At 39.4% G+C, this 57,036-nt stretch overlaps 1 protein-coding gene and 3 long non-coding RNA genes across 4 annotated transcripts; 2 read left to right on the top strand and 2 right to left on the bottom strand.

Annotated features, from left to right (window-relative positions):
• Positions 1 to 799: 799 nt before the first annotated feature.
• Positions 800 to 51,218, bottom strand: LOC136243652 (uncharacterized). Its single transcript, XM_066035193.1, has 9 exons — positions 50,620 to 51,218; positions 50,276 to 50,572; positions 22,718 to 23,119; positions 3,118 to 3,357; positions 2,645 to 3,043; positions 2,302 to 2,547; positions 1,862 to 2,251; positions 1,408 to 1,770; positions 800 to 1,356 (listed from the first exon to the last, which is right to left on the bottom strand). The coding sequence occupies exons 1-9, from the start codon at positions 50,954 to 50,956 to the stop codon at positions 941 to 943; spliced, it is 3,090 nt and encodes a 1,029-aa protein (XP_065891265.1). The 5' UTR covers positions 50,957 to 51,218; the 3' UTR covers positions 800 to 940.
• Positions 44,678 to 45,664, top strand: LOC136243655 (uncharacterized). Its single transcript, XR_010694944.1, has 5 exons — positions 44,678 to 44,982; positions 45,028 to 45,139; positions 45,188 to 45,288; positions 45,338 to 45,577; positions 45,633 to 45,664. It is a non-coding gene; the product is annotated as an uncharacterized lncRNA (long non-coding RNA).
• Positions 45,666 to 46,192, top strand: LOC136243656 (uncharacterized). Its single transcript, XR_010694945.1, has 2 exons — positions 45,666 to 45,748; positions 45,805 to 46,192. It is a non-coding gene; the product is annotated as an uncharacterized lncRNA (long non-coding RNA).
• Positions 46,561 to 49,128, bottom strand: LOC136243657 (uncharacterized). The gene is made up of 2 exons (XR_010694946.1): positions 47,143 to 49,128; positions 46,561 to 47,085 (listed from the first exon to the last, which is right to left on the bottom strand). It is a non-coding gene; the product is annotated as an uncharacterized lncRNA (long non-coding RNA).
• Positions 51,219 to 57,036: the final 5,818 nt, after the last annotated feature.

Raw genomic sequence — 57,036 nt, 5'->3', positions numbered from 1 at the left:
CAAGTTAAAGGAAGGAAAGTTTCGCACATCTGAACTGGTTGCACAAGTGGGGCAAATAAATGGTCCATTATCAACATCAAGTATTCTATCTTCAGCAGTAGTGATTCCGACACAATGGCCATGATACCACTGGCAGCAGTTCTCACTGTGGCCATCACACTTAATCATAAACCCATCAGTACCAAAAGGCTGCCCACAAGAGCACCACACACGGTCAGGGTCATCATCGTCAACATCGACATCATTATTAGACAGATCAACTGGTTGTTTTCGACGGCTCTTCTTACGCCGTCCGGGCATTCCAATAAGTGCACATCAAAGGATCAGAACTCAAGAAGCAGAGCGAGAGAATAACACGGTAACAAATGGTAAACTCAACCTACTTAGCGCCGTGCCCAGAGCCAGGAAGCGAATACCAGGACCGAAGATCACTCGAAGAATCAAGAGGAGTTTCTTGGAGCTATGAACACGATCAAACACGCTTATATCTTCTAGTGTAGCAACTCAGTATGCAATGCATACAATTTTGGTATGAAATGCACTCAGGCTTTTTAACAGTGCGGTTAGTAGAAAATTCTGTCGAATAAAAAAATTTAAAAATTCCGTAACAACTTGTTGTAAGCGTTTTGGGTTGATCTGATAGTTTGTTTGGGCTTAGTTTTACCTCACCAATACTGCCTCCTCCTCCTCGTCAGGAAAAATTGAGGCTGGTTTATGGGTGATTTTATTTCGTGGGCCATGCACGCCTACTGCTTTGTGGTCCCTACTATACAGTTACTATCGTACTGTATAATGAGGCTAAGGACGACACTATTTAAAACAATGACCTTAACTAGATAACAGTACAAATATAATGAACACAAATGAATTGATAAGACTAATTAGTTTGGTTAAATGTTTGAAGACTGAATAATGTATCATATAGCATGGGTTGCATGAATTATTCATCAGTATTAGTCTTTGTAAGATCATGGCTGGGTTGGGCATGTTCATCATTGCTTACTGGAACAGTATCAATTTGTGGACTCTTAGTAATCGCATCAGTGCCATGACTATCAACATTACCTTGACTATCTGGTTGCCAGTCCTCTACAGTTGTAGCAGTTACAATAGAAACCACTGATTTCCTTGCTTGTAATGGTAGATTTACAATTTGTGCCTTATAGCATTTAGTGCATTTCTTAAAGTGGTGCCAGTAGATGGATATTGCAACTACAATAATGAAAACAATTGCAACAAAAGCAATCACCACTCCAGCAAAAATACCAGTAATGTTAACACCACCACTGTTATTAACATTGTTTACAATGATTGCCTTTGTGGATGACATCACAGGCAACAGAGTGGTAGAGGTTCCTAACAATCACATGATGATTACCCACAGTATACTATACAATACTGACACACCTTCAGTATAGGTAGTGATGACTGTATGAACCATATTGGTTGTAGTTATTGAACTGCTGCTAGTGGTTAATGTACGAGGCCTACCAGTGGGCAGTATTGCATTACATAAAGTGGTCCTTGCTAAACTAGTAGCAGTGTTGGTATGAGTAACAATGGTTGTGGTAGATAAAAATGCTGTAGTAGTGGTGGTGGTGGTGGTGCTGATTTGAGCTGTTGTGGCAGATGAAAATGTGGTAGCTATGCCGACAACAAGTGTTGTAGATAAAACATCTCTTTGATTACTGGTAGTGGTAGTAGTGACTGCTTGAACTGTAGGTATAGTCACTTGTACGCTGACAAATATTGATACTGGAGGAATAGTTGCTGTAAGAAAAAGATCAGAATAAAGCAATTCACCAAGAGCCATTACCAACTGTGCATGATTATGAACACAATACACACTTAAAAAGCTCACTTTGTAAATAGTGAAAATGAAATGCTTTTGTACTATTCCTCTTAGCTCTATTGTGAGCCTCAGCAGTAATAAATGTGTGGATAACAGTGAAGTTGAAGTCAGCATCTAAAATGATTATTATGGCTATGTCACTGAGATGATCATCACTCATATTAGTATGTATGGTAAATGCTGTAGCAAACTGAGTAATGCAGTGGTTGCCTGGAGGGCAGTTCAAATTCATGGTAGTACCATTTGTGAAGTCAATTGTCCAAAATGTATTGTCAATTATCTCTTTGTGGTTCAGTCCATCATCATTGCCAAATAGTATACTGCAATTTAATGTGAAATTATTGCCTTGCTCAGTGTAGTTCACATAAGTTGGATATTTTACTAGATACAATGCTCTCCCTACATGGTGATGCATAATAGTGTGCTTTTAGGAATAGATTTTCTCTTACCTATTACAGACACATTGAATGTATCTGATGCTATGTCTGGGTTGTCAACTGTAAAACATTGATACTGTCCCACAAGTGCCAGTGTCATACTGGTAATATGTAATGACCTTGAAGTAATCGTAGTAGAATCATATCCAGGAGTGCTATCATAAATTCTTTTATCATTTCGCTTCCAATAAGCTATAGCGTGTCCATCATTTCTACAGTCAATGCTAAGTGGTAATCCATATAGTGCTGTTAAGGTGGCTATACAAAAAGGTCATTATGCAAACATTTTCTGTGTATGTGTACACAGATTGAACTAAACACTTATTAACTTTACACATTTTATCAACATGCTTACTTAAAGAATAATAAAAGGTAAAAACCTTTATCTCAGTATTGCCTGTTCCCAGCTGATTTTGTGTGACAAATGTATGTGATATATCAAAATCAAAGTTTGCATCACTTATGTTGATCATTGCTGTATCATCAAGACGGTTATTACTCATATCAATGATAATACTCAGGAAGTCATTGACAAATAAGCACTGTGTGCCTGGAGGATGACAGATCAGTTCTTGTGGCTCACTGTTTGGAAGTAATAATCTCCAGAATGTCTCAATGACATCCTCTTTTAGGTTTAGTTCACCAATTTCCTCATATCGAATTCTGCTATCTAATGTCAATCCACTGCCTGGCACGAAAGTAAAGTTGTTCCTGATGCTAGCTTGGCAGTCAACTGTCATATGCACTGCCCTTCCTATATGTTCAGAGTATATTTAACAATACCACTTAACTGCAGTTTACTGTAAGCTAGCAGTACAATACACTTACCTATTACATAGACATTAATAGTGTCTAAGGGTTCTGAGTTTGCTGTATAGCACTGATATCGTCCTTCCAGTTGCAGTGACATTGACTGCACATGCAATATTCTTGAGGTTATTGTACTGGGATCAATTCCCACAGTGTCAGCTGTGATATTATTGCTATCTTGTGTCCAACGGTCAACACCCTGTGAACTATTTTGACACTCAATGTTAAAACTCTGTCCATATGGAATAATTCTTTCCCCTAAAATACATGGTTGGTAAGTCACACACATACACACGCACACACACATATATATCATTAAGTACAGTAGTACTTGATAAGTAGGGATTGGTAAGAAATCATATGACTTCGTAAATTTCTGTACTTTAAAAACAACCTTGCAATACATTTTTCCAGAAAAAACCACCTGGAATACATTAGTACAGCTGTAATGATGCTGTATTTTGGTTAAACAGAGTGAAAATTCGACTGTTCTGATGTACAGTAAATTTTAAAAATTTTGAAATTCACCTGCATTTTATTTGCCAGCCTGCCTGCCTGCCGAAAAGACCCGGCAGCGCTAGGTGTTCAGTTCCAGAAATTTCAGACAGCCAAGGTAGTGACGACAGATTCACAATCTGTTGTTTCAATTACGTTTTGTCCAATGCACCATGTTGTTTGCGTCGCTCAGTTCGCGTTCACTATCCTTCTTCTTGAAAGATAATTGATAGTTGCGGTGTGCATTACTGCCTTAACACATGATTATTGCACGTGATTTTAATAAATGCCCTCGTAAGACAACTATTATAATGGGTGTAGTAGTCAAGGAGTCGCTATCTCTAGTTGCTTTATGGTCTTATACCAGTTTAGTTTTTGGCAGGGTAATCATGCCTTTGAATGGAACTAAGGTAAAAACTACGACCAAAAGCACTATGCGGAAAACAAAGAGAAGATAGCTGAGAAAAGAGAAGGAAAAACAAGGCACTGTGGTTTTACTGATTAAAAAGTACAGATTGATATACTCTAATAGAAGAGACAGGCAGTAAAATACTCTAATAGAACAGTCATCAAACATATCACTAATTTCTGTCTTGAAATGCTCTCTGATGAAAAATGTGGCTATTAGAAATTTGTCCCAGATGGGGGCAATCCAGACTCCTAAAAAGTATGCATGCTTAGTTTTTGCATACAGCTTTAGTAGTAACCCTATTTAGTAGTAACCTGACTCTAGCCATTACTTTGCCTGACCAGCCCTGCAAAATACCAAGAAGAGTTAGGAGGCCATGAACTCTATTCTAGTGCTAAATTCAGTGAAAGGATGTAATTGTGTGCAATATAGCTAGCTCTAGCTAGCGAGACATAAAAAGTTAACAAACTAGTTAATATAAAAATTAAAAATTTTAAAAGAAAGTAGGGATTAATACAATACACATGCTATAAAAAGTAAGGAACACAAATGAAATGAGAATGATGCATGCAACAAAAAGTAAGGAAACAAGTCAAACAAAATTAGATGACTATTTGCTAAAATGAGACACATTTTAATTCCTACTTTTGGCTAATTTGATATAAGCGTGTGTAATAATAGCTCTAATCAATAGCAACCCAAAGAATTCGAATACACGTGTACAACTCAATTAAGTGATAGCTTAAGGGGGCATCAAATGGATATAAAAGCGATTGTCATAATCATTACATACCTCCCCCCTTGCTCTAAAGTAAGTTACAAAAATCATTATAAATTACGAAGTGTGTGCATTAGGTCAAAGTTTAGGTCAATACCCATAGTAATCAACTGGGCGAATGGTACGGCCGCTTCTTGTAGTTGGAAGAGATGAAGAATCATGCAATTCACCTGTCGAGTCTACGCTCTCATCCAAATTGCTATGGAAAAGTGGGGGGCTCCACTGAGGTGAAATGTTGGTCTCCTTATCCTCTTCCAACTTTTCCAGTGATGTATGTAGCTTGTTTGATGTGAGGAGATTGTGTGAGTGTAGGTATACATTCAGTTTTGTGATCACTCACTATGGACGGGAGGTGCTCCCTGCTCAGCGGGTTGGAGCACCCCCGTTGGCGTTTCCCTGACTCCAACAATCCCTGGCTAAGTGGCCTCTCCGTCCACACTTAAAGCACTCAGCTTGAGATAGGCCAGATCTACAATTTCTGGCCAAGTGACCAGGCTTTCCACAGCAGAAACATTGACGTACAGAAGGGTTGCGCTGCTGGGTAGTGAGTGATGCTAATTGTTGGGACATCACTTGCAAGGTCTCTTCCACTTTCGTAATTTGGTTGTCCTCTGTTCTCTGTACTTGGTTCACTGGTTGTGATACCTCTGCCCTCTCATAAATCAAGCAAAGTTCTCTTGCCTTGGCCATTGTTTCCAGAAAGTTTACCTTGGGCTGTAGCTTGAGTTGAAGGGATATCTTTTCAGGAAGCGAGTTCATGAAATAAAATCGGAGTTCTGAGTCTCTAACTGCAGCAGGTAGTCCGGAGTCAAACAGCTTCTCTATATCGTGGGCTAATTCATCAACACTTTCATTCTCTCTTAGTCGTCTTCTCGCCAATTGCTCACGTGATACCATCCTATCTTCTTCTGTATCTGGGTACAAATGTGCTAGGAGCGCTTCCTTTAAATGTTGGTAAGTGTCTATCTGGTCGTCTCCCAAGGAATCATAAATGGCCCAGGCTCGGCCCTTTAGAAACGTGGGCAGACGGAGCAATTTCTTGTTGTCATTCCATCCGTTGGCCGCCACACAGACTTCGTAGCGCTTGAACCAGGACTTTGCATCTTCGTCATGAAGTGGTTCTGGCAAAGCGAGACCAACACCAGTCGCCATCCTATCCCGGGTTTCGGCACCAATGTAATAATAGCTCTAATCAATAGCAACCCAAAGAATTCGAATACACGTGTACGACTCAATTAAGTGATAATTTAAGGGGGCATCAAATGGATATAAAAGTGATTGTCATAATCATTACACGTGTCTACCATGCCAAACTATGGCAAATTAAGTGTAAGTTGTTTCTTTGTGTGCATATGGGTTGTTAGTATGCTGTGTAGTGCAGGTTAATTCAAACACATAGTATATAATATGAACCATGGCTATGAGGTGTATTGCACTTATATACACCCTGACTGCGAAGTGGTAAACTCCAAGGGAAATTATATATTACATTATTGAAAAGCTAAAAAAAATTAAAAGAAAGTAGGGATTGATACAATACACATGCTGTAAAAAGTAAGGAAACAAGCTTACCACTGAAATGAGAATGATCTATGCAACAAAAAGTAAGGAAACAAGTCAAAAAAGATTAGATGATTACTTGCTAAAAGGAGACGCATTTTAATGCCTACTTAAAAGATAGTAGGCCTGCACCTATTATGCCGGCATAATCTTGAGAATAATAGGTCACCAATTTTGTGAGAATAATTCCGGAATAATAGGATGGTTACAGGCATAATTTTAGAATTATCGGACGTCCACGGGAATAATCGGTGGAATTAGGGGGCGTGTCTCTTCTTGATTACCTAGAATAAAGAGTTAAAATACTACAAATGATATAAACTAATAAAGCTGACAAGAGTGCTGGCTGAAAGGAGCTGAAAAGCTTCTAAAAGATCGATATACTCTAATAGAACGCTCAAATACTCTAATAGAGCAGTCAGATCGTTTCATGTTAACAATCTGCAGCCAGCATACTGCATGATTATCTGCAATTCTGAAACTTGTACATCTTATACCAGTATATCTTCTTCAAGTCTTTAAGCATTATTATCTACCTAACTTAGTAGCTATGCAGTAGCTACAGCATATTATTATAATACACTAATAATTAAATACACTCGAATTATTACTGTAGATAGCTATTCTAAGTCTGCTGTAACTATTATAGATAGAAAAATAATGTGTAAGGTGGAATGCTTCATATATGGCTAATACTAATTCGGACAAAACTACTTATAACAGCACCTTGAAAGTAAGCGCCGACTAGCCGCAGATATAATTATACTGAATGAGAATAATTATGGAATAATAGGCTGGATACAAGAATAACAAAAAGAATAATAGGAGAATTTTTTGGGAAATTCTGGAAAGAATAATAGGTAAATTTTTTATCATAATAGGCTCAGGCCTAAAAGATAGTCTTCCTCTTGCAAAAGTAGTGACATTCGATTATGGGACTTAGTAATCTCTGTATATCCCCAGGAATTTTTTTTTGTTAATATTAACAAACACTACTTGCTGCCACCCATCATCAAAAGTCTTGAGGTATGTCTATAAAATGAACCCAGTGGTTGAAATCTTACTTGCTGAGGTGATTTATCACCCAGCTGGGCAAGGGCTATTGATTGTCCAGTGTGGCAAGGGCTATAAGCCTAACCTGGCTTGGTGATCAATCATACTGGTGTCTGCCATGGGCTATTAGCCTGCTAATAGGTATGACACACATTTTATTTTCACACAAAAAGTTTTCGTGATAAAAATGTTTCCTGCAAAAATATTTTTGTATGATTTACATGAATGACTGCTCTATTAGAGTAGTTTGATCTTGTGTAAAAAATTTCGTGCAAGAAATTTTCGTACAAATTTTGCATACAAAAATTGTTTTACAACGGAAAAAAAGGAAATTACGGTAGTACCACAAACCACAGGTGAGTGTATATATATTCAAGTATAAGGAAAAATTAAAATTTTAAATTCGATTGGGGATCATAGAAAAAAAAGTAGGGAAACAAGGGAGGTCACCTACATGCACATATACTAGTGGACACTTAAGCTATTTTGTTGTATGTATGTCAATGTCGTGTACATGCAAATTTGTTTGCCAAAGTTCTCCAATGTTTGTATATTAATCCCTAATTCATGCAGTCATGGTAGGTAGACTGAATTAGGGATTAAATGTCCACTAGTACAGGGCTCCTGCTAATTTTTTTGAGTGTACTGTCGAACTGCCAGTACAATACAGATTTTGTCCTGTCAAACTTTAAAATGTCCTGGTACCAGTTTTGAGTTTATCAATACTCAAAATGTAGTATAACAATGTCATAACATAATGTGCACACTGTTTCTAGTCAAGTGCAGCAGGAAACCAGTGCTTTAAGCTATTAAAATGAAGTTTCAAGCATCCCACAAGTCAAAGGTAACACTGGTAACAAGGTTTTAAATACATTTTGCACTTTCATAGGTGACAAGTACAAATAGGGCTGGTGTTCAAACCTCAAAGATAGCTGGAGGTAAAGCTTGTGGCCACAAATCATAACAAACAAGTTAATTAAATATTACTGCCTTTGTAAGGCTGCTCTCCAGCAGTTGTGTAGCATTCTGAGTTATCCAGCCACAATGTCCAGACAACAATAAAATTAACCTGCAATTAAATATGCAATATTGACCCGGAAATTGGCAGATTGTCAAACGTTATTTCGAGCCCTGCTAGTATATCTACAGTGTTCGGCAAGTTACTTTGTAAAAGTAACTAGTTACATATTACATATTACTTGCAATAAAACTATTTAGTTACAGTTACATATTACCCATAAAATAAAGTAACTGTAATAATATTACATATTATATTACTTTGTGTCCACAGCCTTAAGCTGTCAAGTGTGAAACTACCACCTTATCACGTGACACGATTGCGTTGTTGGACAATGTGCAAATCTTGGTTATAAGTAAGAAGCTAGTGAATAAGCTTCATTCAGTAGGCCTCGTTACTTCGTTGTGATTAGGCGTTACTCAGAGGATTACTAACGAGAAAAGTAACTTCGTTACTTTTAGTAATAATATTACATCATATTAGACTCGTTACAGTAATTATATTACTTAGGTAACGCGTTACGTTTGTAAGTAAAGTATCTTGCATTATATTACCAGTTTTCATAGCGTATTTCGTTATATTACTTTGTTACCACAAAAGTAATAATATTACGTAACGCGTTACTCCCAACACTGTATATCTACAGGTGTAGGCAACCTCCCTTGCTTCCCTACTTTTTTCTATGGTCCCTAATCAAACTTAAAATTCTTAATTTTCCTTATGCTTGTTTGTTTACTTTTTTGTAACATTATTATGACTGGTGAACCTGCACACCCCATACCGCATCATAAGAAAGGATGGTGCCAGAGGTAACATTTTTTGACAAAACGTGTGCCCCAAATATCAATTACTAGCTAACTTGAAAGTGAAGTGGCTATTATGCTTCGCTTTCAGCTATGTTCAGCCCTTTACACAATGCTACAAACAAAGAACAGGCAGGAGAAGCGCCTCTGCAATCAATCTAGTCACCACAAAAAATACGAATGATTCGTTCACCCTAACTATCAATTACTGTTTCAAAAATGAAAGTGGCTAATAAGCCTTGCTTTCAGCTATGTTCAGCCTGTTTCACAGTGCTACAAACTAAGAACAGTAGAAGCGCCTCTGCAATCAATCCAGTCACCATGGAAAATATGGATGATTCAAATTCCCGTAGGGAAGCCATCACATTACTGCAAATTGACACCTTTTTTGGCTGTCAGTAAAAAGAAATGTGATACAAAGGAGAAAAGAAGGTAAGTCCATGATGCGTGCATTGTATGTACTGCGGTATGCCAAAAGGCACATCTCAGGATGAAGCGACGTCAAACAGTGAAAACATCTAACCTGTAGCCTTAGCCGTTATCTAGTTACGCTTGTCTGATGGCATCAGGCAGGCAGTTAGTCAGTCAGTAGAAAATTCCATTAAATAAAAACAAAATTAAATTTTGTAGCAATCCATTGGAAGCATTTAGGGTCGAACTGTCTGAAGGTACTTTTGGGTTTGGTTATACCTAACCAATACTACCAAGGCTCTAGGATGGTATTGTGAAGCTGGTTTTTGGGTGATATTTTTGGCCAGAAAAACCCAAACCTCTAATATACAGTAATATCATACTGTATGAGATATCATATATACCTGTGGGCATTCAAATGTGCCACTCAGGCTTAACTCACACAATGCCCGGCAATATCATGGGAACACAGTTTGCTCATGGCTTTGATGCCCAACCAGTTCAAAGATACGGTACGCTTTGACTCATTATATTGAGCGACACAGAGAATTTAATTACGGGTTTGAGTATACAAGTTAGGTAAAGCTCAGTGTAGTTGCTAAGTTTTTACTAGTTGACAGTTACTAAGCAATGAATAAATTGCTTGGACAATGCGTGAATGCATATTTCTACCTACCGCGTGTCAGTCATTGAGCAGACCACAGAACAACACAAAGAGGACAACTAGGTGAGTAACTTATAGTCCTAACTGCTTAACTTAATACATTAACTTACTGTCCCAATCAATAGCAAAGTTAGTAGGCTTATAAAATGTTAACACTAAAAAACTTGATCCCACAATTGCAATTTTCTGGCGCTGTGTGACGTATGAACATTCTAACAGCTTATTAAGCCCACGCTATTAAAACCACTATCGATCATCAGATACTGATGTATAAAAGGAACAGGGTGAATGCTCTGTAGTTCTTTCACCTATCCAGTGAGTGTGCCTAGAGTCAGGGGCAGCGAAGGGGGGAATGGGGAGGGGCGCAGCCCCTGTAAAAAAATATATGGGAGGCCCAGCCCCTAAAATTATCTGTAGCTGTGATGGAGAGCTTAGCTCAATAACATCAATAATTTGAGGTACTCTAATAAAGCAGTCAAGATCAAGATAGTCTAATAGAGCAGTCACAATATTCTTAGAGAAGCAGTGTAGCAAGCTATGTATGTAGTTATAACTAAGGAGATATAGTCTAGTTGATGGAGGGAAATTATTGCCAGCAGGTAGTGCTTTTTTTTGGGGGGGGGGGGGGGTCTTCAACCTACAACTAGGCACTGCCTCTGCCTAGAGTGATACATATATATATAATATATGTAACACTTTCACACCTCAGATCAAATGAGCCGTACGGGCTACATATGAAATGTAGACCGGGCTACAACTGGGCAGTGATTATATAGACGTTGACACTGAAATCGATTGTGGGAATCGATTAATACTTACGTGATTAGGATATACAACTTGGATTTCACTATGAAAATCACTCAGGCGGAGAGTGTTTCGTTATCCTCGCCATTCTACAAGTTGAAAAACGTTGTGCTAAGGTGAGTACTAGCACTATAGCTTATTCACTGATCGTTTCCACATGTTTTCAAATACGGACACGCCCCCATTACAAAGCTACTACTCTGCACGGAGTAACTACTCTACAAGCCTAGACCTGTGTAGTTTTTCCATAAATGATTCAATAGCACTGATTAAAACATTAAACTCGTGTAACGGAAATTCTCCGTGATATCTCTAGGATATGTCCGTTTATCATAACCAAATGTAACCAGAACGTACTAGCTGCTGACTCATAATCGAAAATTTTAGGTATGCATATATAATGCATCTAGCGGCTGCACTTGTATTGGCTTGAGTGATTGATCACCCTGTACAGGCTATCAGCCTAATAAGTGTTACATATTAGCTGTAACCCTGGCATATTCGGGCTTTGCCTGATATGTATGCCCTCTGCCCTCGGGCCTTTGGCCCTCGGGCAGTTGAGCATACATACCAGGCAAAGCCCTCATGCCCATGTTACAACTATTACATATATATACCACAATTACATCAGGTTTTGCTGATATATGCACCCTTAGCCAGCCTTTGTGCTTCAGGTGTGTATATCAGCAAAACCCCTCGCAGCCATGGTATAACTATTACATTTGCCACTTTGACACCTCAGATCAAAGGAAACCACAGGGATATACTTCACATATTGCCATATTGCCCTGTGGTTAGGGCAATATCATGATATAGCCCTGACCACAATGCCTTTGATGCTGAGGCAATTACAAAGCATTAGTTCCCTATGATTCAGCTGCTTAAAGTTTTGCATTGTGAGTTTAGCATATAGGCTCAGCTGGCCAAGCATTCTCTTCAAGCAAAATAATTGAATGAGTCATTATCATATAGTTCAGCTACTAAATAGTTGTTAGCACAGTGTTAAGGATGGTTTTCTATACAGCACATTTCAACCATGTGATAAGATAACTTAGACATCAGTAACCTATACACTTCAGCACTTATGTTAGCACCTTAGACTATTTTAGACATCCTTAACTGGGCTACTAGGCTAGAAATGGTACCACTAAAACCAGCAATACCCACAATCATTTCTTTTTTGTGAATACCACAACCCAAAATTTAAACCAGCAGTCAATATCTAGACAAGTATAAGGAAAAATTTGGAATTTTAAATTAGATTAGGGACATAATGCTGCAATAAAAAGTACTGAAACAAGCTGGATCGGAGTAGTACGTAACGTCCAAATACTGTAAGACAATAAGTAGTGAATATCCCGACTGTGCTACACTCAATGCACAGTAGGGATATTCACTTCTTATTGCTTTACAATATTTGGACATTACATACTACTCCGATCCAGCTTGTTTCAGTACTTTTTATTGCAGCATTATACACTGTCCCTAATCTAATTTAAAATTCCAAATTTTTTCTTATACTTGTTTATGAAGCTTTTTTGCAAGCTCATGACCACTAAATATCTACTGAGTTACTCACAGCACTATTATACTAGGTTATGACTCATACAATAACAACTGATCAGTGGGCGTGGCTCTACATAAGCCTGCAGACAATAATGGACATGGATTTGTGCATACCTACAGACTGATGAATGGGCGTATGTCTACAGACAGTAATTTACGTAAGTGGGAGTGGATTCGTGTATACCTACACACTGATGAATGGACGTGGCTACCATATGTCTACAGACTGTAATTTACATAAGTGGGCGTGGCTCACGAAAGAAGCAGAGCTACGCTATGACATGTAGTAACACGTCCACATTTAATTTAGCACGTGGGGTCAGACCCGAATAATCTGTAAAGCAGGACCTGGATGACCCGACTTGGTTTAACATTGTTACTAAATAAACTATATTTATTGACTTACGCATTGCTATATAGTTCGCCGTGAGTTGCTCTCTCTGATCGATATCAACAGCGAGTCACGTACGCATTTGTTTTTGGTGCAACCGGCGACCACGTGTATTTGAATAGTTTGATGCAATATACACTGGTATGGAAGCCGTACTGTAGTCTATTAACACTCAGTTGTAGAACCTTGACTGATGGCCATGGTAAAGAAGGATAAAAGGTAAGACAATAGTGCAAGCATTGTTTACTTATCAACATACCAAAGGTTTTTTCTTAAGCGAATTAGAAACGTTTCTGCGAAAAAATTAGGGCTGTAGCTGTAGCCACTTTTCCGTTACGTTTGACTGAAGGTGTCAGGCAGGCAGGAAGGCAGGCAGTAGAAAATTCTCTTGAATAATTCTTTTTCTAAATTCTGTAGCAACTTGACGCAAACGCTTCGGGTCGATCTGAAGACACTTTTGGGCTTGGTTTTAACCAACCAATACTGTCATGTCGTTGTGAGGAAAAATTGTGGCAGGTTTTTGGGTTATATTATATCACGGATCGCCTCCACACCTTCGATGTCCCTAATATACAGTACTATCGTACTGTATGATACCTTTGTATGAAAGTAATGTGGTAAGTTAGGTTTGTCTCTTCACCTACTAGGTGAGCATACCCTGATATATATTTATACTAGTATTTTAAAAATTGTTAAATACAAATTTACCTGTAAATTGAAGTTAACAGAACAGGCAGTATGGGAATGCATGATGCAATCACATACAAACAGGCCCAATCCATCTGGAATGTGCTAACAAAGCATTGCATCACCTCTTTGCATGCTATGGGATAACAGTTTCACGCTATCATAAGCCACAACTTATAGCACCTGTCAGTCTACTCCTTGTATTGGCACCTAGTGTTCAGTCTGCCTCATTATCAGTAGCTACAGTAGTTGCAGTGATTGGAGTGTTTCAGGGTGCTTCCTCACACACCCACCCATTTAAAACTATTTTTCAGTAATTGACAACAAACCTGGCATCCCAGGATGGAGAGGCGCAGTAATACTGCTTGAAGAATAACTGTAATGCTGATTGGCAAAGCCATCTCTCAGATGCAGCAAATCAAACAGATATTAACAGTGGCACAACCCCTTTTGTCTGAGAGATTTTGCACACCCCAGCGAAGTCCTGGGCTTGCCCAATTTTGTCCCCAAATTAGCCTGCAAGCTAAAAATACTGGAATCTGTGGCTTGCCTGAGATGTTAACTTAAAAATGAAGTAGGGATCTATGCAATAAAAAGTAGCGAAATGAGATGAATGATGGTGTTGCATAGCTCAGTGGGATGTCCCTACTTTGACATTAAACAAAATAATAAAAGCTAATGTGCCAAAGTAGGGACTTTCCCACTGAGCTATGCTGTAACACCATCATTCATCTCTTGTTTCACAACTTTTTATTGCATAGATCCCTACTTCAATTTTAAATTAATAATTTTTAAATACTAGTTTGTTTATTTTTTTTTGTTGTGGTACAGCTAGCTACCGTGTAACTTGTATTAGTTCACTTGTACTCCACATCTGTAGGTATGGGAAAGGCAGATACCATCACTTATAAACATCTTGCCCCATTTGCTCAGTGAGAAGTGGAGTTCCTCATATTTTGTGGTTATGCTGTAGTTTGGGGTTCTCTTTGCTGCACTCTTCAATAATGAGTATCAGGGGATTGCCTGTTCTAGATGCAAGTGTCCCTGTATGCCTCCATCCGCCGACCTTGCTGTTGCTGAGGGATACCTGACTCATTTAGAACTATATTATACTAACTTTATATTGTGCTTGCTTCTTTTTCTTATATGATAACTATGCCTTATAACTTGTAACTGTTCCATCATACATGACTGTTGTATTAGAGTATATCTGGAGTCAGCCAAGGGGTCTGCAGCTAGCAAAACCAATGAGTGAGGTGATCTTGTTTATTGTTAAGTAAACAGCTAGATTGTTAAGAGGTTGGGTCTCAGTACTCTTTTGCTATTATCTTTATTTAGGGGTGTGGTCACAAACCTATCGCGAACCGGATCCCAATCATGAAGTTGCAGATATCCAGCAAGTGTAATTCTTATAGTAGCGCCAGGACTGAAACGCTTCTGAAATCCAGCTCTGAAATACTTCTGTAACATCTAAATATGTTGCTGAAAGAAAGCGTCGATGCAGAAAATTAACGCCTCAATATGGTTTTGTTGGATGAAGAAGACAAGCAGCCTGATTGAAGATAAAAGAAAAGGGCGCAGAGGGCCTACACTCGTTGGAACTCCAAAAGGCACATCCCACTGGTGAGTTTGTTATTCTGGCATAAAATGGTGGCCGTGCGCTGCTTCGTTTGGCCTCTAGCCTTGTGACTGTGGTCAGTGAGGCAGTCAGTGAGACTAAAATTCTAATTTTGGCAATTTAAAATTCTATATCCAGCCATCTGTAATTGTTTTGCTATATTTAATGCTGTATGATGTATTATATGGATTAGTACTGTTCCGTAAAGGTGATTTTTGTCATGTAAAATGTCTCTAGGGTGATTTTTGTCATGTAAAATGTCTCTAGGGTGATTTTTGAAGGTGGAATTTTGGGCGGCATGTGAAAGTTCCACCGCAATCCCTACTTAAATGGTACAACCGTACCGTGTGATATATATTACTTATACCATGGCCACTTGGGATTTGCCTGATATATGTGACCTGCTGAGTGAAAACCCGACTTGTTTGCATAATTCTGTTTTAGAGACAAATTCCATTGAAATACATTGGGTAAAACGTATACTACATAAATAACTTTATGTGACGTTTTAATTGCTTCAGTAAACAGTGAAGGAAGACTCAAATTGAATAATCTAATATAGCAGTGGATTCACCTCTTCATGGAGAGTAGGAATATCTTTGTTTTGTTTCTGTACCATGGAGCAAATGTGAGTTATGTGTGTTTGTTTACATTGCAGTAAAACTTAACTTTATTGTTGCCATTTTTAAGCTTGAACAACCTTCTTGCTTGATAGCATGGGTGTAGTTCAGTAAAAAACTATACCTTGATGAATTCCCCAGTTCATGGTGAATGGAATGGCACAAGTCCCAATTCCGTAGCCCATTGCACTCAAGAGTTATGATCAATTAAACAAACGTCTGTAAATTTTTTCAATATAAGCACTGTACAAATTGATTGTTTTGCTCTTCTTGCCCCAGAAATCCAAAACCACATACCAGAAATAGCTGAAACTTTAACAGTCCATTGGTTTTTCCCTCTAGACAACAAAAATGTCATAAAATGAAATTTGAGGAAATGCAAAAAAGTTTGGTTTTCACTCAGCAGGTCACATATGCCTAGGGCTTGTGGCTCTTGGGCTTATATCAGGCAAATCCCTTGTGGCCAAGGTATAACTATTAAATGTACCACTTTCACACCTCAGATCAAAGGAAAGCCGGTACATTTATATTACTGGTTCAGGAAAGTTAATGAGATATATGCACTGTTTCTTGTTAAGGAAGTGCGTATATCTTATTAAGTCAAGATATTGCAGTTAGGTGTCCATATATCATGTTAACCCATTCTAAGAAATCCTCAGATTTCTTTGATGTCCTTTGCTATCTTTGTGCTATTATATGGTCACACATCTTGAAATCAATTCTGGGATTAAGTTTCTTAGTCCTATTCTAAAAGCATGCTGAGGAGTTCCTTTGACTGAAATGGAGATGTTTTTAATACAGGTGAGTGTTATAGTACTGTTTTGATGAGCTCTAGACACCTGTCTTAATGTTTATGTGAAGTGCACAAAATAGATTTAGCCATTAGATGTGAAGTGGTATTCATGTGCAGCTAATTTTATTCATGGATATATTTATCACGATTATTATAGTAAATACCTGGAAGCATTTATAACAGCGTTAAACTGTTTTCGATGCTCTGTGTCTCACTGTTACATATCGTGCTAAATAGATTGAGCCATTGGTGGTGAAGTGGTACACACATACGTATATACATTTAAGTTACTACAGCATACAAAATTAGCTACACAGACACGTCCAAAAGTAAGAAAACATAATACACGCACTCACACACATACACATACAAGATAAAGTAACACAGAACCAAAAAAGTAATGCTTTACAGTGTGATGAAAAGCACTACGATTTGACAATGAAAAGTGTTAAATGGAATTTTGTTCCAGATAAATGGTGTATTGCCAAAAACAAGAATACCAGAGTGAATTGATTGTGGACTGCAATGGGAGAATGGAAAGGGAATGCTGTCTCATACAAGAGGACACAAAAGAACAAAAATCACTAAATTTAATTCATGCGTGACTAATTTATTCATGACTATAACTTACCCATGTAGTGAATACCTGGCAGTATAACAGGCTGCACCGATTGCTGCAGGCTGCATACAGGCTGCACCAATTGTTCTAGTACAGAAAAAAGATGGCAGCACTGGTTTTTGCATTGACTACAGTAAACTGAACTCCGTTACAAGGAAGGATGCATATCCCTTACCCCAAATTACTGACACTCTGGATATGTTACATGGATCGAAGTGGTTTAGCACCTTAGACCTGACAAGTGGTTATTGGCAGGTAGAGTTGGACCAGACTGATTGACATAGAACTACCCTCTGTACACCATATGTGTTATACGAGTTCAAGGTGATGCCCTTTGGTCTGTGTAACATGCCAGCTACCTTTCAATGTTTAATGGACCTGACGTTGACTGGGTTACAGTGGTCTTCTTGCTTGGTCTACCTTGATGACATCATTGTACTAGGTAAAAATTTCAATGACCAACTACTAGTTTTCCATTGAATTAGAGATACAGTCCTCAAGTTACAGCCACTAAAGTGCAACTTCTTCCAGGAAGAAGTCACATACTTGAGCTATATTGTCTCATGAGCTGGTGTTCCAGTAGACCCCATGAAAGTTGGTAAGGTACAGAACTGGCTAACCCCTCAGAACTCCAAGGATATCCAACAATTCCTTGGACTGACCATAGGTTTAACCAAGGGTTTGCAGACCTGCCAAGCCACTCCACCGTCTTACAGAATGTAGTGTTGCTTTTTCTTGGAGCAAAGAGTGCCAGGGTGTATTTCACAAGCTATGGCTAAAGCTTACATCTACACCTATTTTAGCCTACCCTGACTTTAGCAGATCATTTATCTTAGACACAGATGCCAGCAATAGTGGTATTGGTGCCCAAGTAGGGGATGATGGTTGTGAGCATGTAGTTGCCTATGCCAGTAGATAACTTACTAAACCAGAACAAAGGTACTGTGTTACACGTCGTGAATTAAGCTGTTGTTGCATTTACAAAGCACTTCAGATTGTATTTGTAGGGCAAAAATTTCACACTATGTACGGATTATGGTTCACTACAACGGTTGTACAATTTCAAAGAGCCTGAAGGTCATATGGCAAGATGGCTGGAGGCCATACAAGAATTTGATTTTGATATAGTACATCACAAGTGGAGACTAAATAGTGACGCTGATGCCCTCTCCCGTGCCCCTTGTGAGCAATGTGGACAAGAACCATTACACCACCTGACCTCATTGGTGGCAACCACTGTAATTGCTGTGCAACTGGATGATCATATTGCACAACTCCAGTCTAAAGACCCTGTACTGGAACCAGATATTGAGAGTAAGCGAAAGAGTATTTACCCAACTATCCAACATCACACCTTGGAAAGCCAATGTTTCTTACACCAGTTGCTATTACGGCAAAATGTTCTTTTCTGCAGACTTCCTTCCCCTACTGGCCAGGGTTTATGTGACAAGTTGGTGGTCCCTAAATCACTGCACGTAGAAGTCCTGAAGGAACTGCATGACGGAGCAGTAGGTGGACACTTGGGTTCAGAAAAGAGAAACTTGAGGAATGCTTTTACTGGCCTGGCCACTATACCAAGGTGCAGAATTGGTGCAATATTTGTGCAGTTTGCTCTATGAGATAGACCCCAAACCAAATTGTGTCCAGTGACAGTGAGCACGCTAATGGAACTTATCGCAATGAATATCTTAGGGCCGTTGCCTGAATTCTCTGCTGGTAATTCTTATGTACTTGTCATTGGTAATTACTTCACCAAGTGTACCCAATCCCTAATCAAGATTCCATCACTGTTGCCAACAAATGTGTTGAATTTGTTCACCGGTTTTCAGTACCCAAACAGTTGCACTCCTATCAGGGTGTCCAATTTGAGTCACTGGTGGTTGCTGAAGTCTGCAAGTTACTGCATATCAATAAGATGAGAAAACTCCCTACCATCCCCAATCGGATGGCCTTATTGAGAGGTTTAAATGCATGCTTGCACAGATGCTGGTAACTTGTGCTGACACCCACCCTTTTGGTTGGGAGGACCACATTAAGAAGGTATGTATGGCATACAATGTCAGCAAGCAGACTAGTACACACCACTCACCCTTTTTTCTAATGTTTGGAAGACAGGCTTACCTACCAATTGATGGAACACCTGGATTATGTGTGGCTTCTGTGCCTCAGTACGTAACCAAGTTAGACAATGTTTTACAGGATGCTTTTGCAGGATTATTTTAGACAATTCAATAATGTATACATCCCAGGATAAGTTTAGAATAAGTCTGACATTACGCTGCAACACTGGACATGAATGATATAAACCTGAGGATTTGATATGGCTATTTAACCCTGTAATGCCACATTTAAGCTTCAAGAAATTCCATAAGCTATGGACTGGTCCTTACAGGGTTGTTGAGAAGATATCAGAAAACAATTATTATATTAAGAACACACACAGACCATTTAAAGTTAAAGTAGTGCATTTTAATAGACTCAAGCATTGTCATCTGAACACCCGGTTTCCCCAAGCCCCCCTAGCTGTCATTCAGTGATACACAACAACCTTCTCTGCCTCCTCCACCAATTGGTGCCAACATTGAATTAGTGGATGATTCAAAACTGCCATCAGCTCTTCGTCATCAATACCCTCAATGCAACTGACATACTATACCCTCCCACGGCTCCCAGTATGCTGATTTTGTGCGACACTAAGCCACCGAATACAGGATGTATTCCTGGAAGGAGGGAGGCTATGTGACATATTAGTACAAACATGATCACATACACACACCTGTATACACTAAGTAGTAGTGGTTGTAATGGACAAATTTCATAATTATGAAAAATTCAATTGTTGCCCCTAGCGACCTAAATTTTACATTATTTGTAGGTGTCAATGTCTTAAGTCACTTCTCCAAGTTTTAAGGGTGCTCGCAGATATTTGAAGCCATACAATGTGTGATTTTATACTGTCTCCTACAACCAGACAATGTGTAAAATGAGTCCATATGGTACTTATATTGGTAGTGGTTCCTTTTCTTTTCAACACAAACCAAACAGAATTTCGCTAGCCTTTACCGTTCTGTAGCTACGTGAGATTCTTCCCAGAGCACTTAAATCGAAACTAATCCTTCATTTTTACCACTAGAGCGCTGGAAATCGCGCTAAATATACTTAAGGATACAACTCACATATCTATGAAAAGTATTAATCCATAGCTTACACTGATAATAAGTAAGCGCTGAAAGTGTGTTTCACTAACCAAACCCTCGCTTTTCCATCGCCATTACTCACGAAGCCATAGTGCTATGGACAAAATCTTTTCATAGTCCTGTAGAGAATTTATCTGCCTATCTCTGTGCAAAATTTGAAGCTTTTACGGCTATCACTCAAAAACTAGTTTTATTTTTAGTAAACATTTGTAAAGATTGCGTGCACCCAAGATCATTGATATAATAACCACACAAATTCCTATTAACCACAATCACCAATTTTTCAAAATAACACGTCATAAACGCTGTTCTAAACACAAAGAAGCTCTGTTTTCTCTTCTTCACACACAGGAACAGCGTCTTGCTATGCCTGGAGTCTCCAGCAAGTCGCTCTTGGATAGGTTACGCTAGGCACGCCAGTGACGCCATCATCAGCAGCTTGTAACGCCTTGTGATTCCAGCTGGTAACATAGTCCCCTACACAAGCAGCACAATTACAAACTACCAGCATACCCTATCACTAGAGAAAATGCAAAAAATGCGTTCACACTTGTTGCCTTAAATAACACTTACCTTTAGACTAATTCATGCTAGTGTAACTCTTGATCCATCAGACCATCATTTGCTAACACTTCAGTGATGATTTTAAAGTAAAAAACATGCTGCTCTTCCTCGTGTTCTCTGGCGCAAAGCACAGACGTTTAACAGTATGCGTAGTAATGCCAATTATGATGCAACAGCCGCATGTGGTTTCTGGGCTGGCACTTAAAAGGCTTCAAATATCAGCGAGCACCCTTAAAAGGATAGCATAAATAAGTCATGAGATATGACATTTTGAAGTTGTAATTTCCCATACATTGTCAATGAGAGGGAGTTGCCCCTTCTCAGTACTCACACAAATCATGGGATTTAAGGTGTAGTATCTATGGTCATATCTTATGACCTATATACACTATCCATTTGAAACTTGGAGAGATTATTGTTGACATTCACACCTACAAATTATGTAATATTGAGATATATGTACTTTTGAATTTTTGGTTTTTGCATACGTTGAAATACCTTATTTTTGTGATTACCCAGAAGGGGCAACTGTAGCCCTCTCACATAGATATGTATGGGAAAATCAAAATGTCATATCTTATGACATATATATATATATGCTATCCTTTCAAAATTAGGAGACATTACTTTAGATGTTATCACCTAAAAATAATGGGAAATTCAGGTTGCTAGGGGCAACAGTTATTTCTATATGCTATAAAGCCTTATTATGGAATTTGCCTATTAGCTAGGTCAGTCACGTGATCTCCTAGTTGTACCTATTATGTGACAGTTGTTATTATTGCAGCTATTAAGCTGTATTATTGCTGAGTCATTATCAGTGTCTATGAGAGGAGAGGCCATTGCTACACTTGGGAGAGCATACCAAATAAATGACTGAAAGTGAGATTTGCAATGCTTGAGGTCTTTTCTGTAAGCAGCTTTTTAACCATTTTAGGAACCTGCTAGCAGGTCTTTTAAAGACCTCATTATCTTAAGCATTTTTATGCATATCATTTTCTATAGGCATGTGTACGTTAATTTTATACCGGAATAATTTTAAGCAGTGGAAAGAATTAGGAATGATTCTGGAATAACTGGATTATCTTTCAGAATAATTATGCATTTTACTTCAGTGTTACAAAAAATTCTTGAAGTCACATACTCAAACACTACTAAATAAAACCATGAAAAATTGAGATACTAGCTCTAATAGAGGAATCACCACCCTAACTATAATATGGTCACCTCAGTGTTATGTTATGTCTCAATCATACAAGTTATAGTTTTATGTTTGGTAGTCATGTTTTTTCAACTGCTAAAGAAAACACATGTAATTGCTCTATTTCTGCACCCACTCCAGGAAATGTTCAAGATTAACGGGTGAAGAAAAAAGAATTACCAGAAAGAACAATAGGAAATTTAAAATCCTAACATAAAGTGTGCATGCCTATACTTAAAGAGTACATTGGCACGACTTTTATTTACAGCAAACGGTAATCTATAAACTTACCAACACATTAGTGCACCATACAGTTTGCAGGTCAAACCCGTATGTAATTATATGTTAACTACATATGATTGCTTACTTGGAGAGTATTGAAAAGTAAATAACTTTGTTGTAACTGTTCCTGGCCGGTATTCAGTATAAAATGTATGTGTAATGTTAAAATTGAAATTGGCATTATGTATGTGGATCATTGCCTCATCACCAAGAAGGTCATTGCTCATGTTAGTGACTATGCTGAATTCAGGGTAGTTAAATGGACACGAACTGCCTGGAGGATGACAGGTCAATCTTCTTGTTGTTTTGTTATTAAGTATCAATTCCCATGATGTATCCAAAATTTCATCAGTAAGGTTCAATATGCCAATATTGTCAAAATCAATAATACCATTCAATATAAAATCATCATCTAACCCAAAAGGGTAGTTGTTAATGCAAGTACCAATATTATGTTGACAGTTATCTATTGAGTATAGTGCTCTACCTATTCAGTAAGAGACAGTTATACAACTCATGTTTGCAACACAATTTTCTTACCAATTCAAAAACATATTCCAAACTAAATAAGAAATCATAATTTTGAGGTAAAGTGCTGGAAGGAATTTTACACTTGTGTAGGAAGCATGGTTCCTACACGTGTAGTGCTTTATTGAGCAGAATTTTGTAGGAAATATTCCCACACTGTTGAATTTTGTAAGAAAGATTCCTACACTTGGCACAAAGTGTAAGACATCTTCTTGCAGTGTAGGAATAATTCCTACAAGTGTAGGAATCATTCTTACAAGTGCAGGAATTGTTCCTACAAGTGTAGGAATAATTCCTACACTTGTAGGAATTATTCCTACTCATTATGTCATGTGTAGGAATCTTTCTTACAAAACTCAACAGTGTAGGAATATTTCCTACAAAATTTCTTAATGCTGCCCTACACGTGTAGGAACCATGCTTTTTACACAAGGGTAAATTTTGCATGGTATATCACAGAAAATTTGCTGTGTTTTTAAGAAAAAATTGCTACAACTTAAAGTTTTGGTTTCTTATTTAGTTTGGAATATGTTCAAACACATTAATTGCATCTAATGCTTGATCTGAGCTTAATCCAAAGCACTCATATCGTCCCTCTAGTGCCAGTGTCATAAATGTAATTTGCAAATTGTTTGTAGCAATGGAAGATGGGTTAAACCCATTAGTTATTGCAGTAATTCCAGTTCCATTGTATGTACAATACTAAATACTTTGTCCATTATTTTGACAATTAATATTAAAGGTTGATCCAAATGGCTTTGGTTGCAAAGACCTTGCTACAAAGAAGTAATAAGTATACATATACTTGCATGCACACACACACACACACACACACACACACACACACACACACACACACACACACACACACACACACACACACACACACACACACACACACACACACACACACACACACACACACACACACACACACACACACACACACACACACACACACACACACACACAAGTAAGTAAAAGCCTTTGGCAGCTAGCTATTGCTGCCCAGCAAACCAGCACTGGGATCATGTGCATCACTCAGGCACTTGATTCTTGTGCAGGCAAATCCTCCTGTGCAGGACTAGCAACCCACAGTAGGGCTGTCCAGGTCTGATGGAGAAAAGGTCACAAAAACTGAAGTTCTACAACAACCCCAACACCAGTAAGTAAAACAATGATAGTTGGGCATTCACTTCCCCAGTAAACACCAGTACCCATTGAGGTTAGAGCTGCTTCCCCAGTTGACACCAGGCGACCAGGTCCCCATTACACAGTTGGGTATACTGGAGCAATGTGAGTTAAGTTTCTCAAGGAAGCAACAACACCAATTTGGCATAACCGGGCATTGATCCTGGAACCTTTCAATTACTAGGCCGATGATCTAGCCATTTGGCTATGCTGTACATAAACATACACTACACACACATGTAGCCATGCATGCACTCATGCACGCACATACATACACATGTACCCAGATTGATGATTCTTTCTCAATATATTCCTGCTCACAGTACAAAAATTCCTGAGTGCTTGGAGATTTGAGGAAATTCCTGCAGGTAAGTAGATACTCTGAAATTGAATCTAAGAATGATCTATTCTTGATGGTTTGTTACATTAGAGTGACTGTTTTATTAGCAATGATCTCATTGTTTGCATCAAGGACATTTTACTAATAAATTCAAGTTTGGAAAGTTCTGGATATGCCCCTGAATATAAAAGGGGGTCCTACTCTAAGGGATGGTAACCATAGCTGGCCTTCTACCACAAGTAATAGTATAACTAACTAGTTTTGATATGTGATAGCAAAAAATTACTCATTTTACAGCTGAATCTCACTACTTAGGGCCTTTGCAGGGAGATCTGATAAATCATTACTGATGCCAAATTAATTAATCTTATATATGTTTCATGGACTTTTATATATTCTCCAGTAGTCACCCCAGATTCATTTCAGCTGCACCTGACATTTTTATTTAACTCCTCAATAGCATATCATGATCTTGAAAATATAAAAGTTAAGATCCCTGTGAAATAAAGAGCTTAACTAACCCATTGTTGCTACACCTATGAATACTTGCACAAAACACATGCAGGAGTCTGCAACTATCTTAGCAATTCTTTTTAATGGATCACATGACTTTTATGTTATTGTAAAAACTGAAACAAACATTCCAACCATGAAACAAAATCAATTAGGCATTTTATTAGAACTAAAAAAAACAATAAGTTTTAGAGGTGCTTAGTATATTATATATATATATAACTAATCAAAAACAGCCAAGCTGTAAAAAAAGGAGTGCGGCCCTTGAAAAGGCTATGGTGAAAAAAGATGTGAAATCCAAGGTGGCGGCCAAGAAATGGCTGTGATGGTAGGTTAATGGTAAAAATTTTAATAACAACAATTCAGGTGAATTTGGTACCGCTTGGTCAATTGGCACAAAATTCACCTGAATTGTCGTTATTAAAATTTTTACCATTAACCTACCATCACAGCCATTTCTTGGCCGCCACCTTGGATTTCACATCTTTTTCACCATAGCCTTTTCAAGGGCCGCACTCCTTTTTTTACAGCTTGGCTGTTTTTGATTAGATTTCACTTCTTTTTGTATTTGTATACCCCAAAGCCGGCCTATGGCCAGCTTTGGGGCTTTTTAACCTATATATTTTTCTTTACCACAGGAAAAAGAAAAAGATGAAGCAGATTTTATAAACACTTTAACTCATTCTGATTTTATCAGTAAATGTACAAATTATATAGATAATGCATATATCAAGAGTTCATAATATAAAAAGAGAGCATATATTTATTACATGTCAATTAATCCCCACAGGATAATTTGCAGCTGATCTCTCTACTGAGTGACTTGAAATGTAGCTGAAATCTCTACAGGGTGATCTGCTTGTACGTAGATGAACACTCTACAGGGTGACTTGACTCTAGCTGAACTCTCTACAGGTGATTTGCTTGCAGCTGAACTCTCTACATGGTGGTTTCTTTGTAGCTGAACTCTCTACAAGGTAACTTCTTCTAGCTGATCTTTCTGCAGGGTGATTTGATTGTAGCTGAATTCTCTAAAGGGTGATTTATTTGCAGCTGAACTCTCTACAAGGTGACTTCTTCTAGCTGAACTCTCTACAGAGTGATTGATTTTTTTGCAGCTGAACTCTCTACATGGTGGTTTCTTTGTAACTGAACACTCTACAGGGTGATTTGTTTGTAGCTGAACTCTCTACAGGGTGATTTGTTTGCAGCTGAACTCTCTACATGGTAGTTTCTTTGTAGCTGAACTCTCTACAATGTGACTTCTTCTAGCTGAACTCTCTACAGGATGACTTGTTTCTAGCTAATCTCTCTACAGGGTGACTTGTTTCTAGGTGAACTCTCTACAGGGGATTTGTTTGCAGCTGAACTCTCTACATGGTGGTTTCTTTATAGCTGAACTCTCTACAAGGTGACTTCTTCTAGCTGATCTCTCTGCAGGGTGATTGGTTTGTAGCTGAACTCTCTACAGGTGATTTGTTTGTAGCTGAACTTTCTACAAGGTGATACTTCTAGCTGATCTCTCTACAGGATTACTTGTTCCTAACTGAACTCTCAACAGGGTGATCTGTTCATAGCTGAACTTTCTACTGGGTGATTTGTTTGCAGCTTAACTCTCTACATGGTGATTTCTTTGTAGCTGAACTCTCTACAAGGTAACTTCGTCTAGCTGATCTTTTTACAGGGCATGTTTGTTTGTAGCTGAGTTGTGATTGGTTTGCAGCTGAACTCTCTACAAGGTGACTTCTTCTAGCTGATACAGGGTGACTTGTTTCTAGATGAACTCTCTACAGGGTGACTTGCATGTAGCTGAATTGTCTATCAGATTAACTGTTTGTAGCTGAATTCCGTACAGAATATCCTGCAATGTAATATAATTCTGTAATGGAGTAAGTTATAAACGTAGCTGAATGCTCTATTAGGGTGACTGTTCTATTAGAGTATCTCGATCTCGCATTTGCTACACGTAGTTGCCTTTTGAATCATAACTCAGTGGTTTGTAATCCTATTCTTCTGTACTACTGCAAGAACTTTCTATGATGATTATTCCAGCTACACACTGATTTTCAGCTCATTGCTCTAAGCGGTTTGCCTGGTAGATGTGAAAACTAATAGTTTTTTTATTCATAAAAATCGATCGCGTAATTTTGACACAGGTTGGGTTTTGTGTCATATCTTCATGGTCTTTATCTCAATTCCTTTCAAACCACACAAAGGCACTCCTACGATGGTTACTCCATCTACATATAAATTTTCAACTCATTCCTCCAAGGGATTTACCCTGTAGGCGTGACAGACCTTCGACCTTATTTTACGCACATAATTGGTCATAACTCCGTGTATGTTCATCGGATTCCTACCAATGTTGGTACTGAGATCCGCCTTAATGAGCCCTTCAAGTGTACCAAATTTCAGCCCTATCCGAGTACGCATTCGTGTTTTATGTAAATATTTTAATAACGACAATTCAGGTGAATTTGGTGCCGCTTGGTCTTGGCACAAAATTCACCTGAATTGCCATTATTAAAATTTTTACCATTAACCTACCATCACAGCCATTTCTTGGCCGCCACCTTGGATTTCACATCTTTTTTCACCATAGCCTGTCTGAGGGCCGCACTTTTTTTACAGCTTGGCTGTTTTGGATTAGATTTCACTTCTTTTTGCATTTGTATACCCCAAAGCCGGCCTATGGCCGGCTTTAGGGCTTTATTATTATTATTATTATTATTATTATTAAAGCATACACACAATGAAACAACAGTAAATATGACAATTAAACAAAAAGGAGTATATCTGTCACAACTGTCAATAAGATGTCTCATCAATAGCCGCTCCATCTGCCAAACTTAGTGATCTCCATTTCGTTCGTGATCCACGCACACATAATAAGGCTGCTCGAATAATTGCAAATGATAATCGTGCCCTCACATATCCCATCACAACACTATAATTCTTTTCCCATTTAACTGATAGAGAGTCTGCAAGCCTGCGCAAAAAATAATCAGCCTCTGAGCCAAATAAACCATCTACAGAAAAGCACAGAGGCGTAAAACTGGCACGACGCGCTAGACAAGCAGCACCATACTTCCTCCTTTTCTCAACTTCAGCAGTACGAAGGACAGCCTGAGGTGAACGAGATTGATACGAAGGAGCATCTGTGTCAACAACCCGAACATCAAATAAAGCATCAACTTGAGACTGCCAAACACCACGAATTCTTACATCAGCAATCAGGGTCTCAGAAGATGGATCATCCATCTTTTTCTCGCAAACCACAGGCTCCTTCTGAACCTGTCCCCAAGCCAATGAAGCTAGATCACAAATTGCATCACGCACCTCATTATGTCTCTGACAAACCAAGCCACCTACACGACAATCTAAGGCATGTTCCACACTAAAAAGAGAGCCACAACCATCACAAACTGGTGGTAAATTTAACAACGGCTTTCTATAACGCAAAGCAAGTGCATCCCTAAATTCCTGTGCAGACAAATCAAAATGATGATTCCATAAAGGAAGAACTGACAACCAAGAAGAGGCACATTCTCTAGCCCTCAAGATAGCACGCTGTTGTGCTGCAGCAAAGTTCCCAATCAGACTGTTAAAAACTCCAGAAAAATAGTCTGACTTTAATTTACCAAACATAGACTTTGAGGACTGAACTGAATCAAAATAAGCCCCTAATTCAAAAGTGACAGCACCCAGTATAGACTCACGAAGAAGAGCGGATGAACTTACAGATGACTCGAAATAATGATTGGAAACAGCTACCGGATTAGAAAGACCAAGTCCACCCATATGGACCGGCAGAGTAAATAACTGCCTTTCAGCAACAGATACTTCAACTCCAAATAATGCTGGTAAAAAACAGGAAAAGAGACAGTGTTCAAGCTCAGCCAAAATAGGACTACAGTTAGGAATTACTCTCATAAGAAACATCCATTCAGATTGTAGAGATCGTGTCAAAGCGATAAAAGAAGCCTGAGGCTGAGAAACAGATACAGCAGCCAGGACTCTAATGTGAGCACACCAATGACGAACCTTCTGGAGAACATAGTCCTGGATTTCAATGGACCTGCCAAGAAATCCACCCAAAAATCTGTGGCCAGTGGCCACTCGAACGCCAAGTTCACCAAAAGCTTCATTAGCAAGAGACAAAGAGGGAACTGCAACCACTACACAACATTCAGATGGCTGAGGGGTATAACCAAACTCAGGGCCCCTGGAACATAATAACTTAAACCAATCTCGTAACTCCCCCAACAAACCACCAGCCGAGGCATCATCCGCATACCATACCTGAGTCCACCTCTGGGGAGACTGCACAGATTGAATCAAAGGAAGGATTCCCACAGCATATACAAACATAGATAAGGGATCACCTTGGGTAACTCCTTCCTTACTGAAGAGAAACTTCTGTTGTCCACGCAAAACCAACACAGACCAGCCACGATAAGTGTTAAACACAAAACGAGCACAACGAGGCCAAAGATTACGAACATTAAGAAGCATGGCAATACGGTTCAAAGAATTAAATGCGTTGGAAGCATCAATCATTAATACCCCCCAGCCAGTGGTCAAATTCTGGTTGACATCAAAGAGTTCAGTCATCGCATGGATTGCACCCTCAATTCCTCCAGGGAGGCCAGCACACAGTTGTTGTGATCCACAAGCCAAAGATGCATCTGAACGTGTAATTAAACATATGACCTTACCCACAACATGCCTAAGGGTCTCCTCCACTCCAATCGGACGTACACCTGGGCATTTGTCTAGTGCTATAAGTCGACTAGCTAGTAATGCACGAATATTATCCCATGGAACCACAGAGTTACACAAAAGCCGACATAAGGAAGCTACAGCCTCACTCAAACGTGCACTGGCAGAACCATGTCTAAGAAGGGCATCCCTCCAATGAGCAGACTGACAGCCCCCAGGACCAGCACCTCCCTGGAGACGACCAGCAACAAATTGTACATGAGCAGCAGTTATCTCAACATCTTCCATGAATGGAAAGGTTTCACAATGGGGAAGGGCAGAATCAGGTGGAACCTGAGGCTCAGGATGCTTTGACTTTAAGGCATCAACAACAGATTGGGTAGGATTCAACAAACCACCTCCAGTTCTTTCAGTAATCCAACGTATGGCAGCATGAACATTGCCCTGTAACATTAGTTTTGTAAACACTCTTACTAAGTGATCCTCAGAGGAATTACTGGAGCGCTTAAATGACTTACTTAAAGTCCCATCACAACGTTGGGCCTCCTGGAGCAACACATCAAATTGACCACCCTGCCAAAGAGCAAGTCTTTTTTCCAATAATCTTCGGATGTCACAACCCCTGTATACAGAGCGGTCCCTTTGTAACATAACAGCACTATACACCAAAACACGTTCAGAAGGATATTCTCCATTACACAAATAAATTAATTCATCAGTCAGCTGATCAATATAACGTTTGCCAATACTACCTCTGGGCAAGGAGTAAAGTGAGCCCTTATGATGAACAATAATAGACCAACGCTCACACCACATAGAGCTCCGATTACCTCCATCAGAAGATACTAGAGGGGCACCATATGCCTTAAGAAATAATTCATTGATGTGTGGAGGTAAAGAAAAATCGCCACCAACACTACAACACTCACTACTAGCTACATGTACATCATTCACAACAGAGTCAAACCTAGCAGTGTCCGAATTCTGCAGTACAGTATCAGTAGAAGGGCTCCTTGCAGTCATATCAAGTCCATGATCCCCTAACGCAGAATTCCTAATAGAGCCCACCTCGTTAGAGACCACCGAATTCACCGAACAACTGGCCAATGTGTTTCCACAACGATGAATCTTCATTGGCAAACATGAGGTACAAGGCCTGCCAGCCCGAACACAGACACATCTCTTACAAACAGCGTTTTTACCATTACAGGAACAACAGGGCGCCATTGGCGCGCGTCTAATTAGTAATAATTAGACGGGCGCCATTGGCACGCGTCTAATTATTATTATTAATACTTTACAATACAGTAAACGTATTGAGGGTCAACCAACAACCCGTGTTGGCAGCCCGAAAAAGTTAAAACTTAATTTACTTAATTACAAAACTAAAGTACAGAGAAATTGCTAGATAAACCTATCATTTTTTCTTTACCACAGGAAGAATAAAAAGATGAAGCAGGGTGATTTCTTTGTAGCTGACCTCTCTACAAGGTTATCCTTCTAGCTGATCTCTCTACCGGATGACTTGTTTCTAGCTGATCTCTCTACAGGGTGACTTGTTTGTAGCTGAACTCTCTACAGGGTGGTTTGTTTGTAGCTGAATTTTCTACAGGGCGATTTGTTTGTAGCTGAACTCTCTATACATGGTAGTTTCTTTGTAGCTGAACTATAATAATAATAATAATAATAATACTATCTACAATGTAACTTCTTCTAGCTGAACTCTCTACAGGGTGACTTGTTTCTAGCTGATCTCTCTACAGGGTGACTTGTTTTTAGCTGAACTCTCTACAGGGTGATTTGTTTGTAGCTGAACTCTCTACAAGGTAACTTCTTCTAGCTGATCTTTCTACAGGGTGATTTGTTTGTAGCTGAATTCTCTACAGGGTGACTTCTTCTAGCTGATCTCTCTACAAGATGACTTGTTTCTAACTGAACTCTCTACAGTGTGATCTGTTCATAGCGGAACTTTCTACTGGGTGATTTGTTTACAGCTGAACTCTTTGCATGATTGTTTCTTTGTAACTGAACTCTCTACAAGGTAACTTCTTCTAGCTGATCTCTCTACAGCACAATTTGTTTGAGCTGAACTCTCTACATGATGGTTTCTTTGTAGCTGAACTCTCTATTAGGTACCTTCTTCTAGTTGATCTGACTACAGGATGACTTGTTTGTAGCTGAATTCCCTACAGAATAACTTGCAATGTAATATAATTGAGTAAATTATAAATGCAGCTGAATGCTTTATTAGGGTGACTGTTCTATTAGAGTATCTCGATCTCGCATTTGCTACACGTAGTTGCGTTTCGAATCATAACTCAGTGGTTTGTAATCCGATTCTTCTGTACTACTGTAAGGACTTTCTATAATGATTATTCCAGCTACATACTGACTTTCAGCTCATTGCTCTAAGCGGTTTGCCTGATAGACACGAAAACTAATAGTATTTTTATTCATAAAAATCGATCGCGTAATTTTGACACAAGTCGGGTTTTGTGTCATCTCCGTGGTCTTTATCCCGATTCCTTTCAAACCACAAAAAGGCACTCCTACGATGGTTGCTCCATCTACATAGCAATTTTCAACTGATTCCTCAAAGGGGTTTATCCTGTAGGCGTGACAGACCTTCGACCTTATTTTACGCAAATAATCGGTCATAACTCCGTGAATGTTCATCGGATTCCTACCAAGGTTTTTTTTTTTTTTTTTTTTTTTTTTACCCGGGCTTGATGGACTGCCCTTGCCTACCACCCCCAGCACATAAATGGCCTGTGCTGGACAAACCGGGACTTTCTTAGTCCACGGCAAACTGAGACTCTGCCCGAATCAGCTCCACAATTGGGGGAGTCTTAACATAGTGACCAATGGATGAGCGGGCTCCGCGGATGCATTGTATGGAGGACCGCAAGAGAGAAAAAGATAGACAGCACCTTAACCACCCCATGACAACAGAGTAATCATCGCCCCACTTGTTTGAAAGTTGATGAGCCAAGCGTTGATAAAAAACAGAAGCCTCATGAGCCAGACCACCAGAGGCAGACATTACCAGGGGGGTAAAAGAGGCATGCTCCTCCTCACGAATTCTCTGAGCATACGCACGTTTCTTAATGTTCTCGTGCCTCCGATAACAGGAGGCCAGTGATGAGGACGCATTAGAAGCAGCCAGAGGGTTGAACACCCGCACATCCACAAAACATCTTTCACTTCTTCCACCCCAAAAACCATTCATGGCGATGTCAAGACGGGCACCATCTTGGATATTGGCAGAAGCAGGGTAGTCCTGCTGTGAAACCGGCTGGAGCTCTGGTTCAACAGCTACCTGAGAGCATACTTCAGTCAACAGGGTAGCAGTTAGATCTCTGATCTCATTGTGTCGGATAGAAGGTAAGCCACCCTTGGGACAGGATAAAGCATGCTCCACTGAAAAGGAAGTCCCACATGCACAGTGAGCAGGAGTCCGCTGAGGAGACCACCCATAACGTAGTGCCACGGCATCGTGAAACGCATGCGTTTCACGTAGTGCCACGGCATCGTGAAACGCATCGTGAAACGCAAGGCGGATCTCTGTACCAAGGTTGGTACAGAGATCCGACTTAATAAGCCCTTTAAGTGTGCCAAATTTCAGCCCGATCCGAGCACGCATTCGTGTTTTATGGCGGATTTTGCGAAGTGTGCGAAATGAAGTAGAAGAAAAAAACGAAGAAATTAAAACGAAATTTTGTTCGCTCGTATCTCGGAAATGGCTGGAGCGATTTTCTTCAAATTTGGTGTGTAGACTCCCCTTGCTGACCGGCACCTCTCTAGCAAATTTGGTTCCAATCGGATAAGGGATCACAGAGCTACATAGGTGTGAAAATTGCATTTTCTTACTTCCTGTTAATATACTCACGGGTGGCACGCCGGCTTCTTGGGCCGCACGACACACTACCGTGTGTCTTGATATATTATTATTATTATTATTACTAGGACCGCGTTACATACAACCAAGTACATACACAACGTTGCAACCTACCCATTGGGCAAGTATAAACAGTGCCATAGGCAGCACTCCGAGCAGTGTGCGTGTACCGGTGGAAATGATACATATGCATACGTACACAGGCAAGGGAGTTTAACTGGCATCAGAAAACTACAATACTAAAACACAACCTACACAAAAACCAAGCTATTTTGAAAGTAGCTATATATTGTAGCTGTGACGTGTCTCTCAAGATGACTAAGCAGTGACGTGAGGCTATGCAGAACAAGGGACATGGTGAAGGCACAATTAACAATTGATCCCAATCAAGCCAATATGGCACAACAGACTCTGTTGTAACTAGAGGCCACAGGCGATGTGCCAGTATATCAGCGGTGTGGCATTGGTACAGTGATCACAGTCTATAATATTATGCATACACCCATGCACAACATACAGGAGATAGTTACACATTGTTGTATATGCAGCACTGCATTGGCTTCTTGTTTAGCTATTATACAGACTCACAGTAGAGTAGTAGATAAGTCCAGTGGAAAATAATTCTAGCCGCTAGCAAGCCAGATGAAGGATGAAGATGTATAATACAACTACCACCGGTACAAGCATCACATTACTCATTACCTTGTTGTTCCAGCTGGCTGTTTATGAGTGCATCAGCTGGTATCCCAACTGGTCATCAGCTGGTTGTTCACTGCATGACGCCTGGAGTGTATATCCTGCACACAAAATACACACTTACAAACATTTAAACATACTTGTAATGTTGTTGTTTACCAGTGGCCTCTCTGCAGATGAGCAATCTGTAATTAAACAAGGGTGTGGTGCCAGGCGTTATATAGAATTACATGTACGGTAGTCATCAGCACAAACAGGCGTACTTATTATATGGTTGTGCCTTCATTCACAGGCGAATCTATCCCTGCTTAGTTCATGTCTCTAGGCCTCGTAGTTTTCTCAAACATTATTTATTTATTTATTTATTCATTCATTATTAATGACGTAATTTTAACCACATTTTGTATTATTCTTAGTACTTGGTTGTATAACTAGGACGCGTCACATACAACTAAGTACATACACTAATGCGACAACCCCCTAGAGATGCGTACAAAACATAAAGGAGAGCTATACATTATTACAGTATTGCATGCAGCAATACATTACTAGCAACATCACTGAAGATAAAAGTTACTCAGCTATGCAGCCACTATGCAGCACAGTATCAACATCAACTAGAGGCCACCAGTAGCTAAATATGATTCATCAATGGTGTGGCAATGGCACAGTGATTGGGTACACACTATATGCATAAACAACCTACAGGAGATGCACAATCCTGATGGAGTATGCAAGCCAGGTGAACCAGATAAAGGAAGACAGCCAAGCCAGCCAGAGCCTAGTAAGCTAGGTAAAGGCAAAATGTACAAGAATACAAGAAAACATTTAAAACATACCACGCTCTTTATAATACATTAGTACAAACAGACAACCAAACCAACCAGAGCCTAGCAAGCCAGAAAAAAAATTACAAGACATAATATTATGTACATTACAATACAAACAAACATACCTGTCCTTGTGCAGCTAGCATGTCAAACCTATTCAGGTGTCGCCTGCAGCCAGAGCGCATCCACTGGCAGCTGGCATGGCAACGTGAGACTTAGTGTGCCAGCTGGCAACACTTTCAAACACAATTGAACAGTAGTTCGCTCGTCTAAATAGCCATTTGAATCTGCTTAATTGGTAGTGGGTATATCACGTGCTGTTTTGACCTGCATTAAATAGAATTGTCGTACGTTTCTATCACCTCCACGGAAACATTCACCCATTATACGATTATCTAGCTGTTCATACAACATGGATTCTATTCCCGGTGAGTGCGAAGCCTTAGGCCTTGTAGTTTTCTCAAACATTATTTATTTATTTATTTATTCATTCATTATTAATGACGTAATTTTAACTGCATTTCGTATTATTCTTAGTACTTGGTTGTATAACTAGGCCCGGGGAAAATACAACCAAGTACAATCACCAACGGGACAACCTATTAATGGGGCATGTACAAACAGTGCATGGCCAACACAGTGTGTGCAGGTAGAAAAGATGCACAGTAATACAATTCTAGAGGAATTGACTGGCACATAAACATAAGGGATGTATTAGTATGCAATTACAATCAGTGATTATCCGACCATGGAGATGTGAGGATGTGAGGTAGCACTTTAAATTGTGAGAATCATGGTATTGAATCTGACGCCTACAAGCAGTAAAGCTTAAACATCCAACGAATACTTATTACATTAATTTTATGCAATTGTACATAATTTGTGTTACATAATATGTTTAAATGAGGATGGATTAGAGCACTGGATTAAGACATGGCTGGAGTTGCCAAGAGCAGACCACGGTAAGATTGGGATAAAAGCAGAGCATTTCAACTGCCTGTTACCTACAACTGATATCTGAGTTATGTATATATTTAACATGAGCTAGGTCATTTGTACTAAAATGATCACATGATGTCGTGGATAGGCTGCAAGGGCCCAAAAAAAATTTGGAGAACAAACTTGGCTGAAATGCAATATCAGAATTTCATGGATATATCAGTGTGCACAAGTATGTGGAGCATTGCTGATGGCGGCAGACTTAACTACATATAATAATAGCAGTTACTAGCAAGCACAACCATGCACACAGCAATTATCAGCCTAAGGGCACATTTTGTGTATGTTGTGTTTGTTCTCTCCATCAGCGTTCAGTACATCGGATGCAATTTAGCAGTGAATATTTTTGTAGTTTTCTCAGGGCCCATATCGGTGATCAGTCTGGGCAATCCAGGCACTAAAAGGCTTCAGGTAGAGAGCTATACATCATCACACAAACTTACAAGCTGGAAACTGCACCTTCTTCGCACAATGGCCTGCCAGGTGAGGCTTTCTCCCATCCCATGCACGAGTGAAGGTACCCTAGTTACACTGGACTAAAGAAACAAGACTATGAAAGTGTTTTAACATAGATATTTTAACCAACACAAACTAACCTCCAGCGATTAGTAGCAACTTCCAATCATGCTGTTTATTAAGAAGGCATAGCAACCACTCGTCTTTCAATCGAAATAGTCGCTGTCGCCCACTTTCAAACACAAATGAATAGTTCGCTTGTCTAGTGCCGGGGCGTCACGTGCTAACTGTTTTGATTGGCATTAAATAGAATCGTCGTACGTTTCTATCACCTCCATGAAAACAGCCACCCATTATATGATTGTCTCTCCATACAACATGGATTCTATTCCCGGTGAGTGCGAAGCCTTAGGCCTTGTAGTTTTCTCAAACATTATTTATTATTTATTCATTATTAATGACGTAATTTTAACCGCATTTCGTATTATCTTTAGTACTTGGTTGTATAACTAGGCCCGGGGCAAATACAACCAAGTACAATCACCAACGGGACAACCTACTAATGGGGCATGTACAAACAGTGCATGGTGAACACAATATGTGCAGGTAGGAAAGATGCATAATAATACAATTCTAGAGGAATTGACTGGCACATATACTGTACACAAGAGATGTATTAGCAGACCACGGTAAGATTGGGATAAAAGCAGAGTACTTCAACTATCTGTCACCTACAACTGATATCTGAGTTATGTATATATTTAACATGAGCTGGGTCATTTGTACTAAAATGATCACATGATGCCATCCGTGGATACGCTGCCAGACCAAAAAATAAAAATACATTGGAGAACAAATGTGGCTGAAATGCAATACCAGAATTTCATGGACATGTCAGTGTGCACAAGTATGTGAAGCATTGCCAATGGCAGCAGACTGTAGCTACATATAATAATAGCAGCTAATAGCAAGCACAACCATGCACACAGCAATTAACAGCCTAAGGGCACATTTTGTGTATGTTGTTTGTTCTCTCCATCAGCGTTCAGTATGTGGGATGCAATTTGGCAGAATCTCAGGGCCCATCTCAGTGATCAGTCTGGGCACTCCTGGCACTAAAAGGCTTCAGGTAGAGAGCTATGCATCATCACACAAACTTACCAGCTGGAAACTGCACCTTCTTCGTACAATGACCTGCCAGCTGAGGCTTTCTCCCATCCCATACACGAGTGAAGGTAGCCTAGTTACGCGAGACTAAAGAAACAAAGTGTTTTAACCAACACAAACTAACCTCCAGTGATTAGTAGCAACTTCCAATCATGTTGTTCATTAAGCAGGAGTAGCAACCACTCGTCTTCCAATCGAAAGAGTCGCTGTCGCCCACTTTCAAACACAAATGAACAGTAGTTCGCTTGTCTAGAAACCGCTTTATCTATTAACAGTAGGCGTCACGTGCTAACTGTTTGATCAGCATTAAATAGAATCGTTGTACGTTTCTATCACCTCCACGATAGCACCTGCCCATTATACCATTGTCTCTTCATATAACATGGATTCTATTCCCGGTGAGTGCGAAGCCTTAGGCCTTGTAATTTTCTCAAACATTATTTATTTATTAATTATTTATTCATTATTAATTCATTCATTATTAATGACGTAATTTTAACCACATTTTGTATTATCTTTAGTACTTGGTTGTATAACTAGGACTGCGTCACATACAACCAAGTACATACACCAACGTGACAAGCCCCCCCCCCCCCCGTGAGGCTATTAGGTGGTGAAGGCACGATCCCCAAATCAACTCAATATGTCACAGTAGTGACAGATATAGCTAACACAATAGTGGCATCGTAACTAAAGGCCACCAGTAGCTAAGTGCCAGTACATCATTGGTGTGGTAATGGCACAGTGATGTGTAACACAGTATATGTATACAAAACATACAGGAGAGAACTATACATTATTGTAGTATTGTATGCAGCAATACATTATAGGCAACATCACCAGATAAAAATTATTAGCCAATATACAGCACGGTATATCAACATCAACTAGAGCTAAATAAGGTTCATCAGTGGTGTATAGCAATGACACAGTGATGGGTGACACACTATAATTATGCATACACAACTTGCAGGAGATAGCTACACAATACTGTAGGAGTATGCAAGCCAGGTGAACCAGATAAAGGAAGACAGCCAAGCCAGCCAGAGCCTAGTAGTAGCTAAGCCAGGTGAAGGCAATAAAGATAAGCACGCATTGAATTGCCTGACACCAACACAAAGGAAGTTTGCCATGCCAGCTGCACAAGACAAGATTGTTTACTTGTATTTATATGTAACTGTATTGTAAAGAGCATGGAATATTTGTTTTAATGTTTTCTTGTATTGTTTAATTACATATTCATGTGAATGAATCCACTGGCAGCTGGCATGGAGACTTGAGGCGTTACAAATATAAAAACTTACTTGTAATCTTACGTGTAAAGTGGCCTCTGGCTCTCCTGCTGTCACTACATGGACATCGCTTATCTTCTCCTTCCTGCAATCTGTAAATAAGCAAAGGTGTGGTACTGGGCATTATATAGAATTACATGTATGGTCAAGTCATCAGCACAAACGGGCACGACGATTATACGGTTATGCCTTCGTTCACAGGTGAATCTATCCCCGGTTAGTTCATGTCTCTAGACCTCGTAGTTTTCTCAAACATTATTTATTTATTCATTCATTACGACGTAATCTCAACCGCATTTCTTATTCTTAGTACTTGGTTGTATAATTACTAGGACCGCGTCACATACAACCAAGTACATACACCAACGTTGCAACCTACCCATTGGGCAAGTATAAACAGTGCCATAGGCAGCACTCAGAGCAGTGTGTGTGTACCAGTGGAAATGATACATATGCATACGTACACAGGCAAGGGAGTGTAACTGGAATCAGAAAACCACAATACTAAAACACAACCTACACAAAAACCAAGTTAAGTTAGCTATATTGAAAGTAGCTATATATTGTAGGTGTGACGTGTCTCTGAAGATGACTCAGTAGTGAAGTGAGGCTATGCAGAACAAGGGACATGGTGAAGGCACAATTAGCAATTGATCCCAATCAAGCCAATATGGTACAACAGACTCTGTTGTAACTAGAGGCCACTGGTGATGTGCCAGTGTATCAGCGGTGTGGCATTGGTACAGTGATCACAGTCTATAATATTATGCATACAGCCATGCACAACATACAGGAGATAGTTACACATTGTTGTATATGAAGCACTGCATCGGCTTCTTGTTTAGCTATTACAGACTCACAGTAGAGTAGTAGTTAAGCCGAGTGGAAAATAATTCCAGCCGCTAACAAGTCAGATGAAGGATGAAGATGTATAATACAACTACCTGTACAAGTATTACATTACTCATTACCTTGTTGTTCCAGCTGGTTGTTTATGAGCGCATCAGCTGGTATCCCAACTGGTCATCAGCTGGTTGTTCATTGCATGACGCCTGGAGCGCATATCCTGCACACAAAATACACAGTTACAAACATTTAAACATACTTGTAATGTTGTTGTTTACGTGTAAGGTGGCTTCTGGTTCTGCTGTAGTCACTCTGCAGACGTTTACTAATCTTCTCCTTTGAGCAATCTGTAATTAAACAAGGGTGTGGTGCCAGGCGTTATATAGAATTACATGTACGGTAAAGTCATCAGCATGAACAGGCGTACATATTTTACAGTTGTGCCTTCATTCACAGGCGAATCTATCCCCACTTAGTTCATGTCTCTAGGCCTCATAGTTTTCTCAAACATTATTTATTAATTTCATTCATTATTAATGACGTAATTTTAACCGCAGTTTGTATTATTCTTAGTACTTGGTTGTATAATTATTATTATCAATTTTACCAAAAGGAAGGCATACACAAAAGGCAAAGCCTGTACAAGATGTCCGCCTACAAAACAAACATATATACATACAGCAAACTGCAGTTGATGGGATTAGCAAATGAGTTTAGTAAGCTAAATCACCAGCTGTTTCTTGTGAGAAATGCCTGTGGGGCAAAGTATCGGTATCGGATCGGTATCGGCCATTTCTGGCCTCGAATGTATCGGTATCGGATCGGTAGTGAAAAAGTGGTATCGGTGCATCACTAATACATACATATACCTACAGTACACTGCAAACTAAACAATACACAACAAAACACAAAACAGTGATACAGAAGTTAGTTGATACATAATATAAGTAATTATAAAGGTGATGCCAGAAAGACTTTTGATTACTGTCTTCAAGGATAACTATGTAATGGTACAGTGTTCCAGAGGAAAGTTGTGTTGACAAAAAAGAACATCTCCTAGAGTTAATGGTGGACTGTGGAGGGTCTAGTGAAAGATGGTGACTTCTGGTAGATGCTATTGAATTAAATGAACAGTGACTATTAAATGTAATAGATGTTTGCTGGTGGTATATGTCATTGAGGAAACTTACTGAAAGGAAACTTCGTCTTGACTGGAGAAAAGGAAAGTGAAGTTGGGAGCAACAATCATTCAAAGAAATGGTCCAAGAGCTGTTAGATAGACACCAGTGACTCCCGCAGATCCATCAAGCTGCCTGCTTTTGTAGGGACTCTAGTAGTTGGATATCTCCCAAATTATGGGGATTCCATACGACTGCGGCATACTCTAGCGTTGGCCGGATGATAGCTTTGTATGCGGCACACTTAGCTGCATGGTTGCTAGCATTATACATGAAGATACTAGAGAATTAAGGTGGTATTGTAATATAGGAAAGTAATTTTAGTGGTTTGGCCACTACAGATTATTTCACATATGCAATAAGCCTTCCAATCATAAATGATTTTGAATTCACAAAATTCTTTAATATGTCAAAATGTGATAAAGTTTCCCTTCTGGATATTCCATAGAATATTTGTCAATATTTTAATGTGATTCACTGAGCAAACATCCAACTAGTTTGCAGTATCATAGTTTGTAGAAACTGTAGCTTGAAGATTTTGAATGGTTGTACACTCACCTGCACTGGCTGTACACAAGATTTATAGTTAGAGTCATACACTAACTCACTAAGTATAGTGTACACAAAGATCCACCTTGTATTTTTAAATAGTTTTCAGTGAGTTTGCTATACCACAAGCACTTTCATAGTGGTGGCAGTTAATAGCATGCAAAATGGACAGGGTAGGTAATGGAAAGCCATGAGGCCATCACACAACCACATAAGATTCACAAGTGTGTTCAAATTCACTATAAAAATATAATGTCACATGATCACTGGCAGTTTTTTTTACTCATCTCATCCCATTGGACCTATCTTGGGAAATTTCTGCTAAAATGAAACATTACAGGCTACCATATCATAGAGTGCTATTCATTATGGGAATATAGTCCACTGTCCACTATTGGAGCTTATTGTATAGACAGGTTTAGCAGGAAGGCATGGCCACCTTATGTAACCTAAAAAAATTACATGAATTATAGATCCGCCATTTCTGTAGGGCAAAAATGTGAGGCTTGACATGAGTGAATGAGTGTTCATAATGCCATCCAGTTATTGTGCTAAATGATATATACACAACGAGTAAGTAAGCAACGTGTAATTGTTCCCTAAAGACCCTGAGATTCACCCTGAGAGGATCCAGCACTGTTGGAAAGGGTGATTTTGGGAGCCAACTCAAGCCAAACTTAGTGATCCACTAACACAACCTAATCCGTACCGGAAGACATTGCGCAAAGTGGCCAAGGAAGATACAGAATACCAACAATTGAGACAATTTATCCTTAATCAGGGCCGGATCCCAGAGATTTTGAGTGATCCAGCCATCCATGGACTGAAATGAAGATCATAGTCATGCATACTACTATTTATTGATCTGACATGATTTTAATTTATGTGCTTTCATGTAATACTCAACTGCATGCCAAGCTAGGGGGTCTGGGGGCATACCTCCCTAGATACTCTGAAATGGCACCTGGAAAGCTATTTTACTTGCAAAGCCCCTTTCTCCCTTTTTTGTTAACATCAAGGATATATCTTGGTAATTTTTTACTACAGTACCAATTAATTCAGTTTCATATCTAATTTTACTTACAAAATGTCAGTGAAAGCATAATACAGAAGCCATTGGGATTGTAACTGCTAATGCATGCATGACATGCATGATCAATTAGCCTGATGCAGTATCATGCAGATGACTCACAGAAACTTTTAGGTAGTGTTGTACCAATTCCCACTTTTTAGGGAAAACCAATATCCGATATATTTTTACCCTGTTTTACCGATAGTTACGATTGTAGGTGTGGATACTCCACTAAAATTAGAAATAGTAAAGCTAATGCTGTGAGGTTGTACACTTATTACAACTCAAAGTTGCTAGTCATACAAGTGGGCTATCACTGTTTATCTTTGTGGTTCCTAAATACATACCAGAGCCTTTAACACCAGCCCTCCAGTAGTACTGCAGCTGCTGAAACTAGTAATCTGTTGGCCACAGCCCATTACAATCGATTTCTGATTATGGTAAAAGCAGCTGATTATTGGCTTCTACTGATTACCGATCTGGTTATCGGTACAACTCTAGTTTGAGGACAATTAACATAGATGCAATGGCTTAGAACTGTGGCTATATACTATACCGAATGCTCTATTAGAGTATTGTGATGACTGTTCTATTAAAGTATATTATGATGACTGCTTTATTAGAGTATCTTGATCTTATTACAAATTCAAGTAGCTGAAAAGTGTCCGGCATTGTGGGGTCTGGCTCTGTCCTCAATGGGTTCCCATCAATTACCTGATTCATGTAAAAGACACTGGTTGGTGTGTGATCACATTTTCATAGATGATGATCTTATCATGAATGGATGTTGATTACTCATACCTACCAAGCTTTGCCCAGAAATCCTCACTCAACTCCATGTGTCACACCAAGGTTCAGTGAGAACTAAACAGACAGCACTACTGGCTGGGAATTGACAATGACATTGACAATGTCATCCTATCTTGTCAACAATGCCAAGACCACCTTCCTAGTAACCCCAAAGAACCTCTCACTCAGAAACCCAGCCAGAAAAACCATTCCAGGAGATTTCACTAGACCTGCTGGGTGTATATACTTGATTATTGTAGACTGCTTACCAGATGTTGTATGGTCAAATGGAGACATCTAAGCTATTTAATGACTTTGCTTGCTGCTGGGGATTTGTACGTAAAGTCTCTTCTCCCCACAACCCCCAAAGCAATGGGATGGCAGAAGCCGTAAAATCATTGAAGAAATTATTAGAGACTTGCTGGATTGGGAGATCCCTTGACCATTAAAAGTTCAGTTGAGCTTTACTACAATATTGCAACACCCCAGTAGGAAGGATGGATTACCTCCAGCTCAAAAATTGTTTGGGCACCATGTGCAGGATATCCTACCAGCCCATTATCATGCATTTCTACCAGAGTGGCAGTGTCCCATTTCAACAGCAGAGCAAAAGTGGCAAGACCGCCTTACATCATCCGCTGCCTTCTACAACCAACATTCTCTGGTGAGATCTGCCAGATATCACTATCAGATCACATGTCATCATCCAAAATCCCAAACTATTCATCATCACCTACCAACAGACAAGTTATACATCATCCCCTCCACCACAGCCACTACCCCTATGGGGATCATCCCATGCCATACACCCACATGATGACTCATTGAAGACCCAGATTGGAACTGACTCATATATATTTTATTAGTACGTTCGCGTTGAGCTGAATCCTGGGTTGTTGATTAAGAAGCCATACAAGATCAAAGGCTTTAAACATAATGTTTATGACGCATTTATTCGTAAGCCCATGTTACGGGCACGCACTTAATTGTTGTGAATATGGCGTCCAGTGCACCATCAGCGAGTGCGGAGCGAACCCCCCTTGGAAAGAAGTTAAACAGCCAAACGAAGTATCTACTTATGAAACTATGGGAGTACTTTAAGCAAGAAGCAAAGAAATGTAAAAGTTCTATCAACATCACGGAGAGAATCTCGAAGGCCACCGGTATTGTATGTAATGTCTTCTTTGCTGGGTTTTGGCATACATTACGCCACGCAGGGATTTCAAGGACATCTATTAGAATGGAGCACCGCAAGAAAGGTGGTTTATTTACGCCAAGAAAAAGGTACAAAATGCACTTTGCACAAGCCCGCTCAATTGTAATCGTCAGGTACAAATGTTCACGAGTCCATGTTAATGCAGACAGTTTTGACCCAGATACTGTCAGACAAGATCCATTCATTGTACGGAAGGAAGAAAATCTATCGCTCTCAAAGATTTTGGTAAGTTAAATTTTGAAACCTGGAACTTTGTCACATACTTCGTCTTAGGCCAAACTTAAGAATGATGGTGTTTTCTCTGGGGGTAGAACATTGCTTTAAAGAGTGTTGAGTGATATGGGATTTAAGTACAAGACGATTAATGACAAGAGGTTAGAATTGAAACTGTTTGTGCTTTAATGTCACTACACGTATATGCAGGGTATGCTATGAGCAGCCCTGCACAGTCCATCAGCATCATAAATATTAAAGACGAACGAGGTGCAACAGAACTGAAGGAAGACCAGTTGTGTATTTGGATGAGACTTGGGTAATGAAGAACTTCTAGAGCAATTCCTCATCCAAATCAGCAGTGATAGTGAAGATGTTGATGGTGGTATTAATGAATCTTCCACTAGCAGCAACGGGTCCAAGTCTTCTTCTGGGCTTACTTCATCTGATGTAAGATTGTTTGATATTTGCAGCATTGGTGTTACAACTTGATTTTGTTCCCCAGGAGTCATCGGGTAGCTGGGATTAAACTCTGTTGATTGCTTTATTGTGCTAGCAGAAGTTGAACATACCATCCCTTGTATATGAAATCAGTGCAGGAGTGTTTGGAAGTCACTACAGGTACTATCAGCCCAAATTCATACAAACAGTATTATTTCATTTGTTGAAAATTTTAGAGTTTTTTGGGAATGTAACTTCAAAAACAAAATGCTGGCTGTAAAAACTGTGTACATGTGTGGTGAAGTGATGAGAAGAGGATTAAAATGACAAATTGACTAAATGGGAACAGAAGACGATAGTCAGCTGTGGTGAATGTGAAATAAAATACATGTTGTTTGGCTCACTTGCAGGAACACCAATGCTGAATAACAGATTTTGAGCTGTTATAATTTGGTTTTTTTCTCTTTTGAGGCTGAAGAAGTTTTTTATCTGAATATAAGCAGGCCACTTATCTTCTAAATAGTGCAACAGTGGCCCCAGCTCTTCTACTTATGCAACTCTGTTTTACACACACAAAATCTGTTTTATTTTTCTTGTAAAAGTGTATTACAGCCTCTTACATAATGGATGGTGAAATCATGCGTGTTGAGGGCGGGTGTGTGACGTCTGGCTTGGCCACAAACATGTGTCAACATGACCATCAAAGGGCCGCGCTTTAGAGGCTTTCCCATTGAAAATGTATGGCAAAACTTTACAGTGTCATAACTGGAGTGTCTTACATTCGAATGAAGCGCTTTTAATATATTTTTAGCGGATCGAGAAGCGCTACGTATCGAGCAATACAGGAGGCCCATGCGATGTAGCAATCGTAAGTTATTAATCGTTTTTGAGGGTTCAGCTCAACGCAAACGTACTATAGCATTTGTGACAGCGTACCCTCCCACAAACACTTGTCCAGAGGGGGCGGGAAAGATGTAGGAACTATGCAGATATTCATATTTAGACTATCTATAGTTACATTTGTAATTAGGATCACATGTGTGTAGTGTGTGTGTAGTTAGATTAGTGTTCCAATGGAGAGTTCAGCTACAAACAAGTCACCCTGCAGAGAATTCAGCTACAACAAGTCACCCTGTAGAGAGTTCAGCTACATAAGAAGTCTTCCTGTAGAAAGTTAGGCTACAGAGCTCAACTACATTATAAGTCATCCTGTAGAGATACAAACAAATATCCTGTAGAGAGTCCAATACATGCCAACCTGTGGAGAGTTTATGTGATAATTTTAATTTTTAAATGCATAATATGGAGATATCTACAATTATCATACAGTATGGTAGTACTGTATATCAGGGATCATAAAAGAACTGGGCTTTTTCAGCCAAAAAATATGTTCCACACCTGTGGTTGAGATGAAAAATGCCATGCTGTCGTCGCTGTGGTATATAACTGATACACCATGCTCTGTGGCTATGCTTACCATATATGGTGTAACTTCACAGATTCTGCAAAATCCTTATCTAAATGGTAAACAAGTCTCTAATAACAAACACCTACATCAAACAAAAATTATTCACCTCAGCTACTGGAACGATTTTTGATGAACTCTTGTCTCCTTCATGGATAACTCACGACTAGGTGGGTGTGGCACTGCTAAAAGTCTAAATATCTGATCCATCATACTGATTTCGATCTCCAGGAGGTACTGTTTCATTATAAATTACTATCTATTAGTATAGTCTTTTCATCTACTGGGGTGTAGGTTATAACACGATTACTCTAGATGTGACTAAATATACGCACTCTCACCCAAGCGCTGTGCACTCTCGTGAATCGTACATATATTTTAGTCACATCCCTTGTAAGCATGTTATAACTATAAAATATATCATCCTAAAACAGGCCTCAATTTCTCTTCATGCACAGTATTGGTTAGGCACAGCCAAGCCCAAAAATGTCCTAAGATCAACTCCAAACCCTTCCAAAAGTTTCTATACAATTTTTAAAAATTTCCATTCAATTCCAACTGACTGATGTCTCCAGCCAAGCATAACTCAACAATGGATAAGGCTATGGGCTTGATTTTTTTGCTGTTCAACATCGTTTCATCCCAAGATGTGCCTTTTCGCCAACCACAGTATGTACAATACACGCATCATGAACTTGCCTCTGTCCTCCTTTGTGTTCCATTTCTTTTCACTGACAATGGCACAAGGTGCCACTGTGGTTGTGTTGGTTACACTGCAGTTATCATGTGTATTGTCCATATTTTTCATGATTGAAGAAATGCTTCTCATACATTGTTTCTCTGTTGTATTGGTACGCAATGGGCTGAAATAGGTGAAAGCGAAATGTAATGGCTACTTCATTTCGAGAAGTTGGTCCATATTTTTGTGGTGGCTGGATTGATTGCAGAGGCGCTTTACCTACTGTTCTTCATTTATAGCACAGTATTAATGGGCTAGACATAGCTGAAAATGAAGCGTAATGGCCATTTCACTTTCGAGTGAGTAATCGATAGCTGGGACGTGCGTTCAGACAAAAACATTAACCCTGGCACCATCCTTTTTTTGATAGACTTGATTGTACAATACTTGTAATTGTTTGGGCTTGATCAGCTTTGCTGTCTGCCCTTCCCCCCAAATAAACAATCAATCAATTGATACGGTATGCGTGGGTTCACCTGTCACAATAAGGCCAGGCAAAGTCGATTAACAGTTTATCGTCCAAGCTTTTTTAAAAAGCAGGAGAGTGGGAGCCCATTTTTCACTTTTCATCATATGATTTGTACAATTGTAAGTAACAGTGCACAAATTTACATGTTGGCGCTTCTTGTATCCCTGATCAATTTAGGAGACGGGGTACTGAGTGTAGTATGATGGCCATCAATATACCACAACATTGAAGCAATGTTCATAAAGTACCTTTCTGCAGATTCAGTATCATTGTGTGATAACTTTAAACCCTTTACATTAACCACTGCAATTTGACCAAATCATAAAAAATTATTTTCTCAGGGATAGAATTGGGAAGAGTCTGAGCACAAATACGTCACTGTGACTCCATCATAATTGTTGAAAATACCCTCTAACAACCACTGGCATCCAGTAATTAACTTATACCCCTACATGCTATTTCCTGTCATTAGATAAACTCTTTCCTGGTGTTATATACTTACATGGAACAAAGAGCTCAGTTGTACTCATAACTGTGGTATTGTTTGATGTGACCCTGCAGGCAATGTTTCCACTGTCTTCTTCTCTTACTGGTGATATTTGTAGTGTACTCAAGTAGGTACTACCTTCATCGCTTGGAGGAGGAATAACACTATATCGCATTTCACCATGCCAATCAGGACTGCACGTCTCGTGTACACACCATTCAATTTCAGGTTTTGGAAAACCACTCACATTACAAGTCACAAGTGCAGTAGTACCATCAGCTACTACTACCGAATATGCCAGACCAATGTTTAATATTTTTGGTGCCTCTGTTAAAACCAGCATATTATTACAAGTACACGAAAAAATTTGGAATTTTCAACTAGAGTAGGGACCATAGCACATCGATAAAAAGTACTGAAACAAGTTGGAGTAGTCCATGATATTAAATCACAGTAAAACAATAAGAAGTGTTATATCCCTACTGTGCTCAAGATACCATAATGGAAATGCACAGTAGGGATATAACACTTCTTATTGTTTTACTGTGATTTAATATCATGGACTACTCCAACTTGTTTCAGTACTTTTTATCGATGTGCTATGGTCCCTACTCTAGTTGAAAATTCCAAATTTTTTCGTGTACTTGTTTGTTAACTTTTTTTGTAAATAATTTTTTATTGTGACTGGTGAACCCACGCATACCTCATCTGAAATGGCGCCGCGCGTCCCAGCTATATCAATAATATTATCGTCTGAAAAGTGAAGTATCCATTACACTTCGTTGTCAGCTCTATGTTCAACTCGTTACACAGCAATACGAATCTAGAACCTTTCCAGAAGAACCTCTACAATCTACGCATACCAAAAGAAATGGTGCCGCGCCAAAATTTTATTAACTATCGTCTGAAAAGTGAAGTTTCCATTACGCTTCGCTGTCGGCTATGTTCAACCCGTTACACAGCAATACGAATCAAGAACTGCTTGAAAAGCACCTTTGCATTCAAAATAGCCACTATGAAAAATACGGACGATTTCCGTTTCGAAGGGAAGCCATCACGTGCTCGCGCCAAATCGACACCTTTCCCTGTCAGCAAAGATCGAGGCAAAGATGAATGAGACACAAAGGAGGACACTGGTAAGTCCATGAAGAATGCATTGTACGTACTGCAGTATGCCAAAAGGCACCTGTCGGGCCGAAGCGACGTTGAACAGTGAAAAAATCAAGCCCGTAGCTTTAGCCATTATCAAGTTACGCTTGTCTGAAGGCATCAGTCAGTTACTTACTTACTTACTCAGTCAGTAGAAAATTCCATCGAATAATTTTTTTTTAAAATTCCGTAGCAACTTGTTGAAAGCGTTTCGGGTCGATCTGAAAACTTGTTTGGGCTTAGTTTTACCTCACCAATACTGCCTCATCGTTGTCAGGGAAAATTGAGGCTGGTTTTTGGGTGATTTTATTTCGTGGGCCACACCTACTGCTTTGTGGTCCCTACTATACAGTTACTATCGTACTGTATGACAAGTACTCATCATGCATGTAACTTACGATAAAGGATAAGCTGGACCACTGAACCGGACATTGGGTGAAGGCCAAACAAATTTGCAGTGCACTGATAGTTTGCCATATGCTCTGGTGTAACATTGCTAATAATCAGACTCTCGTTGGGATCTCTTCGGATCAAATAACCCTCACTGCCATTTGTAATCGTGTGCCCATTCTCAGTCCAGGAAACTGTGTAGTTCGTTCGGAGATTACCAAACAGAAGTGGGCACTCAATAGTCTCGCGCTCCCCCACCGTAGCTGTTTGCTCAATATCATCTTGTCTGGTAGGCTTCGGCAAAACTGCATGTGTGACACAAAACGTCGAAACATATCTACGTCCAACTCACCATAGACGCTCACGGGATTACTGGTTATTCCACCATAAGTACAAGTATATCGGTCCTCGAATGAGTGGGGATTATCACGGAACTGCTGCAGATCACTGAGTGTCAATGGATTGTTAGTACTTGCCGTATCAGGTAGTCCATCCCCGCTAGTACGTCTCCATACAACACCTTCGCTGGGTGTCATATCGTTAGCTGTTAAACACTCCAGTTTAAATGCCATAGGTATCTTCAAGTAAGGATCGTAGATTCGCTGAGTCGAACCCCTGATTCTAGTACTGGCGGTACAAAACGTGTCCACCGAAAAAAGCAAAAACAACAACCATAATGATTGATTCATCGTAGCTATTGATCAGAGCCGAAATTTCGTTACTAAACTATTGACGCTATAGACTGGAACGCCGTTATATAGCTAGCCACACTACAGGGGCGGATCCAGGAGCTGACAAACAGGGTCGAGCAGGGTAAGTTGTAGGTGGTTGGGAAGAGCCAGATTCTCTAGTTCAGTGCTGCATTTTTGAAGCAGCAAGTAATCACCTCTTATATTAGTAGTGTCTCGCTGTAGATTTTGGCCTTTTCAGATGGTTGTGAAGTCTTAAAAGGCTCTGAACGTCTTAAACAGTAGCAACACGATAATTATTGTTAGAGGCGCTTAGTACGGACGAAGGTGCTGGGTGACAATTTTAGTTAGTTTGACTTTCATTCGCTTTGGTTTCAGGTGAATTTGTAGTAAAACGTGCATATTTTCATGAGTTGATAAACTGATCTTGGCCTGACATAAAGTTTAGTAGCTATTTTAATCAGAAGCATGGCTGGCTCCTCCATGAGGGGGGGGGGGGGGCATTTGCCCTAAATGCCCCATCCTGGATCCGCCATTGCACTATTATAAGGGGAATTTGTTGTTTCCGCGGTTGTTTCCCGTGCACGTCAAGCCATAGATGCGCCTTAGCTCAAATATTAACCGTTGCGCGAATATTAAGCACTGCGCGTACCAACTTCAATGTAATTCTGGCCCAGATGTCATATGTTCGTGTAGCAGTTCGAGTGAGGCCGCTCAACAAAAGGTACTATAAAAAGCGTGTTTGTAATTGCCTCTGTAAGACACACAAGGTTACATTCACTATGCTCTAATATTTTAGAGTGCATATAGATATTTTCAGTTTGGTGTTCATGTGCTTGGTTTGTATGGTGGTGGTGTATGACCTCGTGTAAGTCTGTGTGACTGGGTAATGCTGAACATGGGTCTCGCAAATCATTACACTTATGAGGTCCCTTTCATGACACAAGAATCCGCATAGCAACTGCTTCCACATTAATTTTTTAATCAGCACCATTTCATCATCTTTCTTTTACATGTATGTTGTCTCATTTTGTTAAGCTGTAATCTACTTGGAATGTATTTTATCTTTGTAATTTGGAGTACATCATAGTTGTAGTGAGATAATAACACCTTTTGGCATCACCATATGCAGTCGCAGTCTTGCATTGCCAGACTGAGCTGCCCAAGCCCTTATCGATATTCTAGTTATAAGTGTGACATGACTAATTGTCAGTTCTACTCGAATGTAAAAGTGTGCACTGGCTGCAGCTGTTTCCATATGCACAGCTGACAGGTTATTACACTCATTACTATTGTCCCTTAGCAACAGTGGCCAAACTCACCATTTACACATTTTATATGTGAATTCACCTTATACTAATTGCTTGTGCACTGTGTGTGCATCAAATGCTGCGCTACATAGCTGGTAATGGATAATGATCGATGTCACCAGACCAACTATAGCTAGTGCGATAAGCACCTGGCGTGTATTGGTCTGGCAGTGCCATACGTTTGCATTACACTTGGAATATGTACTGGAGAATAGTGTGGTTACAGTCAGGTTAACCCCTTGGCACTGTTTATTAAATGTATTTCACATAATTATTGTCTTTAAGCACTTGATAGAAATGATGTAAAACACAAATTGAGGTGATGGGGGGGGGGAGTGTCTTTCCATTTGTCTGTCTAATATAGTATTTTGTGACTGACATGAAATTTTAGATTTAAGAAAGACTCGGGCCATTCTTGTAAAATTATTCATGTTGTTACAATGTATTGTCCTAAAACAGGTGGGGAAGGTTTCATCAACATGAAGTTGCCCCCACTTTCCAATGTAATTATACATGCTAAACAAGAGGTAGTGTTAGGGAACATCATAGTGTAGCATATATTGACCCATAAAGTATGTGAAGATGCACAGGGTCAGGGTGTAAACTAGTGATGTGCGATATTAGGATTTTGGTTTCGGTATGATATCGATATGATAATTGGTGAAATTTCAATACTTTTTCGGTATTTTTTCTTTTGATTAATTGTGTGGGCCAAATGTTTATAATTAGCAGCTATGCTTTATAGAATTTGTGATAAAGGTAATAACAATCCTTGGAAACTGGTAGACGCTTTTTAAAATAGTTAAACTGTACAGAACTGAGCTTCATTTCTACTGTGATTGCACCAAAAGTTGTAAATTTACCAAAATATTACTCAATATATTGAAAATTGTAGCAAAATATTGATTATATGATAAATATTGATATCAGTTACAAAACTATTGAGATTCGATATGATATCGGTATTGAAAAAAATATTGCAATGTCGATAATTTTTCGGTATATTGCACATCACTAGTGTAAACCAAAGATCCTATGCCCTTAGACAATAGGTCCACAAAATTATCCCAAATAGCAGGCATACTTCATGCGGTTTAACAGTTTGTTATTCATCCCACATTAAGTATATACTTGGCTTTTTCTTGCGATATCACAGAATAAAGTGATGGAATGCTGTTTATTTTTAATGGCATGTGCTGTCTTGATGTAGCCAAGAACTATTGAGAAGTGATTGCTCCATAATGCTAACTTGGTATCTTTTGGGCTATTATTGTATAAGTCCTGAATAGACTTCTAAGAACTGAAGCCCTATTCATGTTGTATGAGTTATTTTCCAGCATACACACAAGACCTGAATGGTATCAGTGGGTGGGTGGGTGGATGCTTCTATCTCAGCGTGGGCTTTCATTTAGGCATGTACAATGTTTACCTGTAAAACTTCCTGACATTACAATTGGACATTGAATATGGAATTTATTTCTGTTACCTAGGGAACTGGATGCTGGGAGCCAGTCCATTATTGAAATGGTCGGCAGAAAGACCATCATCTCAACGACCAAGGTGTTGTATAGTATGTGTGTAGGTGATAGACTTTCTAACTCACTACTAATTTTTTTTCATGAAGCATATGATAGACGCATGTCTCTCTGGTATCATATGTATAAGTTACACATATATGACACCAGAGAGTGACATGCTTTATTTGATTTACATCACACACACACACACACACACACACACACACACACACACACACACACACACACACACACACACACACACACACACACACACACACACACACACACACACACACACACACACACACACACACACACACACACACAACACACACACAACACACACACAACACACACACACAACACACACACAATGAATTCACATATAGGCAAGAAAGAGACAGTTTTCGCAATCATTGTTATTCACATCATCAAAAGGAGTTTTTGTCTTCAGTTTAATATATCACCTCATAACAGGGTTACTGTCACTCCACTACTATCATGATTGATGCATCACAGGCAATTCCTGTCTGTGTTTATGTATGCCTTGGGGGAAATTATAACACATACAGGCTGGAGTGCCTATTTTGTACAGACATGGTAGAAAGCTGATGGGAGATCAAACTGCTAAGTCTAGGTTATTGAAGGTGCAGGTGACTGAGTCACAGTTCGCTGATGACCTGGCTCTGTATGCTATAACTCGTATAGCCTTTGAGTCAGTTTGTAAGAGATTTGTACAAGTGGCAAGTTTTTATGGTCTAACTGTTAGCTTGCCTAAGACAAAAGGTTTGGAGGTGGGAGCCGCAGTTGGTGAGGGTGATGATTCCCCAGTGGTGGTTGAAGGCGGTGAGATGGAAATGGTGAGAGATTTTACTTATTTAGGCTCCAAGTTGTCTAGTGAAGGTGAGATCACTGCAGAGGTTAACTGTAGAATTGCTAAGGCTTCCAAAACCTTGAGGGTACCCATCTTCCTCAATCGCACTCTCTCCATTAATACTAAGAGAGCTGTCTATAAGGCTGTGGTGATTTCTATTTTGCTATATGGAGCAGAGACGTGGACTCTGAAAGCTCCTGATGTGAGAAGGCTAACCACATTTCACAACTGTTGTGTACGAACAATTTTGGGTGTGTCTAAATTCCAACAATTGCAAAATCATATTACTACCCAACAATTATCTGGACAATTTGGCCTGTATTGGTCAATAGCTGATTTTGTTTTGGATCAAAGGCTACGGTGGCTTGGTCACCTGGGCTGTATGAGTAGTGACAGATTGCCAAAGCAACTTTTGTTTGGAGAGCTATTGAAGAAAAGGCCATTTTATGGTGCCAAGAAGCAATGGAGGGATGAAGTGATGTCTGACTTAAGGGCAATTAGTGTTGAGGATTGGTATGTGGTATGTCAAGATCGTGAAAGGTGATCTAACTTGTGTGCAATAGCTGTTGATGAGGTAGCACAGTGTAGGGAAAGAAATACTTGTGCTGCCAACAGAGCATCCCAGGAAAGGAATTTTCCTTGCATTTGTGGAAGACGTTTCAAACGCCAAGGAGATCTGACAAGACATCGTCATTTCTGTGATGTGTACAGTTCGTCACTAGCCCAGGATTCGTCCTGAGGTTCCTCTAATCATGCCGTGGGCGGCTTCCAAGGTTCCAAGGTGTGTGTGTGAGTATGTATGTATTTGTCAGTGTGTGTGTGCGTGCGTGTGTGTGTGAGTGTGTGCGTGTGCGTGTGTGTGTGTGTGTGTGTGTGTGTGAGTGTGTGAAGTAGTAATTAGCTATATACAGTGTAGTGACAAATTTGTGTGCAGCACATACAGCTAGCATGCAGTATCATATAGGTACAAATGTTACATGATATTGTTATGGTACCAGTTATATCACTACTTTGTGATGATAAATAATCATGCATGACCACTATGTATCATTGACTCTGTTTGTGTAAGGTAATGGTTTCTGTTTAACTACCTGGAATTAAATAGCATGCAGGAAACAGACTATTGGCTAGCTGTTTCCTTTGCCTATATATAGGTATATTTTGTAATCACCCAAACATAATATAATTTTCTGAGTAAATGAAATCATGGAATGATTCAAAGTGTTAGGAAGCATTGCATTTTCTTGAACATGTAGCATTTATTTAATTAATTTATGAAAGTAAACACAATGTGGGATAATTGTTGCTATATATAACAACATCTAGCCTGTTATTTGCGAGTGTTTGTGTTACAGTGTATGTTGTGTGTGTCACAGTGTGTGTGTGTTTGTGTGTGTGTGTGACAAAATGTTGTCATGGTGTGTGTGTGTATGTGTGTGTGTGACAAAATGTTGTCATGGTGTGTGTGTGACAAAATGTTGTCATGGTGTGTGTGTCACAGTGTGTACACGTGTGTCCATGTATACATGCATTCATGCATGTGTGTGTGTAGTGTGTGTACCACCACCCAGGAGCTGGTTACTAATGTGAAGATCTCCTTAGTTGTTATAGTTGCTAGATTGTAGTTGTGTATTGTAGTGCTAGTATTAATCACTAATGATTTAAAACTCTGACACTACATTGTCAATGAGGATGGCTACATCTCCACCAACATAAAAATAAAACAAAAAACATTCAAAAAAAGGAGAGAGAAAAATGGATAAATGCTTTCAGTTCATGTACTGATAACTGGAATTTGTAGAGCAAATGTTTCGAGACATTGTGGTAAGATTGTCAAAGTGTGCTCACTCCACAGCAGCAGCAGAACCAGAGCTGTCATTGAACTCAGCAGTTATTACCATGAACAAACAGCTGATATAATGAAGACAAACATAGCTATTCCTTCAGTGTGTCAGACTCAGACTGTTTACTCAGATAAATGTCTCTATTTAGTAATAGACAAAGCTTCTCCCCTCAACTTCATCACCACAAAAATCTGGGCAGACCTCCATTGACCTAAACTGGATACCATGACAAAAGTGCTAGGAACATTTGAGGGTCAACCCAAACCCCCCCTCCCCCATTGGGTATTTTTGGACAATGGTTCAATGCAAAGATGACCCTAGCTAATCCTCACTGCTAAGAATCTATGCCACTCAATGTAGAACTAATCTAATTGGCATGCAGGGATGGACAAATTAAGCCAAACATCACAATTCACATAATGTATTGCATCACAGTGTGTGTACCTGTTTTGGATACCACTCTTAGGTTGAAGGATGCCAAGACATGGTGTAATGATTTAACAATCCAACACTACATTCCAAATTTAGTTAT

The sequence above is a fragment of the Dysidea avara genome, chromosome 13 (genome assembly GCF_963678975.1).
Source record: "Dysidea avara chromosome 13, odDysAvar1.4, whole genome shotgun sequence".
Taxonomy (NCBI): Eukaryota; Metazoa; Porifera; class Demospongiae; order Dictyoceratida; family Dysideidae; genus Dysidea; species Dysidea avara.
Note: the sequence above shows the minus strand (reverse complement) of the source record. Positions and strands in the feature narration are given on the sequence as shown.

Coding starts and splice junctions, on each gene's coding strand:
- LOC136243652 (XM_066035193.1), bottom strand. CDS start 50,956: ATGAATCAATCATTATGGTTGTTGTTTTTGCTTTTTTCGGTGGACACG. Junction 23,120..50,275: donor GGTCCAGCTTATCCTTTATC/GTAAGTTACATG, acceptor CTTACTGAATAG/GTAGAGCACTATACTCAATA. Junction 2,252..2,301: donor ATTCAATGTGTCTGTAATAG/GTAAGAGAAAAT, acceptor ATCACCATGTAG/GGAGAGCATTGTATCTAGTA.